The following is a 71,784-nucleotide window of genomic DNA, read 5'->3' as shown; positions in this document are numbered from 1 at the left end:
TTTAAATATATAAAATAGTAGTAAAAATACATTACAAATGAAATATCCATATTTTATATTAAGCACGATAATTGACTTCTATGAGTATTCATATTTTGATGCTAACATAAAGTTATTTCATTGGAAATAGTTATGAATATGTATCTTTTAGTCGTGTTCAACATTAGTACTAGAAAAACAGACGAAAGCGCAAAATCTTTATAAAAGAAATGTATCCATTAATCTTAATGAAAAGTAATTAAAATCAATGATTAAAAGCAATTATTATATTTATTAAAATTAGATAAAAAATTTATTAGTTACTACTAGTTTAAAATAAAAGTAAAAACTAATACATGATTAAAAGATAATCAATAAACTACTGGTTTATAATAATTCGAATTTTGATTTCAATATTCAAATTTAATACCCATTTTCAGTGGAATAACCATTTTCCACTGAAATGCCGCACCTTGATACAATATTCAAATTTATAATAATTCGAATTTTGATTTCATAGTTAACTCTTTAAAAAACGGGGTACTACTTTAAAAATGTGCATACATGTACATTTTTTTAATCACGTTCATCAAAGTATTTAAAAGTCAATTTTTGAAAGGGACAATGCTAATAATTAATTTTTCCTATTTAAAGTGGTTGTACTTAAATATAACTCTAAATTTTGTACTGAGGTATCACTTGCTTAGATGATAATAACCAATAACCAATAATAATATTAATAATAATAAACACATTTGAACTAATATATATTAGTTCAAAGACCTCACTTTACTAAAAGAAAACTGTATGATCTTACAAATTAGAATGCAATTACGTGGAATTAAATCATATACTCCTCATATAGAAGAAAAAGAACTCCATTGGAGTAATAAATGTATGTTGTCCTCTCAAAGTGACGCATATTTTCGCATCATAAATCAAAGCACGCAAGTATACCATTTATTCCCATTAAAATAAAAACACAAAATTAAACCAAATTACCATAACCTAAACAATAACCATATCAATTAATATTCTAAAAAAGACTAAACTAGCCTTCTTCTTCATCATCATCAGCACATCTTCATCAGAAATCCTTGAGCAACTTCCTCACCTGCTCAAGCGTCACAAACAGCACCACCGTAAACGGTCCCTGCCTCGATATCGTCGGAATAAACCCCTTGTAAAGGGCGAACTGCCCCTCGGCCTGATCGTCTTCATCGGAAAAGCTGAGCTGCTTGAGGTCTGAGAATGAATCATGGGGCGGAGTTCCGGATGCCGTGGGGTCGGGGGTTGTTGGGAGGAGTCTTCCGGCGGTTCTCCGGGGACGGCGGTGGGGTCGGCCGACCCCGCGCGACCCCACCTGCATCCGCCAATGGCTGGCCTGGAGCGGAGAGAAAGAAATCTCTCCGGAGTGGAGCGGCAGACATTTTAATTTGTCAACTATGTTTTTGTAAAATTGGGGTAAAGGAAAAAAAGAATTAAGAAAAAAGAGACAAAGGATAAAAAATTGCAAAAATCCCCTATTTTTTTAAAATTCGCATGCCTCGATCCCTATTTCAAAAGATCAGCAAATTTAATGTCAAATCTCGAAAGGTCAGCGAATTGAGACCCATATTTTGAAATCTCTCCTTTTGGAAACCAATCGGTTTTGATTGGTTCGAAACACTTAATCGGCTGGTTTTATTCTTAAGACCATTTCCAACCATTTACACCAAAGTCAAACTCATTTTTCAGTTCTATCACATCAAACGGTAATTCTACTCCAACCATTTACACTAAAACACCTAAAAGAATATTCCATATCCACATATTTATTTAAATTGCACATTAACCCCATAATTTATTAATATTTTATTATAAATTAAATATCATGTTGTTTAATTTATTTTCTCATAGTATTAAATTTAAATATAATATTTTATACAAGATCACAAATTATAGAAAATAATTAATTAATACTAATAATTTATATAAAATAAATGAATGTTAATTGAGTTTTTAACTAAATAATAGATGAAAGAATAATTAAACTTAAACTAAATACTACAAATGTGGTGCGATAAAATGACAACACTTCTTAAAGTAACACCATACCATCATTCATAGCCAATCATTTGTACACGTGGACAAATAATCAGCTGCCACGTGGTAATCAAAAAAAAAAACTCAAAGGTAAATTTTCTCGGCCAACAATATCCAATACACTATACATCAATTTTTCTCGGCCAGCAATATCCAATACGCTAGACAGCAATCTATAGATTGCTGTCTAGCGTTAATACTATTGTTGTGTAGCGTTTATAATATTGCTGGATACGTGGTGTCACAGTGTCACTTTAAAAGGTGTTGTCATTTTAACACAAACCTACTACAAATACTTAACCTTGAATAAATACTTAAGGGCCTGTTCAAGTTGTTTCAAATGAAATCTGCCCAATTAAATCTGATCCAGATTTAATACTGTTCCATAAAGATTTATTGTATGTGTTTATAGTGTTCAAGATCTCAGAAAGGGTTGCAGATATAGGCTTTTACATTTTTTTATTTTTTGTTTAAAATTTGCCCATTTTCTATACTACCTAATTTGCCCTCATCGTTTATGATGAGCTTGTCTGCAAATTGATAGCCAAATTGAGCTGCTATTGAACTTCATTCTCAGACACAAGCTGCACTCCATCTTTGTTCACCAACAAATCACCACCCTTCATCGCACCAGATCCCGTCCTATCATTCAAAAACCAACAATTATTCCCAAAATCAAACACGCAATTCACCAATCACCACCACATACAATTCTACGAGTCCATTCGGCTCGTCATCTGCCCACCTCGACTTCCGCTTCCTCCCACCGGTTCCAGAATTTCCATCGCCGTTGGCAGCGTTACCATCGTAGCTGGACTCGCTCGGGGGCGGGTCCCACCTAGCTCGCCTCCGCCTGCGGCTTGTCGTTTCCTCCTCGCCCCCGGAGAAATCTTTGTCAGTGCCGCTGTGCGTGTTCGCGTGACCATTCCCCGACAAAAGAGGCTTCGGGACGGGCATAGAAGCATCGGCGGCGGCAGCTCCCTTGTTGGAGGAGTCTAGGGTTTTTTCGAGGGTTTCAGATTGGGGTTCGGATTGGGGCTTAGAAGGGGAATCAGAGTAATTGGATTGAAGAGTATCCATTGAATTGGAGGGAGAGAGAGCAATTGATGAAATGCAGAAATTATGAGATGGAAAGGAAAGAGAGCCGTGAAAATTTCAAGGGCAAGTTGGTAAGTTCACCTGCTATTCTGGATCCGAAATTTGATCCAGAATTCTTAAAGTACCCCCTTTGCCTGAAATGAATTAAGTGTATACCACATATGAACAGTGCGGGCCGGGTAATTAACAACGGGCTTAAGGAGAGTCCACCATGGAACTTGAACAGGCCGTAAATATAAATCTAAAATTCAAATATTTAAACAAATCCTACTTACAGAAACTCAAAATTCCAAATTCGTGTAGTACTACTAAACATAACCAAATATCAATACATTAACAATTAAATATCTTAATCTTTTACTAATTATTTAGTTGATTATAATTAAATATATAATTGAGGCCCATGATCATAATAGAGGCCCACGACTATCGTCTTCTTTATTGAAGAGAACCCGTCGCCTATCTATCTATGGTTCTTGTTTCCGCCATTTCCTCTTCATCAGGCCACAGGTATGTTTCTTCCCCCAATAAATACATACATTTTGCAATTTTCGCAAATTATGCAGTAGCTACAGTGCTACCCCATATTTGGGTAGCTACTGTTCAAAAAACGAAAGAAATGGAGGATTTGAGATGCGTGTATGGTTGGGGCTGTTTTTAACTGGAAAAATGGGTTTTCCAGTATGGTTGGAGTTTCCCTAATAAGTTTTGTAGTTTTAAACTCAATCAGGTTTACCTAACAGCAGTGGAGATACTGATTGAATCTGAAGCTGGGGATGGATCTCACTCTGCTTCTTCACTCCTTCACTCCTTCATGGACTTCGGTTACTCCGCTTTCTCTCCATACTCCCTAATTTCTTTCTTACTCTCTCTGTCTGATTCCGACGGATGATTTTATCGCTATATTTTGCCACAGGTCGCTATGCTGCTCGGATATTTCACTTATCTCGCGATTTTTGGATCCATTTTACCCGGGAAAGTTGTACCTGGAGCCACTTTATCAGACGGAACTCGCCTGCATTACCGTTGTAACGGTCAGAAATACGACTTCTGCACTCCGATTAAGATCTCCTTTTCATTTAGCCTTTCCTTTTGTGTTGTTCCAGGTTTATTAATGCTTTTTCTATTGGTTACTCTGCTCGGAATTGGTGGCTGGATGGATCTCTTATCTCCTACTGTGAGGACTTATTTAATTCCTAATTTTTACTCAATGCTCATATTTAAATGCCTAATGTTATTTTTTCTGCTGAGATTATGCCGAATTTTGAACCTGATTAGTATTATGCTTCATAATTGTTCACTTCAAATATGTGATTGATTTTGGAATGATTTGTATTGAAGTGCATCTTTTTTCATGTAGGCTATTGCCGATAGAGGTCTTGAGCTTCTATCCGCAACACTAGTATTCAGTGTACTGGTAAGTTTCAGGATTGGCTGCTCGTTTTGTTTTCTTCATGTGAAAGGGTCTGAATTATTATATTTGCAAGGTTGTATCATTTTGTTAAATGTAAATAGCACTATATGTTTTAATTTGTTTGCGTTCAAATGCAAGTACTATTTCTGTAGAGAAATTTTCAACATCTTGCTCCATCTAACTGCATTCAATGATTGATTGCAACTATGCATCACATATTCCTTTGCATGCAACTATGCAGTAATGCCAACTTTTGTAGATTTGTCATTAAGGGTTACCTTGCATACTTTTACAACCATCAACAAAAACTCATTGTCATCACCTAGTTGTAGCTATTCAAATTTCTGAAATACTCTATATCATGTGTCTGTTCCAGGTAACAAATATTCTCTACATGGTTGGCTGCAAATCCCATGATCAAAGTTCTTCTTTAAGACCTCACACTACAGGAAACCTAATCGAGGATTGGTACAGTTGTCGCATTTTACTACAGATATCTTGAAAGATATTTTCTCCTATGATATATGTGCTTGTTGGATCCTTTTGTGAATGCAAAAGAGTGTATATGTATTTCCCTATTGACTATAAAAGTGAATATAGTTTAGAGGATGGTTGGCCAAATTACAAAACATCGTATATCTAAGCTTTTGGAAAGTGATCAATCTTCAATTTGCACTTAAAGTTCTAATCTGCAGAATGTCATCTGACAGGTGGTTTGGGATACAACTGAATCCTCAATTCATGGGACTAGACCTCAAGTACATTTCTAACCGAGAAACTTAGATGCCTTGAAATTACGAGTCCTAAAACTCGCTCAGAAAATAATGTTTGTATACTCTATCTTCTTGCAATCTTTAAAAGGCTTAGTTGTAAACTTATTCTGTAAACTGAAACTTATTTATTGACCTGGCTATGCTCACTTTATAAACAATAAAAAATTATTACCTGGATAAAATCCATGGACTGTTATAGTGTTATGAATAACAATTCATCCTAATCTCACAATCTCTTCCACAGATTCTACTTTGTCAGAGCTGGTATGCTAGGATGGCTTCTTATAAATCTCTCTGTTCTTGTGAAAAGCATTCAAGAAAGCAATTTAAGCCAATCAATGATTTTATACCAGCTATTTTGCATTGTAAGTTGATGCTATTAAGTTCATTTGCCTTGAAGATTTCTTCCTCTAGCTTTCTTCTTTTTTCAGAATTTTCTACTTAGCTTGCGTGGCTTTCATCCCTATCATTGTATCATTCTAATGCAGATATACATCATGGATTACTTCATTCATGAAGAGTACATGACCTCCACGTAAGTTGATGATTTTTGTTCTAGCTAGTGTTTGTGATTCCAACTGTTTGTTGCTAACTTATTTTATAGTTAATGTATTTAATATTTATAAGAGATATCATCACCGGCTGCGATTTCTTTATTACTGAGCTTGTATCCTCTAATAGTCTAATTACAATTTACAACTAAAGCTCTTCCATCTCTATATAATCTTTAATCCTCTGTCCTCTAGTCAGTTATTAGCAATTTTATTCACAATTTGTTGAGATCTAACCTCAATTGTTGGCATCTTCTCAGATGGGACATAATTGCTGAAAGATTGGGGTTCATGCTGGTGTTTGGCGATATAGTCTGGATACCATTCACATTCAGTATCCAGGTATATAAATAAAGCTTTTTTCTAAGAATATGTAATGGTTTTTCCAGTTGCTGCAAATCATATAAGCTACATTCATCTATCTAATTAGACCGTTTTTCTAAAAAAGTTATGTTTATGTAGTTCTTTATGCTGCTAGAGACTTTGTAGTGGAGACATGTTAGTCTGGGACTGATGTGTGTTGCTAATAAAAGGCAAATACCCCCTTTCTCAGACAACATACTTTTGGCTCACCACAGAAATTGGTTTTGGAATGATTTTGTTCCTTGCTAAGTGCTTGATGACTAACCTTCCAGTTTTTGCATTTTAGTTTATATAGTTATCGATTATTGTCTAAACACATTCAATTTTGTGGAAGTGCCAATATTTCTCTGATATCTGACCATGTTTCCTCACTTACGTGTTCCATGACTTCTATGAATGCACCAACACGATAGTCATTATACTTGTACAGTAAAAAAGTTAGATATATTCCAACGATATTCTGCATAATACTACTAGATCGCCGTCTCCTCGATTTAATCTGTCTCGAAATGTCTGATATATGTTCGCTCATGGAGAGGGCATATTACTGCAGTTAGTGTGTTCTACTCATTTTCTTTGCTTTTGTTCGAGTTTCTAGTAGCATGCTCTGAACTGACATTCACAGTGTGGTTCATTTACAACTAGAAAAGTTTGTAAATGTCTTGCAACTTCTTTATTTAAGTTTTTATGCTTTATATAACAAATATTGCCGTGTAACCATGTTTTTTTCATGTATGATTATTTATTTATTTATTTCTTTGTTTGAAAGGGTTGGTGGCTTCTAAGCAATAAAGTGGAGCTGACAATTGCTGCTATTATTGCAAATTGTCTTGTCTTTTTCATGGGGTAACGTTTTTCATTTCAGAGATTTATTTTTGTATTGCAGCTGTGTAGTAGCATTACCATCTTTTTCTGAAGGGCAACTTCACAATCATACTAATGCTTCACTCCAATCTATTTACCCGTTTCCTTGGTTTGTTAATTTGGGAAGGTATCTGGTCTTTAGAGGAGCTAACAAACAGAAACACGTGTTCAAAAAGAATCCCAAAGCACTAATTTGGGGTAGACCTCCAAAGGTCATTGGTGGAAAGCTGCTTGCTTCTGGTTATTGGTATGTCCTTAATCTTTGGTGTTCCTTGATCTTCAATCCTTGCGAACATCTAGTTCCCTTAACAGCACTTGTAAAATCCTTGCACATCTCAAGCCTATTAAGATATTTGAGACATTGCAGATGGTTTTATCTTATTAGTCAGTCTGAGATTTCAAACCTATTAAAAGGCTCTAGTCAGTATTCTTGGAGGGAAATCACAGAAAATGCTACACTAGTATCTGAAGCAAACAATTGAATCTGCTGCTCTTATATGGAATTCAATAGTTTAACCGACTGTATGGAAGAAGTCGGGTAGCAATTTCACCTGCACTGTATAAAATTCTGCCTTTTTCAGGGGCATCGCAAGGCACAGTAACTATCTCGGGGACTTGTTGGTAGCTCTGTCCTTCAGTTTACCTTGTGGGATAAGGTAAGCCTGTATCCTTCATAACAAAATTGACAATAGTGCTTACACATTTTTATGTGTGTGCAGTTCTCCAGTACCATATTTTTATCCCACATACCTTTTCATACTTTTAATATGGAGAGAGAGAAGAGACGAAACCCGGTGCGCGGAGAAGTACAAAGACATTTGGGCAGAATACAAGAAAACGGTTCCGTGGAGGATATTTCCATATGTATATTAACTGCAACGTATTGTCTGTATTCATTAGGCATTGGGGTGTCCTACTTGATTTTCTACTTTTCCCTTCTTTGCATTTTTGCATTTTTGTTAACTTGCCATTTTTGTATTAGCCACAAGTGTTTTAAATTTTATTTGGTTATTGAGTTTATACTTGTTGTTGTACCTCATAGGTGCCGCTCGGTTGTCATAAAATATTATCATATGATAATCTATCTAGGATTAAGTTGTGAGATTATTTTAGTCGGAGGAAGTGACTATGACTCATAAGACTATTCCTCTAATATTAAGTTGTGAGATTCAATGTTATGAATCAAACATAATACATATTCAATTATGAAATATAATTTTACAATATTGTATTGATGTATATCATGTATGCATAATAAATAGGAACCAAAATGGAATAGATCCAACTACCGGGCTGGGCATAGATGGGCCCAATATAATTGGGTTAGAATATGGCCCAACTTCATGTTGAAATCGACTCACGCATTATTGCAGAGATTTTTAATACGGAGGGTTGGTGGATTTTAGGTGGCATTTTCAGTTCCCTTTTATAGGAGAGAGAATATGATGACATTCGAAATAAAAGCTACCGCTCGTGTTTAAATTAAATATCAGTGAATCATTGATTAGGCCTTTCGAAAACGGATAAACATCTTCACATGGTCAACAAAATGTTAAACAAGATGCTTAATTTACAAGTCGGTAAATGTCTTCATTCTACAACAGCTTAAATTCAAAATAAAAAGGTTTGTGACAAATGGAAAATAGAGTCAGTAAATTAATCAGTCTTTTACAGCAAATAATAAATTTTGTTAGAGATGTGTGAAATGGGGAGAGAGAGATATTTGCAGTGTTATAACTTTATATTAGAGGTAGCAGCTACAAGAACATTTTCAGTGGTCCTCACCTGACTCACTTATAAAATCTCTTCAATCAATGCAATCGCGTTTATTTGTTTGTCTTTTATCAAAGCTATTGCACATGATGCCCTTTTTTTTTATAGAGTGATGCTTAGGGACAAGCATCACTTTATAGAGTGATGCTAAATGACCATAATGTGGCCGGCCATAAAGAGTTAATTTAGTCTATTTACATATATAAAAAAATTAGAATTATCGATATAAACTTATATGTGTGTGAATGGACTTGTGAGTTGATACTTATCTTTGAATTTCATTACGTAAAACACATTAATATCACGAATTACTGTATACGTTGAACAACAATCAGGAAATGACAGTAGTAATAAGTTGAGCAAAAACTACGAAAGAGCAACACTAACATGTTGAGCAACATATAATGAAGATGATATAAAAGTAAAATCAAGTAGTATTATGTTAAGAATGCAATTCTCAACGTCGATTACACACGATCAAGAAACACGACCGAGAATTATCTGGCGCCCAGGAGGTCTGGGTCGTCGGCGATTTCCGGTGAAGAGGCTGCACGCGAGCGAGAGGCTCGTCGTCAGCGGTAGGGTTTGCGTTACTTGTTGCTCAAGCTTTGGGCCGAAAATATTATGATATATTGATGATGATAATAATCGAAAGAATGGCCCTATTTATACTAAGACCCTAGGGTTGATTCGACCTAACCTAGACATTCGGGAAAGAATCAACGAAGAAAACCCGAACGGGGCTTATAGATTGCCCGACGCGATTACAATAATTTAAGCAATAATCCAAAACTAACTAAATATAAAATAAGGAAAGAAACGAAAATAATAGAGGAAAAAACAGAGCAACTTTTACGCAATTACGTCGCTACTTGGCGACGTAATTCGCCATCTTCTGCGGGGGTTTGATTCGATCCCTTGGCCTCAACGATCTCGCCTCCGCATCCCCTCGTTCTTCTTCTGCTGCGTTCGCTTCCCAGTCTTCTTGGCCGTCGCCGGCATTTCCTCATCCGCAGGTGGTTCCCCCTCTCTCGAGATGATCTTATCAACTCCCCCCGGGTTAGCAGCCTCCTTGACCTCAAGGGGGAGAGTCGGGAAGCACCTTTTGATCACCTCTATTGGCTCCCATGACGGCGAGTCCGTCCCGTCCGACCATCGCACCAGGACGTGCTCCGTCGGTTTGCCGTCGTGCCATAAACCCGCGACTCCACCAACTCCACAGGGGTCGCTACTGGTCTGCTCCCCACGAAAGTTGTAGGCAGCTCTCTGCGCGGCATCGATTCCTCATCACCCGCCACGAATTCACGAAGTAAACTAACGTGGAACACATCGTGAATTCTACTCCCTTCCGGAAGACGCAGACGGTAGGCTACCGGACCCACGCGCTGCAAGACTTCATAAGGTCCGTAGGAACGCCTGGATAGTTTAACCGAGAGCGGCTTGGCCACGGAATGCTGTCGGTAAGGTTGTAACTTCAGCCACACCAAGTCCCCCACCTCAAATTCGACGTGCCGTCTGTGCTTATTCGCCACCTCGCACATCCGTTGTTGAGCCCGGAGAAGACTTGCACGCAACTCCGAAAGCAACTGCCCCCTTTGCCGTATCAAATCTGCTACCTTAGGAGGTGTTGCAGCCGAAGGTGGGGACGCCACCAGCAGCGGGGGTTCTCGCCCGTAAAGTGCTCGGAAAGGCGACGTGCCCAATGCCGCATGGTGAAAACAGTTGAGTGCGAGTTCCACCCACGGAAGGAAATTTCCCCATTTGGACTGACAGTCTGCAGTAAAAGCTCGAAGGTATTGTTCGAGGCCGCGATTCCGAACCTCTGTTTGGCCATCCGATTGCGGGTGATAGGCTGTAGAGAAGTGCAACTTAGTCCCGCTCAAACGCAACATTTCCTCCCAAGTAGCATTCAAGAACACTGAGTCCCTGTCCGAAACTAAAGTCCTGGGAAATCCATGATGGCGTACCACTGTATTGATGAATAGATGAGCGACCCGTAGGGCGTCGAACTTAGCAGGTAATGGCGCAAAATGCGCATATTTGGATAGACGATCCACCACCACCATAATCGTGGTGTATCCTTTGGACGGGGGAAGACCCGTAATGAAGTCCATAGAAACGTCCTCCCATACTTGCGACGGGATGGGAAGGGGTTGTAACAAACCCGCGGGTTTCTGTGTCGAGTATTTCGTGGATTGGCATACCGCACAGGAATCGACGAACCTTTTGACATCCTTCCGCATTCGAGGCCAATAAAATCCCGCTGATAAAAGACGAAAGGTCCGATCAAGACCCGGGTGTCCCGCGATTGGCGTGCAGTGATGCTCAGTCAATAGCAAACGCTTTAGCTTTGAATCGGGGCTGAGAAGGATCCGACGATTGAAGTAGATTAGGCCGTCAACAAGGGACAGATGTGCAGGGGCTATTCCTTCCCCGATCTGGTCCACCAGCGCGCGCAAATCCGGGAGCTCAGCCGTCTCCTCGCGTAGCCGCTGTAACCGCTCTGGAATGGGCTGTGCTACTGCCGCCAAAAACGCTGCCTCAGTCTGTTCGACCCGGTCTGGCTCAGGGCAGGACTCGGTCGGTCCCGTATCAAGCTGATGGTCCTCGCCTTCCTCGCGCCGTGACAGGGCGTCAGCCGCCTTGTTGGTGCTCCCTTTCTTATACTCGATACAGAATTTATGCCCCATTAATTTTCGGATGTAAAGATATTGATCCGGGGTCTGCACGACCTGTTGGAGGAGATCCTTTAAGCTCTTCTGGTCACTGCGTATAATAAATTCTCGGCCGAGGAGATACTGCCGCCACTTCTGAACTGCCTCCACTATGGCGTAAAGCTCCTTATGATACGTCGAGGCCACACGGCGACGCGGGCCAAGCTTCTTGCTGAAATAAGTGATGGGATGTTTATCCTGGATCAACACTGCTCCAATTCCCGTATCCGAAGCGTCTGTCTCGATGCAAAATTGCTTATCAAAAACCGGTAGACTCAAAACCGGGGCCGAAGTCATAGCCTCTTTGAGGGCTGCGAACGCCGCGTCCCCTGCGTTAGTCCATAGAAAAGCCTCCTTCTTTAACAAATCGGTTAGGGGTGCCGCGATCATGGCGTAATTAGCAATGAAGCGCCGATAATATCCTGTTAAGCCCAAAAAATCGCGTAGTTGTTTAACAGTGGTAGGCGTAGGCCACGATGTCATCGCCTCTATCTTGGCAGGGTCAGCTTTGAGGCTACCATCCGAGACCAAATGCCCCAAATACTCCACCGTTGTGCTGCAGAATGAACATTTGGAAAGCTTTACGAAGAATTGATGGGATTGTAATAACTCGAGCACCTGTTCCAAGTGAGAGCAGTGGTCCTCCAGTGTGGGGCTGTAGACGAGGATATCGTCAAAAAACACGATCACATACTTCCTCAACAATGGCTGAAATATCCCGTTCATGGCCGCTTGAAACGTTGACGGGGCATTGGTGAGGCCGAACGGCATCACCAAAAACTCGAAATGCCCGTCGTGTGTCCGAAAAGCCGTCTTAAACACGTCTGCTCCGTGCATGCAAATCTGATGGTACCCGGACCGTAAATCTAGCTTTGTAAAAAATTTCGCGCGTCCCAGCTCGTCAAAGAGTTCATCTGCTGTCGGGATTGGAAAATGGTCCGGTACTGTAGCCATGTTCAAGGCCCTGTAGTCAATGCAAAACCGAAATGACCCATCCTTCTTTCGAATCAACAAGACCGGGGATGAGAACGGACTCTGACTTCGTTGGACAATCCCTTGTTCGAGCATTTCCCGCACCTGCCTTTCAATCTCATTCTTTTGAAAATAGGGATATCTATAAGGTCTCACATTAATAGGCTTCGAATGAGGCAATAGGTGTATCCGATGATCATACTCACGCTGCGGTGGCAGCCCCGTTGGTACCTCAAATACCGGCCTGAACCTGTCCAACACCGCCTGGATTGCCGGCGGTGTATCCTGAGGAAATTCTCCGATGTTGGCATTGCTTGACACTTGTTCACCAGGCTCGATCCTTACTATCTCATAGAACTCGTTGGCAGTAGAATGAGCCGTTAGCATAGCCAATGATTGGAAGGAAATAAGACGTGGAGATGGTTGCACCCCGTGTAACACCACAGCTACTCCATTCTTTGAAAATTGCAATGTTTTTCCTACAAAATCCGCTGAAATCTTTCCCAATGATTCTAACCAATCCATACCGAGCACAATATCCGGTCCATGAATTTCCATGATGTGCAAATCCAGAAGGAAGTCGATGCCCTGAATCGAAAGTTTTGTCTTGCGCGCTATATGTGAACAAATGAGGGACGCACCGTTGCCCACATATACTCGAAACGGCCGGATCGGAGTCAGGGATAACTGCAACTGCTCCGCCACTCTCGGATGCAGGAAATCGTGATTGCTCCCTGTATCGATGAGGATACTGACTGTAGTCGTCCCGATCGTGCCTATAACGTTGAAAGGACGGGACGTGCTGGTCCCTGACAAGGTATGGAGATGGGAGAGGTCCGCCGTGATCACCGTGTCCGGGTCTTCGCCTGTGTCGGACTCATCCAGCCCGTCGGTCTGCTCGTCCTCGCCTATGTAGCACAAGACCTTCAATTTACACACATGACCCGGTACCCATTTTTCCGGGCAATGATAGCATAATCCCTTCCGAGAACGCTCTGCTTTTTCTGCGTTCGAGACCCGAATCGGTTGAAACCCAGGTTTAACTGTCACTTTCGGTTGGGCAGGTGGCTGCTGAGTTGAGGTAGCGGCTGGCGCGACTGAGCTGCTGCTAGGGCCTATGAAGCGAGAATCTCGACCTCCCCATTTATTCCGGAATTGTTGGGGATGACACTCCTCGTGTGTCGATGCAAGCCTCAATGCCAAAGCCATTGCTTCTGCCAAGGAAGTTGGCTGCTGTAACTCAACCTTTTCTTGAATGGGTTCTTTGAGACCCGTGATGAAGATCGGAATTAGAGCCTCCTCAGAAATACCCTGCACCCGATTAAGGTATCTATCAAAAGCATCGTGATACTCCGCTACGCTGCCCGTCTGTACCAGTTTGGATAAGGGGCCTGCACAATTACGAAAGCTCTGTGGGTCGAACCTATGGCGGACATCTTCCAGAAACTCGAGCCACGTAATGACCGGGTTGTTAGCTCTATAAATAAAAATCCATTCCGCCGCCGGTGGCTGAAACAACATCACCACGTAGTGTAGGCGATCTTCATCTGCCATCTGTAAATGGTCGAAATAATATTCGACTCTAGAAATCCAATTCGAAGCGTCGGAGCCGTCGAAACGGGGAGCTTTCATGTCAAGATCCCGCGGCGTCTCCATTCTGCCCGTGTTGTTTGTATGACGGTGTGAGGGTGGGTCCCATGATGTAGAGTGGCGGTACCCGTTAAAACCTTGATCCAACTCCTGAGGGAAACGGGTTTGGGGTCTATCCCATGCTGACCCATGTCTGGAGTATGTGCGGCCTCGACGAACAGCAGGGCCGTGGTGTTGAGAAGTCATCCATCCCTCCCGTCGCGGGTGAGCGCAAAAATCCACTCGTCGTCGGCGGACGTCCCCACCACGAGCGCGACGGCTGTGGTTGAAATACCGGGGGGCATCCCCGTCGGAAGCCATAATCTCGCGATGAGTGCGATGCGGAATCACGTCCGTATCGTCTGAAAAGTATGGTAGATCCGGATCAGGGAGGATTGGAGCCTCCAAACCGTCAACCCTCCGATCAGTTGCTTCCAAGCGAAATTCCAGAGTATCAAAGCGCTGCATGATCTTCTCGAACCCTAGCGAAACTGGATCCGCGACACCTGGTTCGATAATCGGTTGTGTGCTGGTTTGCGGATCGCCTCGTATCCGGGGGCCGCCAATTCCGCGACGCGCGGCTGATGCCTCACGACTGGGCTGATTTGTTCCAATGTCCTGGGCGTTGCCGCCTGTCAACAGTCCCGCTGGTGGAAAAACACTATCCGAGCCGTCCATGGTGAGTACGTAATGAAAGCACCAGTTTGTTAAGAATGCAATTCTCAACGTCGATTACACACGATCAAGAAACACGGCCGGGAATTATCTGGCGCCCAGGAGGTCTGGGTCGTCGGCGATTTCCGGTGAAGAGGCTGCACGCGAGCGAGAGGCTCGTCGTCAGCGGTAGGGTTTGCGTTTCTTGTTGCTCAAGCTTTGGGCCGAAAATATTATGATATATTGATGATGATAATAATCGAAAGAATGGCCCTATTTATACTAAGACCCTAGGGTTGATTCGACCTAACCTAGACATTCGGGAAAGAATCAACGAAGAAAACCCGAACGGGGCTTATAGATTGCCCGACGCGATTACAATAATTTAAGCAATAATCCAAAACTAACTAAATATAAAATAAGGAAAGAGACGAAAATAATAGAGGAAAAAACAGAGCAACTTTTACGCAATTACGTCGCTACTTGGCGACGTAATTCGCCATCTTCTGCGGGGGTTTGATTCGATCCCTTGGCCTCAACGATCTCGCCTATATTTATAACTATGCACGCCATGCATATCGATCGTTTCGCCATCGAATAACTTTGCCGTCCCATCTCAACTATATTTATAACTATGCACGCCATGCATATCGATCGTTTCGCCATTATTCAAATGCAGCGTACCTTATTAACCCGATCTCAGAAGTCCAGGCTTCTCGGATCCGGCGAGACACACCACACCATAACACACACAAACTGCCAACTACAAAACAAAATAGATCTTCCCAATGCAAATAGAAAAAATCAAACCTTTGGAAATTGGAAACAACGTAGAAATAATAATTGAATTTGCAATAAAAAAGTGGGCATAGTAAATGGAGACAATGGTGTTGAAAGCATGCGGTGTGGATGCCATAAGTGTTATGTGGTGTTTGGTTGAGCATGCCACAAGTGGCTTTCATGCATGTTAATTTGCTTCTAACCCCATCTTTTTCACTAGTTCCATTATTTTCTTGCTTTCTTAACTGCACTGCTGTTTTTCAATTATTTTTCATTAATAGGTACAATAAGTGTACAAATGTGTTTTACTAATTTCGATAAAAAAAAAGAACTTAAAACAAAAAATGAAAGTACATATATAGCTCAAAGTTTTGGCCTGTTGATGTGTACAATTAAATGAAATTTAAGAAAGGTTGGTAAAACTTTGACACCAAAGACTTTCGTCCATATTGAATTCAATTTTGTCTAAATGTGGTTGTGTAAATATGCTTACTAATTTCGATAAAAGTTGAAGAAAAAAATGATACATAGCTCCAAGTTTTGGTATGTTGATGAGTACTTGAATGAAATTTAATCATGAAAAAGGTTGCTGAAACTTTGACACCAGTCGCTTCCGTTAGAGATTTACTATTAACCCTTGTTCATCCTAAGTGGCATAGTATTTACTTTCTAAAATAAAAACATCACTCTCTATTCTATTCTATTCTATTCTATTCTCTCGACTTCAAAGGATATGCAGTCTTTATTTATGGGACGGAGGGAGTATCTACCTATACTGATATGCAGCACAGAGACGGACTTACATGGAGTCATGTGGTGCCTTCCCTCCACCCATTTGAGCTCTTACTATATTACATAATGATACAATATTTTAAATGCCACTGATAACCACTGGGTTTGAATCCTATCCCTCATTTTCTGGATTTTCCATTTCTAATTCTTGTTCCTCTTTGTGGATTTCTACCTTTTTAATTAGTTTCAACTATAACTAGTTTTAGTCTATTTTCTTATAAATTAACCAGTTTAATTTATTAGTGTTGTTTTTTACCTTTGCTCATTCATTTTTTATTAATTAATTAATTTATATTTTTATAATTAATTCATTAACTAGTAAGATCGTAAAGTAATGATCTTTAATTTTAAAAATTATATTGTTTAATTATTTGAACTTCGACATTGTTATCGTATGTGTCTTTAATTTATCTTGCTCATTCTCAAATTATTTATCTCTCCTCATTCATCTTTCTTGCAACTCCGTAATATGTTGAGATGTTTCTGGCATTGTGGCCATAAAAATATGCAGTAATTGTTAATAGTAGTTTGGAAGTGTAAAAATTCTAGGCCCATCACTGATGCAGTATATATAATGCTATTCATTTTACTGGTATGATGTCTTAGTTTAATTTCTATAATGACATAGATGTATGTAATGCCAAAAAATAAATATGTAAGTGTATTTTCAAATTTCCATAATGACAATCGTCATATCCCAACAATTTGCATATAGTGAAGTTCGTTGCAATGAAATAATGACCCAAGTGCAATGTATATAAAAAACTAGGTGCAATGTAGATAATATCGAAAAAAATATACTTTCCTCCGTCCCAATAAAGATGACATATTTCTTAGTCAGCACGAAATTTTAGGAGTTGTTGGTTAATGTGGTTAATTGGAGAGAAAAAGAGCATATGTAAGTATAAAATAGAGAAAGAATGAGAGAGAAAAAAATGGTTAAGTATATTAATTGGAGAAGGAAAATTACTAAAAAATAGAAATGTGTCATCTTGATTGGAACGGAAGAGTACTACAAAATTAATAAAATCTACATCATCCATTTTTTTTATATGGCGAATCACATTTGACCTTAATTACGTATTTAGGATGTGGTTTCATTCTAATTCTACCATATATAGGGGATAGGGATGTCAATCGGGCCAGCCCACCGGGTTTCGGGCCAACCCTATTCGGGTTGCGGGTCAATCGGGTGCGGGCTAATCGGGTTGTTATTTTTTCGGGTTATAAAAGTTCAGCCCTAACCCTAAAAGCTCGGGTTTCGGGCTAGCCCATCGGGTTAATCGGGTTGCTACCGATAAAATTAACATGCGATCAATCCAATAAATAATGGTAAAAATTAGTTATATTTATAAAATGTAAAATATTTAATTATAATAAATTTGAGATATATTCGTAAACTCAAATATTAACATGATCAAATACTAATATTTGAGATTTATGCAACATAAAACATAAACATCAAGAAATTTTAAAGCATGTTTAGAAATTTAAATATATTTTTTTAGTGAATTTGAAGTTTCTAATTCATTTATCTATTATTATATTAATAAAAACTTAATATATAATTTATATATTTAATATATAAAATGGAAAGTTATTTTTTCAGTAATCTGTATTATAAAATAATCAATGAAGTGTCGAATTAGAGTCAAACAAATAGAACAATATAAATTTTATCGGGTTTCCGGGCCAGCCCATCGGGTTTTCGGGTCTGGCCCTAACGGGTTGCGGGTTAATCGGGTGCGGGCTAATCGGGCTGTAATTTTATCGGGCTGGAAATTTTCAGCCCTAACCCTATAAATTTGGCGGGCTATTCGGGTCAGCCCACGGGTTGCGGGCTAAATTGACATCCCTAATAGGGGATGCAATTAAATAATAACTACTATAAATAAAAGCTGCCAATTATTGACTATTAGATTTTAAGATCTAATGGCACCACATGAAAATTTTGAATATCGTTATTTTAATACTCATAAAGAGTATTAGTGTCATCTATAGAGAGGTGTATCCATATAGAGGTGTGATTTGTTGCTAACTTTTTAAAATTGTTAACTCATCAATGCACTGCATTAAAAATGTCAACACGATGACATTGAAATGTCAACATAAACTAAGTTGATATTTTAATATACTGTGTTGACACTGATATTTAAAATGTCAAATTGTCAACACAAATTTGTGTTGACATTTTTAATACACTGAGTTGGTAAGTTAGCAAGTTAGCAATTTAAGAAAAGTTAGCATTAAAACGCACCACGTCATCCATATATATGGACTAGAGTATAATTATTATGTCCTATATATCTCAATCTTTCTATATTACTTGAAAAGTATTAACATTTGGTTCGATACGAGTTTTAATGTATAATTGGTAAGTTAGAGAGATATAGAAATAAAAAGTAATTAAAGTATTGTTAGTGGAGAATAAGTCTCACCTCATTAGAAAGAAAAGAGTTTTCAAAATTAAAAAGTTCCTACTCTTTAGAGACAGACTAAAAAGAAAATAGTTCATACTCTTCAAAGACGAGAGTGTTATTTATTGTAATACATATTTATGCATTATGCAGATTTCTTAACATATAATCTGCAACATCGTGACTAACCCTTCCACACGACCTGCGTCACGAGAAAATATTCGGTAGTCATAACATACCAAGGTGACATTATGATTTTAGTATGTCCTACCAATATATTTTGGCAAAACATATCCTTAAGTCCTTGTACTTTGATTGTTTATTTCAATGGGTCCTTATATAATTTTTTTCGTCTTAGTAAGTCCTTATACTTTTATATTTGATATATTTCAATCCTTATTTGATGGAACCGTTAACTTTTTCGTTATAAAATAACACATCATATGTTAATTATTTAAATATATTCCACCTAATATCCTAGTTGAAAAATATGAACATAACATAAATATTTTAAAAAAATATATAAACAAAAACAAAAAAACTAAAGAATTCCAAATCGTTAACATAAATTTGTTGTTTGATTATTTGAAGTTCGAATATTATTTTTTTAAACGAACTTCAAATAATCAAACAACAGATTTCTTTTAACGATTTGGAATTCTTTAGTTTTTTTATTTTTTATTTTTATCTTTTTTTAAATATTTACGTTATGTTCGTATTTTCCAACTAGGATATTAGGTGGAATATATTCAAATAATTAATATATGATGTGTTATTTTATTACGGAAACATTAACGGTTCCGTCAAATAAAGATTGGAATATATCGAATATAAAAGTACAAGGACTTACTAAAATGAAAAAATTATATAAGAACCTATTGAAATAAACAATCAAAGTACAAAGACTAAAGGATGTGTTTTGCCATATATTTTTAGTAAAAACAAATAGAATTTCACTTCCAACTCGATTTATAAATTATGAAAACATAATTAATTTTTCTAAATAAACATTATAGTTAACTATGGAAACTATACCAAAATATTGGCTCACATATAAGCATACACAACCGTGAATGATAAAAAAATTGATCATGCTACCCATTTAATATTTAATGGAATTACTTTTTTCTTAATACTTGCATAAACAAAAAATATGATAATAGTTTAATTTTTGTTACATTTAAATTAAAGTTAGTATGCGAAGATTATGTAGTGTAATTCTTTTTTTATTATGTAATTTCACCATAATTAGTTTTTAAAATAATATATAATCATTCATACAATTAAAGAGAAATTCTATATGAATAAAAAAATACATTATATATTTTTTCGCATACAAATTTAATTTAAATTTAACAAAATTTAAGTTAGATCATATTTTTTTTCATGAATATTATATTAAGAAAAAAAGCAATTCCATCAAATTTTAAATGGGTAGCATGGTCATTTTTTTATTCACGATTATGTGATTGCATATATTATTATGTACTTCCTTCGTTCTGCAATAGTTGAGACATTTTTAAAAAAATTGTGTTAAGTGAGTTGAGTAATTGGAGAATAAAGCAGGAAATGAAAAGGTAGAGAGGTGAAAAGAGAGTAAAGTAAGTGAAAAGAAATGTGTTGCCTTTTACTAAAAAGAAAAATTATTCCAGAACTATGGAACATACCAAAATGACAAAATAACTCCACTACTATGGAACGGATGAAGTATATATATGAGCCAATATTTTGGTATAGTTTCCATAATTGACTATAATGCCTTTTTAGAAAATTAATTATGTTTTTATAATTTATATATTCCAATCGGAAGTGAAATTATATTTATTTTTATTTGTAAAAATGTATTGGTAGGATATACCAAATCACATTATCAACTTAGCATGTCATATGATCACTGAATATTTTTTGTCATTAACTATGTTTCTACCGCTGCAAATATTTGTAATTGTTCTGCTCCTCTTCTTATCCAACTTCTGATGATTTACTCTTTAATAATCATAATTTATTGAGAGCTAATGACCGTTTTCAAAATATTTGAAAATTTTAGAAGTAAGAAGTCCGCCCATGGTCTACATAGAAGCCTCTTGCATGTCTCTTTGTGTTTCTCATTGGGCAAACGGACTCCATAGTTTCTAGCAGCAGCGGATGCAGGTGGGGTCGCGCGGGGTCGGCCGACCCCACCGCCATCCCCGGAGAACCGCCGGAAGACTCCTCCCAACAGCCCCCGACCCCACGGCATCCGGAACTCCGCCCCACGATTCATCCTCAGACCTCAAGCAGCGCAGCTTTTCCGATGACTTCAAGCAGCGCAACTTTTCCTCGCATTTTAAGTGGCTGAAGATAAAGAAATTAGTGTATTGCCAGCATTCGAATCAGTGCTTGAGAAGAAGAGGATAATCAGAAGAGCCATTGAAGAAGCAAAAATTCCTTATACTTATGTGTGTGTGAATTGCTGTGGAGCTTACTTCATCAACTATTTGCTCCACCCTTACCATCCCAACAACTAGGAGATCTCGGTCTATGGCGACGGCGAAGCTACATGTAAGAACTCGTGCTGGTTAATCCCGTTTTGTGTCCCCAATTTTGAGTGTTTTGCAAAAAAATTTATTTATATATGCTTTAACATGTTTGGCTTAGGTTTGGGCTTTTTCTTAATTAAAAAAATACAATCAAATACTTTTCTTTTTAACAATTTTATCTTTATATAAGTGTTTAAACTTTATTTATAAATAAGAATTCTCGGTTTCTAGTTTATTGATCATCTTTTAATCATGATTTATTACTTTTTAGTTTTATTTTTTAATAGTTTATTGATTATCTTTTAATCTTGTTTTATTATATTTTACTTTTATTTTAAACTAGTAGGAGTAGTAACTAATAAAATTTTTATCTAGTTTTAATAAATATAATAATTACTTTTGATCATTGATTTTAATTACTTTTCATTTAGATTAATGGATACATTTCTTTTATAAAGATTTGGCGCTTTCATCTGTTCTTCTAGTACTAATGTTGAACACGAACAACGACTAAAAGATATATTCATAGCTATTTCAATGAAATAACTTTAAGTTAGCTTCAAAACATGAATACTTGTATAAGTCAATTATCGCGTTTAATATAAAATAGAGATATTTCGTTTGCAATGTATTTTTATTACTATTTTATATATTTAAATATTACTCCTTAGTTATATTAATTTTCTCGTCCGACCCCACCATTTTTAATTCCTGGATCCGCCACTGGTTTCTAGGATTCTCAGTTTTCCTTTGAGAATTTACGTTCCTACAATGATTGAACGTGAGTATAGAGTGAAAACGAGTAGGAACGAACTATAGAGACATTCTTCTCCCAAACAAACTATAGCAATGTAATAAGAGGCCGGCGCAGAAATTGTTGGAGTGTTTAATAATTGAAGAGAGGTAGCGGTTGTTGAAGTGTTTAATAATTAAAGTGATGTAGTGGAAAGTGGAGACCCTTTTGATTTTTTGTATGTAAAAAGTGTTTCTTTTGTTTTATTTTTATGAAAATAATGATATTTGAGTGTAAATTTCATCAACAATAAGGTTAAATTTTATGTCCAAATATGGTAAATTTTAAATGGGACTCTTAAATTGGAACAGATGGAAATAGTAAAACAGGACTCTTAAATTGGAACAGAGGGAGTATACGTTAAGACAAGAACAAAAAAATGTAAAAAAACTTGAGAATTGGATGAAGATCAACTTGTACAACTTATAAGAAATAAAAAAAAATCTCTTTTTCCTCTCAGAATAGAGGGCGGCGATTTTAAGGTAAGGAGGCTAGGGTTAGGGTATTTTCTTCACTTCATCTCATTTATAGAGTCATGTATGTATGAGCTATGTCAATGATCTATGGATGAATTGGATTACGTCAATCCGTTAGATAATTACTAATTAAATTAATCAATCCATATTAATATAAATCTAACTGAATTTTATTTTGTATTGTCGGTGAAAAACTGTGTAGAGAAACACTAGCCGAACATAATACAACCCAATGAAGAATAGCGAAATTATATGGAAATACGCTAAATTGAAAAATACAATAATTGAAACTTTAAGTTGTAATATAAAAGTAAACCAAGTTGACGAGTCATCTTTCTACAAGATGAGATACGTCCTAGTAGTGCTCTCGGATTAGCGTGTCATCCTCAGAGATAAAATGGCTCTGTCTTTGAAGTAGCAGCACCGCTAGCAACAAAGCTCCGACAAACTGGATAATGACGAGGAACAAAGCTTTGACGGAAAACAAAGCTTGAAAGTGTTAGAATTGGTATACTGAAAAGCATATTTCGAGCATGTTGCACGGATAGAATTGCTTGTATACAATAAACTCTACAATCCACTTTTAACCCAAGGCGAGAAGAAGTAATTTTATCGCATTGGTGTTTGCTTATACATTTATAAGATGTTTTTGAAACATTTAAATGTATAAGAAGCAAACAAGTCAAATTCTTCTGCATAGTAGATGAAGAGCTTGGTCGGATCGTGTGTGTTTCGTGTGCTTACAGAGAACACTAATACAAGTGCTCAGTCAAGACACCGCGCTTCTTAAATCCACTGGATCACTAGGTCCAGGAACCCAAGGAACACAGAGTGTTGTTGTCGTTGGACACGCTCGACTCTCCTTCAAAAATTAATCCCTCAACCCAAATTACTATTAAATTAGTATAGGGAAGTGGGGTCGATCCCACGAAGATGGATTCGTGAGTAGTGTTTAGAGACTCTGGAAACAAGCGGCTGCTGCCACGCAAAGGGTTGAGGTTTATAACAACTACCACTAGACCTAGGCACGGAATTTAAATGCTAGACCTAAGAAACAGAATACTTGTAAAATCAGACATTAACACCGAAAGAAACAATAGCTCGCTAGACCGTGTAAATGATTAACTAAATATGACTAGGCAGGAAGAATTAAAAAGTGGGGACCAGGACATTTAAATAAGGTAAGTACGGTAAAAGCTACAACTAACAAACTCATGCAATTCCCTATCCAACTCAGAAACGTAAATGAAGAAAACAGAGCATACTCCTAGATTCGAACAGAATATAGAAATCGGGACGCCGGAAACTTGCTACGAATCAGAAGTACATCAGATCTACATAAACTGAACGAAATGAAATGAAAACACGTAAGCTAGGCATAAAATTAAACCAACACGACTCAGATTCACGTCGAATGCTTAATCCACTCCGGATCCAAGACATCCGAACTCAACACCCAGCACAATCAACTCCATAGCTCCGATTCTCACAGATCTACTCAAATCAACTACAGATCCCAACAATCACAGACAACCCTACGACATCAACAAGTTAAGAACCCGATTCATCTACAAACAAACTCCATTCTCCCAGATCCAACCACAAACCTGCGATAATCTAGAAAACAACCAACTCCAACAATCCAACTCAGAATTCAAGTAAACATAATCGACACACAAAGATCAACACAGTCGACATAAACTAAAACGAAACTTGCATAAACACAGAGAATAACCAGAAAACAAAGAGGTCCGAGCCTCGAACAGCGAAGCTCGGCGAATTCAACAGAAACGTAAACAGAAAATAATTTGTTTCTTCGCCCTCAAGTAGGACGGTGTTACCACCAGATCGAAAAGTGTGTAAGCTAGAAGTGAACCTCAAGTATGCCCTGAATTTCCCACGAAAGAACCCAAGTGTGTGAAGAAAAGTGAACTAAGCTACAAGTTGTTGGCGAGGTCTCCAACCGAGAAGATCCCTCCAGCGTGCATGCTTCTCTCTTTTATAGACGCGGACATAACCTTCTAGAGTATTCGTAGAAATCTCTATTCTACCCTTCAACTCCGAGGCTTCCTCCGTCGAGCAATTTTCCGCATAATGTCCACTCTTTCGACTTCTTCCTAGGTCCACGCAACTGTCTCCCTTCTTTGCTGGACCTGGCGAAAATCTTCATACACCTGGCTTAAAACGCGTGTTAGACCCAGAAATTTCACGAATTAAAGCCCTAGACCTATGCATGAAATTAGCCTTATCAGTAGACTAGTCGTGAACGATGTTCACAGAAGGTGACGCAGTCGATCGTTTGTAGAAGATAAACAAAATTTCACAACCTAGATAGGATTTGGCTGCCTATCGTGAAAGGTTGCAGTGTCAGTCCACATATTTCCTTACCTTGTGAAATAAACGACACTGGTGTGGTATAGCACTGAAGGATATAACAGTTGAGATAAGTCTTTCTTGCTATTTACTGAAAGACGATGTCTCGGTGATTGTTATTTCTAAATCATTGTTGACATAACATTGAACATATGATATTGAATATGCACTACTTTGATTTATCAAATGGTGCGAATTTTTTCACAATCCAAGAATCCTGATATCTTGGGTAGTGGTGATCAATCTTTAGAGGTGCTACTATTGTTATTGCAATGAATCTTGTGCTGGGTGAGTCCACTTTGATAATATCCTCAAGAGGTGTTCGAATAAGGTTTTATTATTCAGAAACCCGGCCGGTTGGAATTTATTCCAGAATAATAAATGAAGATTTGAACTAGTCAACTCTTGGAAAAATATATCGATTAATTAAAGTCAAATAGCAAACTTAAATTAATTAATGGATATTTATATCTTAAATACGGGAAATAATAAATTAAAGAGGTAAAACCCGAATTACTCGTGATTTGGGATTGGACGGGCAGTCAATATTATTTTACTGTAGTGGCTAATAATAATATTCTGTCGGACTTGTATTAAATTGGGGCTCAATTTAATTAGTAAAAGTCCAACAGGTTTGACCCAAGTCCAACCTCCATGGATCCCTTATCTGGCTCAAATTAATTTAGCGTTAATTTACATCATGATTTCGTGCTCCCCTCTGGGAGTGGAAGAAAAAAATCAGTTCTTCACATAACTGGAGTTCTGTATTCTTTTTAATCAAGACCTATTCGATTCTGACATGCTTTGCCCACCTAAGGTCATTATCTGAGTTCGGGATACAGATTAGAAGGTTCGAGGTTGAGTACGAAGAACATCACATGAAGAAGGCGCAAGCAATTGACGATTCTTTGGAGAATCAGATCGGTAATTATAAACCGTAGGAATTCATGAATTAGGGTTTTATTTCCTTTTACATGAATTATTTGCATTATTGTATGCAATTTTGTGTTTAACATGTAAATCAATTAATCCCATAATTGGTCAAATAGATTTGTATGCATAATTTATTTGTTTATGCATGTCTTCCGCTGTGCAAGGGGCATCAAACCCCAGCAGAAAGAAGAGAGCTTATGCATAGAGAATGATTGTGATAAGGCTCATATCATGCATCGGTTTAGGGGTAAAATGTACGCTACTTGATCGGTTTATCGCGCAAAGCAAGTGTTAAATGTGCAGGAATGCCACTTGACCAAGGCAACAAGGCTAAACTGATCAAGCAAGTACAATAGGCGAAAAGAGGCCAGAAATCGGGGGAGTTGATCAAGGGGAGTAACCAGGCAGGCAAGGAGGGGAACACAGGCTTCCAGAAGAAGGACATGCGAGGTTATGAGCTGGATGGTGCGCAACATTGTGTTATCAAGGACAACGTTCTAGAAGGGGACACGTGCTGATATATGAGACGCAAGGACGAAGCTGAGTCACGAATCTGTTACAGAAAAGCGTCGTCGTTCTAGAAGGAAAGCACGTAGCAATCAATGAGTCACTCACTCTCAGAATGAGCGAATATTCCCTGCCAAGATTGTTATCCAGCTGGAGGTCGTGCCGAGCCTATAAATAGAGGATGCGCCACCACACAAAGGGAACCCGATCCTTTACTTTTCGTCTTAATTTAGTTTAGTTTTCTAGCTTAGTTCAGTTCTCTAGATAGCTTAGCTTAGATAAAGTAGTGCTTAGTTAGAAAGGGCGGTTAAAGGAGCGATGCATAATACTTGATATCTGTCGGCGTATTCTTAAGTTTCCCGCCGAGGATCTCCTCGGTTTTACTTGCTTTCGTATTTTCCGAAGTAATAGCTTAGTTTAAATTTCACGCTGTACTGTTCTGAGTTTAGTTTTAATCGAAGCTGTTTCATTTTCATCATGGTGTTTACTGTTTACGTAGTTAAATTTTCATTCCTGTCTGAAATGCACTTGACCCAGTAGTTAAAATTACCTTGAGCAAGTAGTTAGTTACTTTTCTGTCTAAGTTAAAATCAGTAGTTAAAAACTCCCAAAGTTAAAGCGTGGCAGCAGCCAACCCCCTGTTCACTACTCACTCACTTGATACACCAACTTCTCTGTGGGATCGACCCCGAACTTGTCGCTTTACTGTTAAAGTAGGGCAAAATTGGGAGTTGTAAATTACTTTGGTAGGAATTGAGTGAGAGCGAGATTGCATTGATCAAGTGGCAACGACATTTGCTAACTGATCCAACCGGTTCGGTTATCTTCCATATAACTTGATCCATTCGCGCCTCTCGTTTCGCAGCCCACCAAAATGGCACCGTTGCCGGGGAAGCATGGTGTTATTTTATGTTTGTGTGTAGCGTATAGTTGTATATAATTTCGTTTCTTTCTTTTCTCATTTGTTTTTTTTCTTCTGTTGATGAGAAGGTACCAACGCGGTGGACACTGGAATCATCTCTTTTTATACAGAGGAACTAACGCACATTGGAGAGTCCAGGAAACCGACGTCGTTACCACTCGTTATAGGGCAGCACTAGCAGGAGCAGCCGCCGCTGATCAACTGACCAGCGAAGAAGAAGGAGAGCAGAACGCGCAACCTAAACCACCACCACTTGAACAAGCAGAAGCAGAGATGGCCCTCGTCGCCGACGACTTAGGAATTGGCTCTCTGCACGCTCATTACGAGAAGGAGCCCACACATGCCATTGTCACACGATCAAGTCGGGAGTACTGGCCGTTTTATCTCATTTTTAAGGCCTCTCAAAGGAATGTCCGTACGCCTTCCTGGAGGAATTTTGTCGATACTGTGATATCCAACCTGTACCGGCTGGATCTACATCTGAAGATTACAAGCTGAAGGCCATTCCCTTCGTTTTGAAGGGCGAAACTGGAGTATGGCTGTCGAGACTACCAGAAGGGTCCATCAAAACATGGGCCGAGTTCCGAATGATGTTCCTAGATCGCTTATTTCCAACGTAAAAAACTAGTGCCCTTAAGCGAGAGATTACAGAAGCCAGACAGGAGTACGATGAGCCCCTCGGTCAATACTGGGATAGATTCCAAGGGCTGCTTCAAGCATGCCCCAACCACAAGCTGGGGGAGCGGGAAATCTACTCGATCTTCTATGGTGGACTGACAGTCGAGAGCAAGAACGACCTCAACCTCGCAGCTCAGGGGGATTTCTCAAAAACCCCATTCAGTCAAGCCAAGAACATCTTAGAGAGGCTCATTGAGGCCAAACGCTCGTACGAGACATCCCGTGGCCAGTACAGAAGGGGTGCAGTACACGCAGCCGAGGCGCGTAGTGACGAAAAGTTGGAGGCTCAATTTGAGCAGATGGAGAAGAAGCTGCTTGAGGTAGTAGAAAAATCCAGAGCACCTCCACCGTCTGCACCGAAGGAACAGCAGTATGTGCCGTCGCCGCCACCACCAGAAGAGCATCACTATTACTATTCCGAGTTTTCCCCTGAGGTGGAGCCGTAAGCCCAAGTGAATGCCATCGGCCACTGGAATGCGAATGGCAACTGGATCTAGGGTAAACAGAGAGACGCTCCATGGAGAGACCACCCGAACTTCAGGTGGAGTGATTCGAGTCAAAGCCAACTACGTCAACCCTCAACACAACAAATGCAACCTTTTGAAGGGCAGCCCAACTGGCCTACTCGGATCCACGATAGACCAAACACTGGAGGGAACAGAATGCAGGGAAGTCAGACAGGTTGGTCAAATTGACGTCAAGGAAACTGGTCCAGTGGAGGACAGCCCAACTGGTCAAGCCAACAACAGGAAGGAAATTAGGGGTACCAACACCAAGGCCCTCAGTCAAGCAGCCAGGGAAGACAACCAAATAATCAAATGGTGAATTATGTCCCACAGTCCCAAAGAGGAAACCAGTACTTCCAAGGGAACCTACAAAATCATTTCCCCCCAGAACCAGCAAGAACAGTATGGACCATCCGGCTACCATCAACAAGGCCATGGAGGAGGTCGTTTTAATCAGAGGTATAACAAACAGCAAAATGAAGGGTCAGGAGATATGATGATCCCACATCAGTCCCATGATGTGATGCGAGAAATACAAGAAGCCCAGAGAGAACAGAGGGCTGCACTAGATATACTTACAAAACAGTTATCTCAGGTCGCCATGTCACTAGGTGAACTAAGGGGAAATGAAGGAAAAATTTCGGCTACAGTGCAGCCACCTATTGGGCGGGAGAATGTCAATGTAGTCTCTTTGAAATCAGAAAGAGTTTATCAAAGCCCATTTGCGAGTTCTCCAGCACCCACAGACGGACCCAATCATGAAGGAGGCCCTGAGTCCAACGCCCTTGAACAAGTCACTAAGAAAGGAAGGATGGCCGAAGCAGAAAATGAAGCCGTGGTGATCCAACCAAATGATCTTCCACCAAAGAAGACTGACCCAGGGGTGTTCACACTCTCAATTTCCATCAGAGACGTTCAAATGGAGCACGCAATGTGCGATCTAGGGGCTTCCATCAATATTATGCCATATTCTATATACGAGAAGCTGGAAGAAGCAAAGCTTGGAAAAACTGATATAGTGATACAGTTAGCAGACGGGTCTTGCATTTACCTTGAGGGAGTTATGAGAGGTGAAATCGTCAAGGTAAATAAATTCATGTATCCCGCCGATTTCTTTGTCATAAAGATGACAGAGCCAGGAGCGGAGGAGTCTACCGGAGTCCTTTTGAGAAGGCCATTCCTATCTACAGCCAGCGCAGTCATTGACGCCCGCCATGGGACGATGAATCTGGGTTTTAAAGGGGAGCAGCTTACATTCGACATTGATAAAGCTGTGAGGAAGCCACAGGACAGCAAGAGCATGCAATCGGTGGATACTATCAGACCTTGGGAGCAAAATTATCTAGAAAATGAACTCTTCAAAAAAACGTCCTCTGATTCCACTGAAGATGAACAACTTAAGAGGGAAGCAGCTGAATGGTTCGATGTAACGATGACTGGGGAAATGGATGATCATGCCATTGAAAGGGCAATTATGGATTTCTGTAAGCCGCCACGACCTCCTAAGCCAAAAGAGACCACTCAACCGGCAAAGGTCGAAAAACCACCTGACCAAGCCACCCCATTGAGAAAAATGCTGAAAAAGAGTCCCTCGCCTACAAGGTAACTATTGCCTTTACCTGCATCGCCAGTTACCCTCAAGAATTTGTCCAACCGGAAGTATCAAAACTAGTCAAACCAAATCTGCAAGGAAAGGGAGGGCAATTGAAGGAAGAACTGAGGCTGGGTCAAGAGGTGGTCAAGTGGAAAATAACAGACGTGATGAAGATTAACCCAGATTTGTGCATGCATCCCGTCAGGTTAAAAGAAGGAGTGGCACCCCACCTTGATCGACAACGCAGACTCGCCCCCACTTTGAGAAAGGAAGAGCTCAAAGTAGGGCAGAAAGAGCTACTCTTCCAGTGTCAACTCAAACTAATATCCAGGAGGCGAAATTTGAAACGGGCGGACCCTCGTACCATGATGGCAGTGCACACAAGAGGCAAACATATTCCCAGGAGACCCCTCCCCCCCCCCCCAATTTGTTCTCCTTCATGGAAAAAAGCCATCGGGTTGAGCCCTACAGAGACAAGACGGAAGCAGGCATAGTGGAAGAAATTCCACTGATCCTGTCTAATCCTATCCAGTGAGCAGGTAAAAGGAGTGATCGGGTACTCGTGGGTAGTCTGCTTGATCAAAGCAATAAATTCTTAATCTATTAAACTGATCAAGTGACATCCTATGGGAACTCGGTCAAATCCTTTGTAGCTAGTATAAATAATTTTCGTGTGTTAGTTTTTAATTCTTAGAAATTAAAAGTCGGAAGTGGAAGAAATGAACTGATCAAGTGGAATTATATGAGTTAACCAGTGGCCACAGTGATTTAAGTGATCAGGGCAGGTGATGATAGGATGCATGCAGTCAATGGAGAGGTGTCAGACGGCGCCAACTGTCACAATGAAAGGACGCCCTGGAGAAAAGGAGAAAGCGTATCATAGAAGCTAAGCCAACTAGCACTCTGAAAAGACGCGCCTGTAAGTAAATAGTCGCAGAAATCTGAACAGTCGCAGGGATCTCAACCGTCAGAGATCACAACAGTCGTAATATCAGTATAATAGGCAGAATTCAGGACCGTATTTCACTTTCACCCAAAGCGACCACAGTGCATTCCATTTACTCTCCCATCTTGCTCCAAAGTGTCGCACCCTTGCCTACAACCTCCTCGGCCAAGCCAACACACTGGCGATCATTACTCTGGCTGAACTCTACTTCATGTGGAGCATAAATGAGCAGAGGAGGGTGCACCTTAGCTATTGGCTGGCCTACTCGATGAATCAGATTGCCACTCGCCCTGCCCGCCACCTCAACTTCCGCCACCTGCTTGGAGCCTACTTGAGGCAGAATTGGACCCTGGTTCTCCACAGGGACGTAGGGCGTCCCAGCCGTTGCCCTAAGTCCGAATTATTTAACCTGGAATTCTTTGTAAGAATACAGGTACTTGAACGGGTACCCGGCGGGAAGCTTCGCTTCTACATAAAAGCTAGGCAGGAGAGGCAAGCGGAGCAGCAGGAGACCAGGCACGAGGAAGAGAGAAGGACGGCCGATCGTCCGGCAAGCCCTGAGAGGCAGCAGAGAAGGGTGAAGGTAGTCCCCACGACAGAGCCAGAGGAGGCTGCACGGACCACCAATGAATGGAGGCTCCGCATGGAGCAAATGATTACGCAGCTGGTGAAGAACTCACATGCCCAGCCGATTGCTCAAGCTAGGATTCTGGAGGCGATCCGCCAACAGACCCTTGCCAGCCAACCGCCACCTCCCTCTACAAGCTCTCCTCCGTATCGGCGCCCATCATCCTCCCAGCCACCCTCAGCATCTCCCGGTCAACCCCCCAGAAGGCATTGAGTATACCTCTCCCAATCTCAGTCATTTCAAGTTTAAACAATTTTCTTTTTATTTGTTTTTTATTTGTATAACTGATATTTTGCTCCACCTCGCACTTAGCCCTGTGTTGGGTCTAAGTGTGAGAAGTTATGCATGTTCGTTTTGTTATGTTTTGCCTAGGTGCTTCGTTTGTTGTTTTTCTGTTTTGATAGGCATGTTTGATTGTTGGCACTGTCTCACACTTAGCCCAGTATCCGGTCTAAGTGTGAGAAGTTTTCCTTGTTTTTTCTGTTGTGTCGTTGCCTGTACCTAACCCTTTTTCCACTGCATCCAGTCCCTCGAGGACGAGTTCATATGCAGTGGGAGGGGGAGGGTTAGCTCCAGAAAATAAAAGTCATACATGTCAAAATTTTGAAAATACAAAAATATCAGTTAGTAATAAATAGGCAATATGCATGAAATCGGATAAGTTGAAGATTTGATTACTTTGGGAAGAGTTAGAGAAAGGAATCAGTATGTTTACATGTAGAAACTTGATTGCAAAAACTTGATCAGTTTGAACGACGTAAGTATGATGGAAATGCTCAATTTTAAACTTACTGTGAAGCCTCTCTATATGTGAGTTATAAGCCAAAGTAGAACACTTTCTACTATTTTTACAAAAGAAAAATATTTTTACGAGAGGCTGAATTTAAATATGTAGATGAAAATTGCACAAGTAGTAAGGACTAAAGGCATTAGGACTTAACCAATTTGAACATTTTCTTCTTTCGCTCCACGAACCCGCCTCGTCAAGCAAGGCACCCCTTAGTTAGCCAAGTTGAGCCCATACACTTTTACCCTTTCTTTGATAACCAAGACCTACATCCATATACTTTTTATAAACACGTGAGGAAAAGGGGTCAGAGAGATGAGTCAATTTCAAAGGAAAAGGGGAATACCAATAAAAAGTCAAAATAAAAGGGTATCCGGGTTGAGCGAGTTAGTCAATCAGGTTGATCAATGCAGAAATCAAGTAAAAAAAAGAGGGTTCGAGAAAAAGAGGGCAGGAAAAGTTGTAACCTGACCCGTTACGTCGAAAGTTAGAAAAATAATCCAAAAATTCAAGGCTAGAAGTCGCCACTTGACCGCGTAAGATATCTAGTGGCGAAAGAAATAGTTCAAATCTTTGGTTCCTTGACTCACGTATTTTTCTTTTTACAGTTTATATTTTTAAAACTTAGAACCCCTAGGACCCTACCTTGATACACCACTACCCTTAAGCCCCATTACACCCGAAACAAAGACATAACTATCTTGTGTAATCCGATTCGAGGTATTAAATTTGTGGCAATACCGAGTGAACAGTCCTAACATCTCTGGTGAGAAATGAGTGACTGAGTGAATCCAACAATGGTTTTTAAATTGAGCAATCTTGACGAACTGACACCTTGATAAAGTAAAAGCGAAAAGGAAGAAACATAAGCTGCTGGCAAATGGATTGACCTCGACCTCGGGTATGATGGTTGGAAATTTATTCGATTTAATGCATCTATGTGAATATGTGTTTTTGTTTCTTGTCTTGTTTTCCTTTTCGTTTTCTTTTACTTTCTTGAAAATGAGTAAACCATGCCTGAAATTTGCCTTATCTTTTTCTTCTCTTTTTCTTTATACTTGGGGACAAGTATGTTTTAAGTGTGAGCAGTTTGAAAAGGCTCATTTCATGCATCGGTTTAGGGGTAAAATGTACGCTACATGATCGGTTTATCGTTCAAAGCAAGTGTTAAATGTGCAGGAATGCCGCTTGACCAAGGCAACAAGGCCAAACTGATAGAGCAAGTGCAATAGGCGAAAAGAGGCAAGAAATCGGGGGAGTTGATCAAGGGGAGTAACCAGGCAGGCAAGGAGGGGACCACAGGCTTATAGAAGAAGGACATGCGAGGCTATGAGCTGGATGGTGCACAACATTCTGTTATCAAGGACAACGTTCTAGAAGAGGACACGTGCTGATATATGAGACGCAAGGACGGAGCTGAGTCACGAATCTGTTACAGAAAAGCATTGCCGTTCTAGAAGGAAAGCACGTAGCAATCAATGAGTCGCTCTCTCTCAGAATGAGTGAATATTCTCTGCCAAAATCGTTATCCAGTTGGAGGTCGTGCCGAGCCTATAAATAGAGGATACGCCACCACACAAAGGGAATCCGATCCTTTACTTTCTGTCTTAGTTTAGTTTAGTTTTCTAGCTTAGTTAAGTTCTCTAGATAGCTTAGCTTAGATAAAGTAGTGCTTAGTTAGAAAGGGCGATCAAAGGAGCGCTGGAGAATACTTGATATCTGTCGGTGTATTCTTAAGTTTCCCGTCGAGGATCTCCTCGGTTTTACTTGCTTTCGTATTTTCCGAAGTGATAGCTTAGTTTAAATTTCACGTTGTACTGTTCTGAGTTTAGTTTTAATTGAAGTTGTTTCGTTTTCATCATGGTGTTTACTGTTTACGTAGTTAAATTTTCATTCCTGTCTGAAATGCACTTGACCCAGTAGTTAAAATTACCTTGAGCAAGTAGTTAGTTACTTTTCTGTCTAAGTTAAAATCAGTAGTTAAAAACTCCCAAAGTTAAAGCGTGGCAGCAGCCAACCCCCTGTTCACTACTCACACACTTGATACACCAACTTCTCTGTGGGATCGACCCCGAACTTGCCACTTTACTGTTAAAGTAGTGCAAAATTGAGAGTTATAAATTACTTTGGTAGGAATCGAGTGAGAGCGAGATTGCATTGATCAAGTGGCAACAACATTTGCTAACTGATCCAACTGGTTCGATTATCTTCCATATAACTTGATCCATTCGCGTCTCTCGTTTCGCAGCCCACCAGATTGTTAGTTGCGTGTTAGAATGCATGGATGACTACCTATTTATAGGTGTAGTCCAAAACACTAGGGGGATGGAGTGGAGTCAATGCACATATTAAGTCTACCATTATGGCTTGATTGTAACCGTCAGAGGACACAAGCCGTTACAGGCGCCAGAGCTGGAGCTAGTGGCTGATCTAGACGGACGTATTAGGACAAGACGTGCGTCAAGGTTCGATCATGACGTGGACATCGTTACGTGCCAGCTACGTCTGCTTCTCCGCGACATGTTAGCGGGCACACGGCCACTTCCCCGTCTCCGCCCACGCGCACGTCCGCAACACATAGGGCGCGGGCACAGTGCACGAAGCATGGGACGTGGGGCATGGTGCACGGAGCACGGGGCACAGGGTACGGTGCATGGAGCACGGGGACGAGACCCGCAGCTCGCGACACAACGCACGTGTAGGCTCTGGGCGACATCTTTGTCCACTTAATTATTACAAGTAATAACATTGCATATTAAATACATGTTTAATAAATATTTAACAACTAATGTGGGATAAATAACACTCCTAGTTAATCCATTGGTTTAATCACATAACTCATTTATTGCTCGCAATTGTGAAAAACTTTAATCCATTATTTTTTACTCATCGGGAATCGGTTTAAAGAAAATCAATATACTAGGTCATCTACTCCGCACGTATATCAACAATATATCATTTAATTTCACAAAATTAAATGTTCTCATAATTCTGACTTGGTCAAGACCTTTGACCAATCACGATTCCAACAACAATCTTTCAGGGAATGCTTTCTCTAGCGAGATTCTAGTCAATTCTAGATTTCTAGGGTCTAATCATGCTACTCTCTCCATCCCATAGAAATAGGCTAAGTGGGGCTGACACAGATTTGAATACGTAACTGATAAGAAAGAAAGAAAGAGAAAGATTAGTTGAAATAATATAGTGGATAATGGGGGTACATAAATGATGAAGTAAAAGAGAATGGGAAAATGTATCCATAAATAAATATGGACTATTTCTATGACACAGATGAAAATGGAAATTCAGCATATTTCTATGGAGCGGAGGAAGAATTATATTTCCTAAGAGTCTATGTATGTAACACGCAAACCCCAGGGACTAAACAAACCCCAGGGACTAAACAAATGGTAATTGAATTTAAACTAAAGAGAAATGTTAGTAATCATACAAAGAGACAAGAAAAACTTTTTATATGAAAGAATGATTGATCATCATATGTTAGAAAAATGCAAACTAGTACTATAGCTGATAAAATAAAGTCTGAGACCTCCAGATTTAATTACACCGAAACAAGCCCGGTCCGAAAAATCATTGGGTCGAGAAAAAGTGAAAGCCCAATCCGGCCTGGGCCCACTAGGCTTAGTATTGTGTTCTTGCCAGGATAGGCAGGGTTGAGCCTACTAGACTTTTCTGAAGTGAGACAAAAATTTTGGATACAAATATTAGAGCATCCACAGTGGGACGGATGTCTCGCTAGACATCCGGACGGACTTCCCAAAAACACTTCATGCCACGTCATACGGACATCCCACTGCACTGTCACGTCATAAGGACATCCACTGCACAATGGCGGACATCCCCAAGGAAATCCCGACGGACTTCCCACAATAATAAAAATTTACAAATTCACCAAACTAAATAATTTACGGAATTTAAATTTCGACACAAATACGGAGAAAATGCAACCACTTTATTTAAAATAAAAAAACATACATAATTATAAAAAAAATACATAGTTAAAAAAAACCTACAGCGGCCCCCGTCTCACTCCTCGTCGTCCCCGCCACCAGTCCTGTCGTAATTCTCGGGCAGGGGTGGCATCCCCAAATCGCGTCGCATACTGTCGATGACATCTTTCAGCATAATCTTGTATAAGGGGTTAGTCGCTGAAAGCCACTTCTCTATGGTGATTAAAAGTAAATCATGTTGTTGTATGCGGGCGAGTGTGGGGAGCTCGGGATCGATCTGGGAAGGAGCTGCTGATTGGACCTCGGATCTTGACCCGTTGGCGCTTCCCCTAGCCATCCTCATCGCAGACTTTTGCCCAACCGGGCGACGGCGGCGGGATTGAGGGGTCGGGAACTCTGCCTCTGCTTCAGGGAGTTCGTGGAAACCGGCACTACTGCTGTACTCCCCGGAGGGGTTGATCTTCGTCCGCTTCGGCCAGCAAGCTTCAACACCCGAACTAAACTTGGCGGAAGTCTGCACCACAAGATAGGTCTCCCAATATTTGAAATCCCCGAAACCCAATTCACTGTCGGGGTACTGCTGGTGAGACAGAAGCTTCACATCATCGGCGGACATGCCGCTGGTTGCCGTGCAAAGGTTGTTTTAGTAGATGCTGACAAATCGGCTGAGCTGCCTCCTCAGCCACTCCCACTGTTTCCGGCATTGCTCTCCATCATGAGGCTTTCCACCGGGCAGTTTGAATTGGAGGTAGCTTCGGCTAATGCGCCACCACATTCTGTCGATATGTTGGTTAGCCCCGACGTAGGGATCCTCGACTACACTGATCCAGGCCTTCGCCAGCGCGACGCACTCATCTATGCTCCAGATGGTCCTCTTTCTCCTGCCGGCTTCCTCCCCCTCGGCCCCCGCCCCACCCTCGTTCCCCGCACGCGCAGACGAAGTAGTGGCCTTGCCCTTGCCCTTGCCCTTCCCTCTCCCTTGCCTCCGCGTCCTCCCTCCCGCCAATGGCATCTCAGTGGGAGAATCCCTGGCCGGAGATAGCCCCAACTCCTCAAAAGAGAAAGTCTCGATGCCGGTGAACTGAGTCTCCAGATGAGTACCCTGGGGGGAATCACCCGATAATAGATCCATGTAGGTAGGGCTGGCAAATCGTGCGGATTGGGTCGTTATCGGGTCAACCTGATAATGACCCAACCCAATAAGGCCTAACCTGAACCCGACCTGTTAAGGAAACTGTAAATCCGAACACGAACCCGACCTGCTACCTTCAAATCCGAACACGACCCGCACCTGACACGAACCCGTTATCGACACGATAAAATATGGGTTGACACGACACGATAACAACCCGAACCCGATATTACACGATTAAAACCTAATATTACACGATTAAGCCTTAATTTTAACCTAATTTGCACAATTAAAATTCATTTTATACTATTTAAACCTAATTTATAAGAAATTAAAAAATTAAATTAATATATATATTTTTAAATAATAATAAAAATAATATTATTATTTCTTAATGGGTTACCCGTATCCGACCCGCATCCGACCCGAACCCAACCCGAAATTATCGGGTTCTTAATGGGTCAACCCGATAAGGACACGGATCCAATAAGACTTGACCCCAACCCAATAATTTCGTACTGATTCGTGTCAGATTATCGTGTCGTGTCGAAAATTGCCAGCCCTACATGTAGGGGCGATAGACATTGTCCCCTGGTGATTGGGGGACCCCCTTCCTGCTCCCCCGCAGCGGCAGGCATGCCCTGCATCATCCCGGGCATCTGGGGCATCATCGCGGGCATCGCGACACTCATCCCGGGCATTTGGGGCATCATCCCACACCAAGGGGGTACATATTGTAGTACCTGGGCATCATCCCCGCCATTTGGGGTTGGGGTATCATCGGCGCCATTCCGGGCATCACCTGGACATCGGTGCACTTCCGCCGACATTTCCCCCAACTCTATCGAAGTCGGCATTTGTGACTCGCTCGTGGCGGAGGAATCACTATCGAAGTGCTCCATTTATCTTCTGAAGAAATGAAAGTAGAGAGAGAGAAACTCGTTAAAACAAGTTGTGTGAATGAAATGAAGTTCAACGAGCCGTATATATAGAGTTTTTTTTTTAAAAAAATCGGGAAGTCCGTCGTGTCAGCGCAATGGCGGATGTCACGACGGACGTCCTGGAATGCCGCGGAACTCTGGTGTCCGCATCGCACGTCCGCGTCCACCTCCATGCTGCGTAATGGCGGACGTCCCGCGCGGACTTCCGGCACGCCGGTCGGACGTCCGCCGGGACGGCCGCCGATGTGGATGCTCATAAGATATTGTATTGAAAAGTAAGAGAGGCGAATAAGTACGAAAGATAAAGAGAGAATAAAGTAGGCGATGGAATAAAGTAAGAGTAAATTGATGTTTTATTTTTTTGTAAAAAATGACACAACTTAATTAAAACATCTCTAAAAGAAATATGACTTAATTTAGTTGGGACGGATGAAGGAATAAAAATTAGAGATAGCTTGTAAATTGGTCCGATAGCACTATATTTAAAGATTAGAGTTAGAAATTTCTAACTTTAAAATTAGTACGATCTGATTAGCCCATAATTCAATGGGTTGGCTAGAGAGTTGAATCTAGTTACGCTATTGTTTGTTCTTTCTATCTTATTAATATTGACAACTGATTGAACACTTCAACTTTATAATACAAATATATACCAAAAAGATCAATCTTTTATTTTATATTTAAAATATACATTAGATTTTTATTAGTATAGTATAGTACTCCCTCTGTCCCAACTTAATTTTCGACATGAAGATTAAGAAACGAGTGTTTATAAGTTAAATGGAGAAAGAATAAAGTAAAAGAAAAAGTAAGAATAAAATAGAGGAAATAATAAAAAATTTGCCAAGAAAACTCAAACGACTCAACTACAATGGACAATCCAAAAAGAAGTATTATAACTTAACTATTGTGAGACGTATGGAGTAATATATAAATGAATTGGAAAATTCAAATTCTTGATTAAAAAATTATTTTGAATTCGATAATATAGTTTGAAATTTCTCGATATGTGTATGTTTTATTTTAATTATACTAATCATAAATTAGATGTTCAATGTACTGATCATCATAACTTATGTTAAAACATTCAATAACTTAAAATTTGTCAAACATCATTTTTTACACTTTTAGTATTTAATTAGGGTTGAGTTCAGCGGCGGATCTAGGTGGGGTCAGGGGGTCGGCCGACCCCACCGCTGTCCCCGGAGAATCGCCGGATAATGCCCTCCCTCAGCCGCCGACCCCACGCCGCCAATCTCCTGCCCCGCGTCGCCGATTTTGCAGAGAAGAAGGAAGAGAGATAGAGAATCTAATTTGGGCCTGCCTCCTTTTACAATTGGGCTTTACAATTTGGGCTTCCTTTTACTCATTAATTCTAGAATTGAACCCACTTTTAATTGACCCAACTTCTAATAGGAGTAGTCCACACAACAAAGCTATTAAAATAGGAGTAGTTCACGTTTTAACCCACTTTTAATTGACCCAGTCGCCGATTCTGCAGCCTGAAGAGAAGAAATTTCACAGGTTCTGTGCAAGGAGTTTGAAAGAATATTTTAGCAATTGGCAATTTGGCAATCAATTATTCATTGTATCAAGGATTCGAGGTAGGTAAAATCAATAAATCATAATTCAAGTTTAAGTTAGTAATACTATTATTTGTTTTTTTTTTCAGTTTTCACATTTAAGTAGCAGTTAGCACTATTAAATTGATCATCATTTAAGTAGATATTGCAAATTCTTTGCTTAATTGCTTTGGAGTTGTGGATTATTTATTTATTTTGTATATGAAAATGATTAAATCTAAATTCTAAATTTATGTTACTTTTTTTTAGGTTAATGGATAAATATCTTAATAAAAGACCTCGAGTTTCTATCGGTTCTTCTAGTGCTAATGTTGAGCAAGAACCACAACAATTGGGAAATAATGTGGTAGTTGAAAATAATCCGGACGAGATTGAAATTGATAAAGAGAAAATTAAAGCCGACCCTGGATTACGAGACTCTATGGATAGTTTTGATGTGAATATTCGGGATCGTATTCGTAGAGAATATGTTGCCAAAGGTCCTTGCCAACCAAAAAACCATGATTTTCCAAAAAAACAATATGGGAAAGATAAGAGAGGGTTTAGGGATGTTTGGTATAAAGATTATGTTTGGCTTGAATATAGTACGACAGCAGATGCTGCGTATTGTTTTTGGTATTTTCTTTTCAAGAGTGGTTATTTAGCACCGGGAGATGAAGCATTTGTTAGTGGTGGTTTCTCTAATTGGAAGAAGGCTAATGAAAGATTTAGAGCTCATGTTGGGTCAATGGGTAGTTCACACAACAAAGCTAGAATTGAATATGAAAATTTTGTAAATCAAAAGCAGAGTGTGACTTATATTGTTAGTAGAGTTAGCTCAAAACAAGAGAAGGAATATAGGATTCGTTTGACTGCAACTCTTGATGTTATTCGATTCCTTTTGAATCAAGGTTTGGCTTTTAGACGACATGATGAGACATCAACTTCTTCAAATAGGGGCAACTTTCTAGAGCTATTATATTGGTATAGTTTATGGAATGATGAAGTTGGTCAAGTTGTATTGAACAATGCTCCTGGAAATAATCAAATGATTGCTCCATCAATTCAAAAAGAAATAGTTAATGCATGTGCAGTTGAAACTACGCTAGAAATAATGAAGGAACTTGGTGATGAATTATTTTCCATAATGGTTGATGAGTCTCGAGATTGCTCGGTGAAGGAGCAAATGGCTATTGTTATTAGATATGTGAACAAAAATGGAGAGATAATAGAAAGATTTTTAGCCTTAGTTCATGTTAAAGAGACTTCATCAAAATGCTTGAAAATGGCAATTGACTTCGTATTTCTAAGTTGGGATTATCTTTGTCAAGATTGAGAGGTCAGGGATATGACGGGGCTTCAAATATGAGGGGTGAATTTAATGGACTTAAAGCACTTATTTTAAAAGAAAATCCATCAGCATATTATGTCCATTGTTTTGCCCATCAGCTTCAATTGGTATGTGTGGCAGTATGTAAGGCAAATCGACATGTTTCTGATTTTTTCAACTATCTCAGTCCGATTGTTACAGTCTGTGGATCTTCTTGCAAAAGGGCAGATATACTCCGACAAAATGAATATGATAGAATGGTTGAAATGATTGAGAAAGGGGAAATCAGTTCAGGTAAAGGTCTAAATCAAGAAACTTCTTTGCATAGACCAGGTGACACTCGATGGGGATCTCATTATATTACTATAGTTCGTCTTACATCTATGTGGCCCTCGATAGTCAAAGTACTTGAAACAGTATTTGAAGATGGGGTCGATCCAGAAATAGGTGGCAAATCTAAAGGGTTGCTTCAAAAGATGGAAAATTTTGATTTTGTGTTTCTCATGATGTTGATGAAACGCTTGTTGGGTATGACTGATGCACTATCTTGTGCGCTGCAATATAAAGATCAAAATATTTTGAATGCTATAAATTTGATAGTGATTGTGAAAGAGGACTTGCAAGCATTTCGAGAATCTGGATGGGATGATTTCTTGCAAGAAGTGGAAGCATTTTGTCGGGCAAATGAAATTGATGTTCCTATCATGGACGACATTGTTCCAAGACGTATTCGCATGAAGAATGATGGAAAAACTATTACAAACTATCATTATTATCGTGTTGAAATTTTTTGTCATGTATTTTTTATAACTAATATTCTTATTTATTTAAACTTTGACATTAACTCCTTAACTTAATTTTTTTTCACAATCAGGTTGTTGACTTAGTTAGTCAAGAAATGAGGAATCGTTTTTCTGAATCCAGCACCGACTTACTCGAATGTATGGTATGCCTTGATCCAAGAAATCATTTCTCCAATTTCAATGTCGATAAACTTGTTCATCTTGCCACTCTTTATCCGGAAGACTTTTCATCCATGGAGCTTAGCTTGTTAACTCAAGAACTTCGAAGTTTCGTGAGTGATGCAAGAACAGATACACGTTTCTCAGATGTTGAAGATTTAGGAACTCTTTCACAGAAGATGGTTGAAATGATGAAAGATAAGATTTTCAAATTGGTTTATCGGTTGATAAAATTAGTCTTACTTTTACCAGTAGCGACAGCATCTGTTGAAAGAGTGTTTTCTGCAATGAAATTTGTGAAGTCAGAGCTGCGAAATAAGATGGGAGATGACTGGTTAAACGACGGTTTGATGGTATATAGCGAGAAGGAGGTGTTTGCAACTATTCCCAATGAAAAGATTTTTGAGTCGTTTTCAGAAAATGGCTACTCGAAGAAGCCAACTATCTCGCATAACATAAGATTGTGGTATATATATTTTTATGTATTTTTGTTTAGAAATATTTATTTAAATATTATATATATAATCTTGTTCGGTTCGACCCCACGAGTTTTGATTCCTGGATCCGCCATTGGTTGAGTTTAACCATATATTCTCATAAATAAATATTTTACACTCTAAAAATAGAACTATTTCTTTATTAGTGTACATTGAATTGTTAACATGTTAATTTTATTCCTAGCAGTCCGAAATTCAGGTGTTTGGTGTTAAAATTAAAAATATCTAACCTAGATTGGGTCAAAACTTATTGAGTTAATCCGATTGATATCCCTCATGAAAGTGAGTATTTCTTGGGTATATTTTCACATGTTCTTATTGAAAGTGAGTATTTTTTAAAAAAATAATCAATGTTTTTTTAAATGCTGTAAAATATATAGATATACTGATATAAAATTTGACATGAAGATTTATTGTTAATATAATTGTAACTACTAACTCTGCATCCTTACTAAAACTAGTATTCCCTCCTTCCCAACTAAGTTGATAGTACAAAATTTTTGAGCACGAAGATTAAGAAATTGTGTTGAAAAATATGAGAGATGAATAAAGTAAGAAGATAAAGAAGAGTAAAGTAGGTGAGAGAAAAAAGTAAGAGGGGTTAGATGTTTTGTTTTTAGTTAAAAAAATGACTCAACTTAGTTGAGACATCCCAAAAATAAATACGACTCAACTTAGTTGGGACGGAGGGAGTACTACTTTTCTCATACATTACATAAATTTATTTTATAAATTGTGATTTATTTTCTAAATTTTTAGAATGTACACACACTGAATAGACGGCAGAAAAAGAACAATTTCAATCTCAAAGAAAACAAATGAGAAATTTGATATATAGTGAAAATTTGAAAAAGCACATCATATAGGAGCATAGCAAGGCTGAGGACGGTACTCTAAAAGGTTAGTACTTTTAACATGAAAATTAAGAAATGAATATTTAAATAATTAAGAAATGAATATTTAATAAATTAAATAGAAGTAAAAATAAAATTGTATTCTCTTCAATCCAACTAAGTTGAGTTGTATGTATTTTTGAAATATCCCAACAAATTGAGTTATATTTTTAAAAAAAATATCTAATCGCTTTTATTTTGCTTCCTCTCTTATTTTATTTTTCATATTTCTCATATTTTTCTCTCTCTTATTTTAACCTTATCTTCATTTATTTTGTTTGATATTTTTTAAAAAATTTTATAGCTAAAAGAAATGTCACAATTTAATTGAAAAAATATAGTAAAAAGTAAATAATTGAATAAAATAAGTAAAATTAGAGTGTGAATATTTTACTAAAAAAGGTAAGCTAGTAGTGTGATACAGTACCATGTAACTGTAAAAGTCACTTCAGACTTCGTTGAACCCTCTAATCTTATTTCAATAATTAAATCTCTCAAATTCTGTTAAACACCTGGTCCCACTCCTGGTTTACATTTCCCGAGTATAGGCCACTGCATTTTAGTTACCATCCACAATGCCGCCCAGCCGACCGCTCAGCCGAGCGCCGGCGCTGGGCGGTTCGCTGGGCGGTCTATTGTAGTCGCCCAGCGGGCGAATGGAGAGAGAAACCGCGCAACGCTGGGCGGTCGCGTGGCGCTGGGCGGTCCGCTCGGCGCTATTGCAGCGCCCGGATCGCCCAGCGCACCGCCTAGCGCGAAATTTAAAATTTTTTTTTTCCGAAACACTATATATACGCGCTTTGCTCGTCATTTTCATTCGCACCACTTGTTTTAACGAGTACTCTCTCTATCTTAATTTCTGTACAAGATCAACAAGAGAAATGGATCTCAACAACGAGCCTAGTTCCGGGAGTAGCGGGTCACAAACTCCGTCGATCCCCGTGGGAAGTGGATGGGGTCAGAAGCCCGGGTACTACAACATGTACCCGTGGCAGCAGATGTATTCCGGGCCGCCAACGGGGGGGAGTCCGCCGGGGGGGTATCCGGCGATACCGGGGTGGGCACCAACGGGATGGGCACCCGGGATGCAGATGATGCCCGGGGGGTACCGCCGACACAGGGGACTCCGGGGGTCGTACCGGCTACACAGTGGACTTCTGGGGGGTCCCCGGCGACGGCGGGGGATGTCTATCGCCCCAGTTTAGATTTTTCGACTGGTTCATCGCACACATCGACCCAAACGCCCTTGGGGTTTGATAGTTTCTCCTTAGATGACTTGGTGTTTGATACTCCCGGAGCTCCGGAAACTCTCGTTGAAGGGGGGCAGAGCGGGGGCGTGGCGCCCCCGCGAAGAAGGGCAAGAAGAAGGTCGGCGAGTCGTCGCATCCGGGTGAGGAGGAGGTGGACGGACGAGGAGAACGTCGCGCTCTGCAAGGCGTGGGTGAGTGTTTGCGACGATCCTCTCGTTTCGAACGAGCAGAGGATCGTCAACATGTGGGGCAAGATAGCAGCAGCCTACAAGAGATTTTGCCCGGAGGGGAGGCCACGCAACGGGGAGGATTGCCGGAAGGCCTGGAACCGAATCAGGGGTGCGGTCTCCCGATTTTCGGGTTTGTACACCAACGCACTCCGCATGATGAGCAGTGGCCAAACGGAGGAGGACTGCAGGAGAATAGCTGAGAAAGCCTTCCCACTGAAGGGGGTATACAAGGACTTCACCTACTGGAACTGCTATCTTGTGCTGAACGAGTCCGAGAAGTTCCGAGTAGGTGTCGACTCAGGCTGGCCGAAGAAGCAACGACTGAACTACACCGGCGATTTCAGCGGCAGCAGCGGTGGTTCCCACGACCTCCCCGAGACGACGCAGGAGTTCCTCGCCCGATGGGGCGCAAGCGCGCTCAGCGGGAGGCGAGGGGGAACGCCGGGGCTTCCCATGAGGTCCAGTCGGCATCCCCCCTTGGCCAATCCACCGAGGATCTCAAATTCTTCGCTCGCGCCCAAACGCGCGCTCAGTTGATCAAGACGATGGCCGAATGGCGGGTGGCGACGGATCCCGTGGAGAAGAGCGTGCTTCAAACCTTGCTCATGAGCCTGCAGGATGAGTTGGAGGCGGCACGGAGGGAGACCGGCGGCGGCGGCGGCGGTGGTGGCGGCGGCGATGGTGGCGACAGCGACGGAGGCGGTTACGACGGAGACGAGGAGTGAATTGACACTCCTTTTTATTATTGTATTTTTTTTTAAATTAATGTATTTTTTAAATTATTGTACTTTTTAAAATTTTAATATTATTATTAAACTTTTCCCGTATATGTCTCGTAAATTAAATTTCGTATATTGTGTGATTGTTAATTATTTTATTTTGTATATATTTGTTAATAGTGATGTGGATATTATGTGGCTAGGCTATGGCTGGGCTATTGCTGGGCTATTTGCTTGTTTTGATGATGTGGCAGGAGGATTTTGAGTGCTGATAATGTGGCAGTGGCTAGGCTATTGCTGGGCTATTCCTATTGTGGATGGTACAATACTGTAAAATGATTATATTGTTCAAAAGATTATGTACTTTCTTGATCAATTTTAAACGAGTCATTTTTCGTTTTTTAAAATATCTCACTCTAAATAACATATTTCTAAAAATAGAAACATTACTCTTTCTACATTTTTCTTATCTCTTACTTTATTCTTTCTACTTAACTAACAAAATAATACTACATAAAATCCCTTGCTATAATAGAAATGCTCAACTTAAAATGGGATAGAAAAAATATAATATTTAAATTTATTATTTATTTAATTTTAAATTATGATTATATTTATTGGTGATATTATAATCAGATAGCTTTTTTCTATTAAATTATGAAATTAAATAGGAGTATCAAATACTTCCTCTCTTCTGTTAAAAATTGAAATGTTTTACTTTTTTTATTGTCTCGTTAGAAATAAACGTTTCCTAAAATAGAAACAATATTAACTCTACTTTTTCATCTATGTTACTTTACTCCCTTAAATAATTCACAAAACAACACAATATAAAATTCCGTATCAGAACAAAATATTTAATATTTAATGGGATGGAGAGTGTACTAATAAAAGTAGGAGACTTATCTCATCTCTATACATACTAAAGTTAATTGCATACTTAAAATAAGTAAGTGGCATCTAACTTTCGGGTGGTAGTTACTTTGTTTTGTTCTTTATTTATTCGTTATGTTATGTTCGGCAATTAACACTTTGGGACTTAGCTCTTTTATAAAAAAACTTATAAATTTTACTACATAATATGATGTATTGATGTAGTATATCTTTTTTGCATATATTTATGATTAACTCACTTCAAAAACTAAAAAAAAAAGTCATTTACTGTGGTAATTTTATATGGAGTACTACTAAATTACTAGTATCATAAGTACTGTACTTTATTGGATCATCTATCTTTCATGTCTACTATTCCAACCCAAGATGTCTCCGTAAGGAAAGTTTTAATCTTAAGCTATGCTTCATTGACGATAACAAATTATTAAAATGATAAGATACGATTATCCTAGAATATAACAAGATAATCTTAACCGCCCACAATATACTCCAATATCCTTTATGTAAACAATTCAGCTAGCTTGATTTATATAGCATCTCAAATACAGTATGTTAAATTCTTATTTATATTTTTACAATATATTAATATATCAAAATCTTATTTTTATTTTTACAATATACTTAGGCGTCGACTCGACATACCAAAATATCATAATCTTATTTCATGTTGTTATATATGCTAAGCATGTTGTGAAAATTTATTCTATATCCCATTATTGGTGTATACTCATATCATGATATACCAAAAACTTAATAAATACCATAAATTTACAGTATAAATTAAAAATGTATATACTAAAATTTTCAGTACATGATTGTCGTACTGAAAATTAGTATATTCTCAATATTTTTTGTACAATAAATGCAGTGTACAAATATTTCAATTTTATTATTACCAATACCAAAGCTATTATGATCAAAAAAAATTCAAAATATTATTATTTTATTATAACCTCAGTCCGATAACGCTGAATCTCGCGCGTCGCATGACATGAAGAAAACGGAACCGATATCATAATGAAACAAAACACCTATCAAAGTGGTTACCAAGATTAAAAAAAAAGATTTATCAGTTTCAAGGTTCTCTCTCTCTCTCTCTCTCTCTCTCTAATAGAAAGCCCTGGTCTTTCTACTTGTCTGTTTCTCCTTCTCTCTACCCATCTGCGAATTTGCTGTGCTCTCAATTCCTCTTTCGATCGACAATCGGTTGGAGATCTTCATTTGAGATCGAATTTTAGGTGAGTTCTACGCCAAGACTTTCCAATTCAACAGCATATACGGCCTCTTGTAGCTTTCTAATGCTTTTTCTCTTCTTATCTTTTTTTTTATCAGGAACAGAATTGGTAAGAATGGCATTTACAAATTAACAGCAGATTATCCCCATTTCCCAAATTTATTCCTACTGCATATCTTTCATCTTACAAAGAACTTGCTTTCGGTGTGATTTTATGTACAATTAACTGAGCTTCCTATGTCCTCTACTCCCCGTTTATGTACATTTCTAAAATAAAAACAAGCTTCACATTCCTGAATTTTTATTTTACGAGATCTGTCATCTTGGATTTGGTATTGTGACGGCAAGTATTCTTGCATAATTTGCTGCATGGAACCAATTTTTTGGCTATTCCTGATTCTTTTTTACTGGAAATTTGCAGTGAATTTAATGACATGAAATGCAGTTGAGGGATTGCAATTTTTTAAGAGAGCAAAAGAAATCCTAAAATTGCAGCTTGAAGAAGCCAATATAGGATTTTTACCAGTCCTGCTATAGCAGGATGTCAGTTAGGCGAGAAGATACAGCTTCAAAACCAGATGAGCTTCAGATCGGCTCTTCATGGATTCCGGCAACCCCAGCTAAAGCCACTTTGACACCGATCTGCACAAATTGGGGAGAAAATCAGACTGAGCAGGCAAATTGCCTAGAGAGGGAAAGATCAGCTTCCACTACTCAGGCGGCTCAAGCAAGTGTCCTTGGGTCGGAAGAATTTGTGCAACACACACAAAGCCAGATAGACCCTGCATATTATGCTTCAATGAGTGTTAACAATGCAAGTCCAGTTCCCAACTGGCACACGAGCATGACCACCTGTTCCCAAGTTTTTAAGGATAATTTGATTGCTTTCGAGAGTTGGGCAGCCGGAGAGCCTGCCAATTCCCACCTGTTTGGAAAAGGTTCCAGCACGTATGATAACCTCTCTACAACTATGAATGACCCAGAGCAATGGTCAAATGTCTCATTTGGGAGTCTGATGAAAGTGATTGGCGAGAACACTGAAAAGGGGAATGCCTTCAAGCAGAGTAATTTTGTCACAAGCAGCAGTGCCTTTTTTAACCCTCAGTTTGACCATAGTTTGCTAGAAGAACCACTTGACAGGAGTGGGGTTTCAACTTCCAGTTTTCATCCGGGAGTTGAGGGAAGGCAGTTCACCATGAGCTCTGGAAGTACTTCCATGCAAGATCAACACACCATGCTTGGAGCAAATTTTGATGCTGAATGGAGAATAGTAAACACTGTCACTGGTAAGTTCACAATTTGATCAAATGTTATTATCACAAAAATACTACATTGATTTGTATCTATTCTACTATTCACTAGTAAAGAAACTTTAGCCATGAATCATTCCCTCAACCCATTAAATAAAACTTGAAACTCCCTGATTTGCTAAGTTGTTTTTACGAAGTTGTAAAAGCTTGAAGCCCTGCTAAAATGTGAGAAGAAAATGCCACTCCACATTATCCTAACACGCAAAAGAATTAGTGCGAGGATTAATTATGAAAACCCAGCTAAAATGTTTGCATTAATGTATCATGCAACATTGTGTATCAAAATGGCAGAAAGCATTCCTTGGTGTAGAAAACCAAAGTAACAGCCAAAGAGAAGTTAGCTGAAGGCATGCCTCTTAAGGATGCTCTCTATGCATGCTATATTTTATTTCCTCTACTAAAATTGAATCTCATCTTGTGTCTAACAGATAGCCATTCAATCCCCTCTCGGAACTTACTCGATCTTAATTCACCACCCAGAATGATTACTGATGCAGCTATGAGAAAGAGTACTCTGTGCCAGTTTGCACCTATAACACCAGAGAAGGCAAACAGAGACGGCCAGCAGGAGTCTGCAATTAAACATCCAACCATAGATGAAGCACCTATGGGAGAAAATGACATCATCAGGGAAGGAGTGATGCGACTACATGAGAAGGGAATGTCCCCTCTGGTGAACGATCAATTGAGTGAAGTCACGTCAACAGAGTTGCAGGAGAATCACAAGCCTGACAAGGGAGGCATGGATGAAGCTTATTTGCTCAAAACCCCTCAGCAGAAGACTAGGAGGAAAAAGCACAGACCAAAGGTCATAATTGAAGGTCAAAAAAAGAGAACTCCTAAATCAAGTGTGCAGAAGACTAGTGCTCCTCAGGACACCACGAGAGTCAAGAGGAAGTATGTTCGGAAAAATTTTGTTAGCAGTCCCTTAGGAGGGGAAACCAATGGAACAGAGCCTATTAATAAAACACCTAGTTCTAACGAAACTCCAGTAAGAAAGAGAAAGTACAGAAAAAGAAAAGGAAACAGCAACTCTGAAGATGATACTGATATGGAAACAACTGAAACTACAGAAATACAGGGGGCGCAGCGTACTCGAAGATCCTGCCGGAGATCTCTGAATTTCAACTCGGACAACCCAGTAAGAGATGCTATCTCCCCAGATTGCCCCACTTCAAATTGTGAAAGGGAAATGCGAGCTAGGAACTTTGGCCCAAAAGACCGACCAGAAACAGAGAAGCGTCCCCAGAACCCCTTGCCGGACACATTAAATGGAAACCACATGCCCACAGATCAAAGTTTGTCTACCATAGGGAAATGCCAAATAGTATTCTCAAACGTTACACATGATAAAGAGGCTAATACTGTTAGAGTGAGCATGAATCCTCATGGCCAACTGACACCAAAAAGCCCCAGTGACTCCATCAACAGCAGCACATGTTTAAAAAGACAAAACATTGATAAACCTGAGGAAGCAGCACTTGGCAATAGAAATGAATCAGGAATATTGTATAATTCTCTGCAGGCATACCTTTCTTCTTATACACAGAATGCAGATGGTGGCATACCTGGATTGTGTTTTCCAGCTATCTATAAAAAAAAGAGGACAGAGAAGGTATACAGTACAGTAACATCCAGCATGCAGACTACATCGTACTCGGACAATGGTGGGAAACTTGAAAGACAAACTCTCACAGATTCTTGCAAAAATCTGTTTATGTCACAGACTAATCAGGGATCTTATGGTGCTCAAAGTCAGGGTATTAGTCTGCAAACAACCAAATATGCAACTGATGGCATTCAGAATGGAAAGCAGGTTTTTGAAGATCTGTTAGCTTTAGGGTGCATGCAAAACTTTAAGAGGAGAAGATCAAAAGCCCCTACTCGCCAGAGGAATGTAGCTTCACTGATGGAAAAGTGTAAACAATGGCCAAATTTTCCGAGCAGAGCTGCAAAAGTTTCCAGAAATCAAAAAAATATTGAAACTCTCAACGAACCACTTACATGCATTGAAGCTCTTGTGGCTGGAACCCGATCAACAATGGCAACCAAGAAGCGCTCAAAGAGAAGCATGCTTATCCATTCAACAGTGCAAAATTTGTATAATCACCAAAACTTTGGTGGCACTTCAATGGGTACTGATAAAGCTTGTGATACTAATATCAATAAAACAACCTTACAATTTAGATATACTTGACTGACTTTCAACTAATGATGCAGGACCACCACTGGCTCTAACATGGAAAAGCATATCTCTAGTTGATTCAATCACTGATAAACTCAGACGACTAGATCTAAATGCCGAAAGCAGAGTAACACAAGAAAAGTATAATGCATTTCTCGGAAAATATTCTAAAGGGAATTATGCTCTTGTTCCATATCAGAATTCTGGAGCTGTTGTCCCTTTTGATGCTTCATTTGATCAAGTGAGAAGAAGAAAACCAAGGCCTAAGGTTGAACTTGATGATGAGACAACAAGAGTGTGGAAACTTTTGTTAGAAAATATAAACAGTGAAGGCATTGATGGGACCACTGAGGAAAATACAAAATGGTGGGAAGAAGAACGACGAGTGTTCATTGGAAGAGCAGACTCGTTCATTGCACGCATGCATCTTGTACAAGGTGATCACACAATCATATACTTACCTGTTCAATGCCCTTCTTTGACTTACTACACAATAACTAAGACAGAATCAGAGAATTAAGTATTACTGATTATCCTATATATTTATATGTTTAACTATGCTTAGAGCCAAGATGTGACAATAACAATAAGTTGTGCACTCAAAAGAAATGGAATCTGTCTTGCTCCATATTATCCATATTACAACCCTCAGTATCTCAACAAGGACAAAGACTTATGTGCATGCGCGTACTGTGCACACCGCAGCATGAGCCATCAATTAGCGTCCCCTCCACCGCCTCATCCCTCCACTTCCCCCCTCTTCTGCAAACTGTATGGGCTCACCGCACATAGACCTCTTCAACAAGATGCCAAAACCTAAAGTAAATAATGGCAAAATCACCTATTTTCTATACCATCACTCTCAGATTTCATATATTTAACTATATTCTAGTTAAGAAATCTCTATCGACAGAATATAAACATGATTGCTTCCTAGAAGCACAGCAGAACCTAGAGGTAAGTATTAGGTTGAATAATACAAAGGTACGTACTATACGTGTAACGTGCACCTTATAAAATAGTAACTGTCAATATTGGTTTGGTTTTTCACTGCAGTGGATGATGAATAAATTAACATAAACTTTAGTTGTCACCATAAGGTTGTATTTTGCTGCATTTGGAACTTTTTGTCCTATTATATACTTTCGTATCATTGAAATCTTTAGCCCTAAACACGGTGATTTCCTCCACAGGAGACAGACGTTTTTCTCCATGGAAGGGATCAGTTCTTGACTCAGTAGTTGGTGTTTTCCTAACTCAGAATGTTTCAGATCATCTTTCCAGGTTAGTTTACTGTCGACTAGCTATGTGTTTATGCCCAGGTTCTGAATTGAAGATACAAATTCACTATCTGCATTATGCTTGCAGCTCTGCCTTTATGTCACTTGCTGCTAGATTCCCTGCCAGGCCAAGCATCCACTCTGAAGAACTACACAGTGAAAGATCAGATGCTGCAACCAATGACCCTGAAGTCTGTGCGCTTGATTCTGATGGGACCTTTATTCTGACCAAAGAGATCTTAAATGAGACAGATTGCAACGGCAATACTAAAACACTTCAAGATTTTAAAGACAGCAGTATTAGAGAATCAAACAGTATGAAGCCCTCTGAGAATGCTTCTGGCAGTGACAGTTTTCTACAAGGCAACTTCAGAGGTCAATCGACAGATACTTCTCTTGCTCCCATTATTTCCTGTGAAATTGTAGCAAACAGATCCATGAGTTCGAACGAGGATGGCAGAGACACAGAAGACACCCTTTCTTCTCAGACTCCAGAGATTTCTTCTCAGAACTCTGCAGTTTCGCCAATCGCACAAACCAATGGAAAAAGTGATTCATGCTTATTGAGCACCACAGAAGAAGAGCCAAAAGCTGGGGTTAAACCAAATTGGTTGACTAGCCAGACATCATTCGTAAAGCTTCTACAGATTGCAGACAATGTATTACATGGGAATCATGGAGAAGGCAGTGACAAAAGAAAGCCTGAAGAAATATGCTGTATACCATCAGAAAGCTTGCCTTGCAGCTTGCAGAATGAAGATCATTGCGAAAATCTTACAGTGCCTGCTAGAACTGTTGCTGTGCCAGATTTGGGAGCAAAATCACCAGGCTTTGACATGCATCAGAAAGACAGCAAGTTCACAGATAGTTCCAGCGAGAAAGAACTTTGTGGGGCTGAAATTAGTGACCTGTCTTCAGAATCTGCATCAGGAACAACATCACAGAAGTCCACTATAAGTTTTGGGGTTCCAGATCTTCCCAATACAATTTCTCACTCAAGCAGCAATGAGAAAATTGGGATAAATCGAATGAAAGTTGACAATCAAAGAGCACAAGCACCAGCAAAGAGTAAGATGCAGGGGGGTTCAGAAAAAAACGCCTATCAAAATCTGATGGATGCTACAGATAGTAGTAGCAACATTGACAATTTAAAAAAATCAGAGCATAAGGAAGTAAACTCAAATAAGAATTACCTCAATAGCCATACTGAGCAGACGATTAATGGACCCAAATCAAGAGGAAGAATCAGTAAAGAGAAGGAGACCAAAGTTGATTGGGATCAATTGAGAAAGCAGGCAATCTTTGGTGGACGAAAAAGAGAAAGAACAGACTGTACCTTAGACTCGGTGGATTGGGATGCCATTCGATGTGCAGATGTTAACGAGATCGCTCAAACTATTAAAGAAAGGGGAATGAACAATATGCTGGCAGAAAGAATCAAGGTATCCAACAGATAGTTGTGGAAAATAATATAGAGCTCTTGCATTTAATGCAACTTATTACCATTTATTGCAAAGGTAGCTAGAAAGCTCCCATTTATAGCTAACCCTCTGTTGAACAACTGTGCAGGATTTCCTCAACCGCCTAGTTAGAGACCATGGAAGTATTGATCTGGAATGGCTTAGGGATGTTCCACCAGATAAAGCAAAGTAAGTTTGCATTATCATTTTCTCAGAACTAAAAAAAGAAGAAAAATAGGAGTTTGTTTTATGTGAGCTATGTCCATAGATCTATAACAGCATAAGCAAAGCACCTAATTGTTGCTTTCAATTTCCAGAGAGTACCTATTGAGTGTAAGAGGTTTGGGTTTGAAGAGTGTGGAGTGTGTACGGCTTTTGACTCTTCATCACCTTGCCTTTCCAGTAAGTCTAACCTCACTTACAATGTCTTACTTAAAGATATAGAAATTTATTAACTGTATCTGCAACAACTGAAAAGGTCGACACCAATGTTGGCCGTATAGCAGTACGATTAGGGTGGGTACCTCTTCAGCCATTGCCCGAGTCACTTCAGCTACATCTACTAGAACTGTGAGTATTTGCGCACTCGACATATTGTCCCATGACAATGTACAACTGGACAGCTGATTTTTTTGTTTAGGTACCCTATATTGGAGTCAATTCAGAAATATCTGTGGCCCAGGCTCTGCAAGCTTGATCAAAAAACACTGTAATTAATATTTCCTTCTTCAGTTTGATGCTTAATGATGACATTACAATACAAATTACCCTTCACTGACTTTCCATGCTCTATCTCATTACAGATATGAACTACATTATCAAATGATCACTTTTGGAAAGGTGTGGCATGATTATCTGAGGATCTCATAAATATCCCAAGACACCCTGTAAAATTTAAAACATAATACAAATTATTATTTTGTCAGGTATTTTGCACAAAGAGCAGGCCAAATTGCAATGCATGTCCAATGAGGGGAGAATGCAGGCACTTCGCAAGTGCATATGCAAGGTTTGTATCATGCACTACTGAACTCCCTTTTAAAATTCTGGATTAGTATTTCTGTTAGATGATTACGATATTAAGAATCCGGGATTAAATCTATCTATTAAGAAAGAGACTAGAAATGCATTCGTGAAGCTACATCAACAATAAATATAAAGTTTTAGATCAATAATGAATTGATTCCCTTGAGCTATTGATTTATGGAATCTTATGAATGTGCTTGTAGTGCAAGACTTGCTCTCCCAGCACCACCGGACAAAAGTATTGTGTGCGCAACTGAAAATAAGAAAGTTGATCAAAATCCAATTCGAAGTATGGATACCTTGCAATTGCCATCTCCTCAAACTGAAGAAGTGGATCCTAAATCTAGAGTAGGCAACTTGCAGTTGACATCTCAAACTGAAGAAATGGATCCTAGATCTAGAGTAAGCAACTATATGCCCATCATCGAAGAGCCGCAAACACCAGAGCCTATAATCGAAGTTCCCACCACACCGGAACCAGATTATACGCAAGATCCAGAATGTGATATTGAGAGTGCTTTTGGTGAAGATCCTGATGAGATCCCCACCATCCAACTGAACATGGAAGAGTTCACTCACAATTTGCAGACAATCATGCAGCAAAATTCAGAACTGCAGGAAGGAGAGATGTCGAAGGCCTTAGTAGCTTTAACTTCAGAAGCTGCTTCAATACCAGTACCAAAGCTTAAAAATGTTAGCCGACTCAGAACAGAGCATCATGTGTAAGTAGACATCTTAACCTTGGGAAGTCACACAACTAATGTTAGTCTAGACATTACATGTTTGATAATCTGGAGCATCTTATGATCATTTTCTCTTTGTACAGCTATGAGCTTCCAGATTCGCATCCACTACTAGAAGGGGTTAGTGATTCTATCTTATAACAAACATGAATAATGGCATAAGGTGTTTTTCAGACTCAAATAAATTTAAATATGCAGATGGATAAACGGGAACCTGACGATCCTTGTCCCTACCTACTTGCTATATGGACCCCAGGTATGAAAACACATGTCCAAAAAATACCTAAAACAATGAAGAAAACTACCCATTGCTCGAAATAGTGAAAACTGTATCAAAAGATCTTAAAGGGAGAAAATGGAATCGCCATTTGACTCAGTTATTTTAAGAATATCCAGCTCTGATGAATGCTCTGTGCCAGGTGAAACAATGGATTCTATTGAACCACCCGAAAGAAGATGCAGCTCCCAAGAACTTGAGAAGCTCTGCACAGATGAAACTTGTGCATCATGCAATTGCACACGAGAAGCAAAATCTCAAACTGTTAGGGGAACTCTTCTGGTATAGATACTATCTTAGTAGCAAAGAAATTGTGTTTTAAGGAGCAATACTAATACACATCTTCCTGATCCTCTTTGCGTTCTGTTTAAATTAGACTTTATGGTTACGCTGCTGATCCCAGTACCAGTAGACTTAATTTCCTCAGGTAATTTACAAATCTAACATTCAACAACATCACAGATACCATGCAGAACAGCCATGCGAGGAAGCTTTCCACTAAATGGAACATATTTTCAAGTAAATGAGGTCAGTAGGACAAATTCTTTCTTTCGAATTATTAATATGTGCACTAAAGAGACTATTGCATTGGTTTTATATGCATGATTCAACACTTGTAGGTATTTTCTGACCATGAAAGCAGCCTATCTCCAATGGACATACCAAGAAAGTGGTTATGGAACTTACCAAGGCGAACAGTGTACTTTGGAACATCAATACCAACTATTTTTAAAGGTAACAGAGGAAGATACAGTTTAATAACTAGACATGGAGGTTTGGTTTCAGAAAGTTTAACAATACCTAGCATTGTTTTTGCTCATCAGGTCTGTCCACAGAGGGAATCCAGTACTGCTTCTGGAGAGGTATGCCTGGATATTGAATGATTTTCTCATTTAAGCTCCATGCACTAGTACCTTGTACATTAAGAAAAAACATAAGAAAACTTAGAGCATAAGAGTAATCATTTTACAACATGTATGTCATAATTAGCTGATGCTTCTTATTTCAGGGTTTGTCTGTGTTAGGGGCTTTGACAGGAAAACAAGAGCTCCTCGTCCCCTGATTGCCAGATTGCACTTCCCTGCCAGCAAGCTAGTCAAAGGGAAAGGGAAGACAGATGAGAGCTAGGCATAGACTGCAGTTAGTTAGGCCATGGTTGAACAGTGAGCAGCTAAGAGCAAATAGCATGGTGGATTTTCCTGTATCATATAAACGAATGTCTAGGTTGTACCCATTGCGAATTATCACATTTTATTACCAACTACTGAATCTTGGCATCTTGTAGGGATCTAGGAACTGCCGTTTCATTTCATTTGTTGCTTGCAATAAGATTAATTGGAATTTGAACAATAGTTGTAGAACTTTGATAGGATGCACTGTATTGTCATTATAAATGCCATGGTTAAGGTAGATCTTGCTAGAGACAAAATGATATTTATGAGATGAGATCCTTCTGGATGGGCTGAGAGAATCACTAGGGACATTTTTAAATGCAGAGGGAATTGATTATATAGCACTTCAACACTCGGTAAAAAGAATAGAAAATTGATTATATATCACTTCAAACCTTGGTAAATGGAAGAAAGTATTGTTTTCCATCAAATGAAGTCAGCATATATAAAGTATAAACAGTATAATCTCTATGACGTAGTTACATTAGAATGGCACAGTTTTACCATATACAATTGAAGGGCACAGTTAAAATAGAAAAACATATGTGCAAAATACAAATATCATAAACTGTCCATGATCTACACTCTGTCCAATTTATCAAGAAGACCATGATTTTACCTAAGCGTGGAATTAAAGACACATTTTCCAGGCATAAACATAATGCTTCATTGAAACGATCCGGAATTAGTTACACTTTTAATATATCATAGTAACTTAACGACAGTTTTGCTCAAATAATCATCTAGAGAATAAAAGGAGACTTAAAAGAAATTAGGGCATTATTAGACATTTAGACAGCAAGTGCCTTGACAAACCCAAGGACGTTAGAGAAAGTACCATCTTTCACGGAGAAGCAGTGTGTAGCATTACTTCTCTTACACCATATCCCAGAGATTAGTTATGCACAACCTCATAATTCAATGTTCACAAGTAAAACGATGTGCATAAATGCTTGAGTATCGTATGCATTTCTTATTGTACCAGATGTTTATTTCCAAACAAGTCTTTCAGCATTTTCAAAAAGGATGGGGAAAATAAGATGTGTTCAAAAGTGCTTCATTCCTATCATGATCTTCAGGCTAGAGGACAACTCAATTCCCTAATCCCAATTGCAACACCAGGCTAGCCAGTGGAAAAGTGATTCAACTAGTAATGCGAAAATTCGAATGAATCCGGCTGAATGCATAGATATCAGAGCAATCTTTTCCAATCTTCTTATTTTAGTGCAAAAAACCTCTTATCAAATTATTTTGTTGATTACTACTTGGAATCTCGTTGTGCTATAAGAGGCTATATTGCAAACACACTAAAGCAGAGCTCAACATGAAGATGCGGAAACACACATTTTAACACCGTAGCGATACCTGTGACAACGGAACTGCGGTTGGATAGGGAACTACTACTTCGCATGCGCAAACTAATCTCAACAAAAAAAAAACTATAAAGTAGAAAAAGCAAGGGTAGAGATCTTTAAATTTACAGGCAGAAAACGTTATCGTCAAATGAGGTTTGTGAGAAAAACTCATCGCTCTGCTTTTCGAGATTAAGATCGAATCAACCAACTACGACCATATCACACCAATAGAGTTCGTAAATGCGTATGTAACCGACGGAGAAAGTTAATATTTGTGCGTACCGTTTGATAGCACGGAATCCAGCCGGAGGTCTCCCGGCGATGAATTGGAAGCAGACGGTAGATTCGAAGCGACTGCCGCATGAGACTCTTCCGATTATATTTCCGCGCGACGTCTGTAGTCCTTAACTCTTGGTGAGAGAGAGAGGTTTCTGGTTAAGTTTTGCCGCCTTGCAGATTAAGGAGTTCCCTCCCTTTTTTGGTTTCGGCGTTTGAGATTTGAATCGCATTGTTGAAGAGTTGATGGTTAGGGATACTGGGTTCGCCGTTTTAGATCTAAAGCCCAACTATTGTTAGCAACTAATGTATGACCCAATAAAGCATTTTCTATATAAGCAATGAAAAAATATACAACATACTCCGTAAAGTTATTTTTAAGGGAATAATTAAAAGTTTGATTAAACAACTTTATCAATAAATAACTACGAAACCATTACTTTTAAGAGAAACAGTTACGAAAACGCTTCTATATTAATTGATTGATAAATTAAATATTTACCCACAGATATGAGTACAACCATTGAACCAATAAAAAGTTTCCACAATAATATTTTTATCTTCGATTGATCTGATATTCTGATTATCATGTCGAACCGTCATTAAGTGACTTTTTGCTCACAAAAGTTAAATTCACCGCGGGCTAAAAGATAAAGTTCTTTGATAGGAATTTTGTTTGTTGAGCTTGTTCATAATCACGATTGACGACGTGGTGTGTTTGGTTCCTAGATAAAATTATACTCAATATATGATTAAGTTTAAGTTGTGAAATTATTTTATATGATTAAGTTGTGAAATTATTTTAGTTATAGTGGTGGCTATAACTAATTATCATATTATTATCCATCTATAATTGATTGTGAGATTTAATCTTATAAACTAAACACACTACATATTAAATTATGAGATACAATCTTGAAAACCGAACAACCTTACATAGACAAAGTCTAAACAAAATGAGGTGAGTCTCTAAATCTGGGCTATGATATGTTACAATATTGTAAACTCCAATATCATGTTTAGGGTTGGAGTTAGTAATCACATACATTTGTTTGTTTGTATCCCACGTTTATCCCACGTTTATAAACACTCTGTTTGGTATGAGGTAGCCAAACTGTAGATACACACATGAATTCACGAAATTATCCTTATTAATATTTCATAATTCCCAGATTGTCCTCATTCCCCCATTTTTAGCGCTGAACTAAAATTTTCGCACTAACCCTAACTCCCGCCTACCATTTTATCATCTCCTCAAATATGGATTGCCCTCCTTATCATTAATCATAGTTGGACGAGTCACTGTCCACGAGGTAATCTCAGGTCCTATGTATTTCGTAGATGAGGGTATCCATTTTCGTATGTATTCGACGATTTAGTCGGAGATTATTTCTGATGAGGGTATCTATTTTCATATGTATTCCTGTTTTCTGAACTTTATACAAATGGTCTTCAATTGAATTGCATAAGAATATGTATTAATTTTTATAGTTTGTCTGTGATGAACTTGTCGAAGCTCATTCATGGTTTCAATTTGGGCAATTGGTCTATTTCACTCAATTCATCTTTGATTTGTGGCCAACCTTATGTTTAGTCTTTTGTTTTAGCATATTTTAGTCGCATTGAATTCATAACATATGATTGATTAGAGCGTATGTTATTTAATTTCTTTGCTGACAGTGGTACTAGGCTCTTCTCATCACTTCAACTTTGCTCTAATGGCCTCTCAACACCAGAGCGGTTATGACACCGACGGCAGTCTATTACCAGAGGGTAATGCCTTCATCTAAGCGCCTTTACTCTTCGTAGTACCTTCCCCGTGATAGATAACTACATACTCTTTGCAGGTAGCTCGGATATGCATACCACCAGAGTGGTAATAGCAGCTGGCTCTAGACGTTGTTGGATAGAACGCAAGGAGTCGATCCTTATGTCAACTTGAAGGAGCTGGCTGCAACCGGATGGAAGTCGGATAATGGTTTTCGTGCAGGTTATCGCACCCGTGCACTGGAGGCACTGATACGTGAATTTCCAAAAACTGATATTGTTGTTCACCCTCACATCAAGTAAAAAATCACTGCTTGGAAAAGGAATTACTATTCGCTAATGCAAATACTTGACCGTAGTGGAGTCGGTTTCAATGCTGATGGTGATTACAAGATAGATATCGATGACGAACAATGGACACAAGTTGTGCAGGTAATATTGATCACAATGTGCAAGTTTAAAGTTGCAACAATATATGTGTTGATATATTTTCCCCTGTTTCTGGTGCAATAACATAGTTTAATATGCTTTTTGGATAATTGCCTAGATTTTGTTTTGATTCCCAATATTGCTTTGTTGATGTTATGATGTTGGTTGAGGAATATTGCTGGATATAAATGGAATGATTTGGTTATTATTTTGTTTGATTATCTATGGTTATCTTAGTTTGTTTGATTACATTAGTTTGGTGATTAAATTAGTTTGGTGCTTCCAGTTCAAGGATACTCATGCAAATTCTATTTGTTTAGTCTATATGGTGTTTCCAGTTCAAGCACTATTACCATATGCATGCTTCATTTGTTATTACATTTGTAATTTGTGTTTTTGGTTTAATGTATTTGGCAGAAAGATAGCAATGCCAAGTATATGAGGAACAAGTCGTGGCATATGTTGAGTGACTGGAAGGAGATTTTCGGCCAGGACCGTGCGGAGGGGGTTAAGGTTATGGACCCGGGGGATGCAGTGCGCAAGATTTATGGTTCTAAGGTTGATGTGGATGAAAGTTCAGCTAGTCATCTCCAATGACTTTAGAGGAACTCTTCCCTAATGAAGTATTTCCTAGCGGAGTTCTACCAGAGATGGTAGATGAGAGCACTTCCGCACCTGTGAGATTAACTCCGAGGGTGCCAAACAAAGTAACGAAGAAGAGGAAGGTTGAGGACAAGATGGACAATGTCCTTGCTTTGATGAATCACATCCATGAAGACACTAATGAGCGGCTGAAGGACATCTCTACCCGAATTGGTTATGAGTTTGATCTTAGTACGAAGAGAACCAAGGTCTTCAATCAACTGAAAGGTATGCCCGGGCTGACCATCAAGCAACAATTTTATGCAGCAAAAAAGTTAGTGAAGGAGCCTGAGCTTATGGATCTATTTAGGGGATTGGATGAATGGGCGCAACCGGCATTTGCGCTCGATCTCCTGGAGACCGATGGAATGATTTGAAAGTTGTGGTCTGTATGTCTTGGTATTTTGTTATCTACCATGGTTTAATCATTAAGCCATGGATCTAATTAGTGCCAGTGCATCATTAAGTAGTATGCGAACTGTTTTTTTTTTTTTGCCTGTAACATGTGAAGCACTAATGCATATAAACACCAATTTGTTTGATGTTTGTTGTGGATACTATTGTTAAATAAACTTTCGAGATTATAATAGAGCCTAACTCAAGGGGGAGGATCCCTTGTGTGCTTCAAAACCCAGCACAAAATGCTCTCGTACAATACGCACAGATTTAAAAACAAAACGCATATATTTGATCAATCTCTTTCTTTTTCTTTTTTTCAATATATCACTCTTGGGATTGTGATCAAGATAGAACCATTCTTAAACGTAGAACAAATGCCAAACAGAGGTCGTTAGATCTTTTAATCCAATGGTGTTGATTTGCACAACAACTTCCCATTACAACCAAAACTATTATTAATGGGTGAATGCAGATAAGTGAAAAAATAAAGCATGCATGGACTCTTATTCGTTTCATTCATTCTTCCATCAACATGTGAGTTTTTTCACATGTTGAGTCTGGAATGTCGTGAAAACATAGTCTAATATGTATGATTTTTAATCTTGACCGTCATTTTTTCCTCATCCAATGAATAAAATATGTAGAGTTCTAGGTTCTACACTTAAGAATGGTTCTATCTTTAACGCAACCCTATCACTCCTGTTTTTATATTTTTAAGTAACTACTGCATTATTAATTTTCAACAATATATCATTTACTGTATACCTTTGTAGTTGATTACTATTTTATACAATTGATGATTTCATTAGCATTAAGTTGGGGATCATTGAGTTTGAAATAATACTCTAATTATAATTATCAATCTTGGAATAAAGAATGAACTCAAAAATAAGTCATCCTTAACTTTTTTTCTTTCGTAGTTAATTATTTATATGATTGATGATTTCACTAACATTTAATTAGAGTATATATTTATCACTCGTATTAAATATTACGGAGTATTAGTTATATAGTCATTATTCTTGATATATAATAATTAGCTCAAATATATGATATCTTTTCATTTTTTTCTTTTGTAGTTAATTATTTTATATAATTGATGACATCACTAACATTTAATTAGGTATATACATCATTGAGTTTCAAATATTATTAATTCTAGTTATCATTCTTGAAACAAAATAATTAGCTCAAAAATATATTTATTTTTACATTTTTTCTTTCTTAAGTAAGTATATCTTATATAATGCTGATTTCATCCATATTTTATTATTTTGAGATGATGCTTTTGTTTCAGAACTGATAATATAAAAATATGAAATCAAGAATGGAAAAATATTGAGAAAAACAGAAAGAGAGAGATTGATTAAATATGTGCGTTTTGTTCCTAAATATGTGCGTTTTGTATCACAGCATTTTGTGCCGGGAAAGTTCAGCAAAAAATCGGATATATTCACAAATAGGGTCTATTTACTTAATCAATTTGTAATTTGGAATTTTGCATTCCAAAATAATGTAAAACTCAAAGCATCATCATATCATATTTGAATTTATATCACAAGGCGGATTACGATTAATAATAAAGTGCACAATTGCAATGGCTACTATACCATTTTTCTTACAAACAAACGTTGGTTTCTAGGGATTACAAGAGATACAACCGGTCGTAATACAACCCAAAAGGAAGAAAAGGAGAAACTGAACTGAATGAAATTACAATTGGATATCGAAACAACTGAACCAGTATGATAGCCGAGTCGAGGAGGCCTCTTCCCGCAAGACGAGATACGCCCCGGTAGTGCTCTCGGTTTGGCGTGTCGTCCTCAAAGGTAAAACGGCTATGTCTCTTTTGATGCAGCACCGCAATCAGCAGTGCTCCGGCGAACTGGATGAAGGAGAGGGCAGAGCTTCGACAGAAACACAATGCAGAGAGAGGGAGAGAGCTTATGTTGTTATGCTTGTGAATAGTGTAGTGTAGATGCATGGAGTGGCTAGCCTATTTATAGGCTTAGTCCACTGCTGTGAGTCAACAGCCATGAAGGCTCATCATGGCAGATTCGTAATCGCCGACGATTACGAGTGTGTGGCAGGAGTATGCCTTTCGCGTGCGGAGCGTATGCTTTTCTCACGTGGCAGCTCTGACTGTGCCACGCTTGACGACGTGTCAAGCCACTTGGATTGCTGACTCTGCGGTGGTATAAAAAGATTAAGTTTGGGCTAGGGACAAGCCCAAGCACCAAGCCCAAAGACCACCCAAAGACCAATTGCCAAGATCCAAGTCCAAGATCAAGATCGGGATCGGGCCCGCGGCCCGCGACCGCGAGCACGAGCACGTGCAAGGGCTCGGGCGGGCGGCGGCGGCGCGCGCGTGTGGGCTCTTTCACCCATCTTGGTCCACTATAATTATTAAGTAACATAAAGTCACTTAATTTAAACACATTAAAAGATGTGTTAATCCTCCAATGTGTGATAATTAACACTAGTTAATTATTCCCTAAGCTCCAACTCCAAGCTTTAATTAAAAGCTAATTATGCCCAACTTTAATCCACTATTTCTCACTCACCGGAAATCGGATTTGAGAAAGTGAATATACTACATTTATCTACGTAAAATGTAGATCGACGCTATGTCATTTAATTTCACAAAATTAAATGTCTCGTCACATTTATTATTTGGTCAAAATCCATTGACCGGACATATTTAATCCATGATTTTTACAATCCCCCACATGAGTGGAAATAGCCGAATGCATATGTATGCAGACACAAGCTCAACCCTCGAGAGGTATATAAGCATAAGGATAGGTAGTTGTTGGCTTTGAACCTTCCATAGTCGACACCATCGGATACACAGGCGGCTTAGTAGCGCGATGCTTTGAACTAATCCCCCACGGCGTGCACCGAGACAATGGTGTTAACGCTTAAACACCTCAACCTCATCCGTTCTCACGTTTTGTGTCCATTGCGGTCTTGGACACCACTTTGGATTCATAAGTGTGTTTTATGAAGCGACCACACTTCGCACTTACATAGGTGATTCTTAGTCAAATACCTTGCCATACTTGGTCTCTTTGAGATCCTTAAGAACCATTAAAAGTCATAGACTTAGCCTTTACCACTAGGCAAGTTCTCTAACACTCTATTGCTCTCTAGGGAATAGATATAGTTGAGTGTTTCTCATGAACTCTCATAGCTTAGTTGTCCCTTTGAACCAAGTTCTTGGGATCTCCAGTCATCATGGTTGGGTTACCACTATGATAATTCTTTAGTTTGTGGATTTCAAACTCATTCCCTCTAGCAACTTATTCATTTGATCACCCCTTTGATTAGCGAATCCGCTAGATTATCTATTGACTTCACATAGTCAATTGTAATCACCCATGTTGTGATCAAATGTCTCACGGTGTTATGTCGTCGACGTATATGTCGAGACTTATCGTTATAGAAGTCATTGTTTGCCCTTCCAATAGCCGTTTGGCTATCGCAGTGGATCAGCACTGGCGGCACTGGCTTAGACCAACATGGAATATCTTCAAGGAAGTTCTTAAGCCACTCGACTTCCTTACCAGCCTTATCTAAGCCAATGAACTCTGATTCCATTGTTGATCGGGCTATACATGTCTGTTTTGTGGATTTCCATGATACAGCACAACCCCCAATAGTAAAGACGTATCCACTTGTTGAAAGTGAGTCTCTATTGTCGGATATCCAATTTGCATCACAGTACCCTTCAAGTACCGGGGGGTATCTCGAGAAGTGTAGCCCATGATTTTGAGTATGTTTTAAATATCTCAAAACCCTCACAAGAGCTCTCCAATGCTCTTTGCTTGGATTGCTCGTGTAACGACTCAACTTGTTCACGGCACAAGCAATGTCAGGTCGAGTGCAATTAGTCAAGTACATAATGCACCCGATGACCCGTGCATACTCTTCTTGTGCAACGGGCTCGCCTTTGTTTTTGCTCAAGTGAACGTCGAGTTCAATTGGAGTCTTAACCGGCGCGCCATCATAGGCTTTGAATTTATTCAATATCTTCTCAACATAATGTGATTGTGTTAAGATGATTCCATCAGACGTTCTTAGAATCTTCATTCCAAGAATTACATCGGCTAGACCCATGTCTTTCATGTCAAAGTTTCTCTTTAACATGACATTTGTATCGTTAATTACTTGAGTGTTACTACCCAAGATTAACATATCATCAACGTATAGACATACTATAACATGGTCGTTATTAGTGCTCTTGATGTAGACACATTTGTCACACTCGTTGATTTTAAACCCATTTGATAACATCACATTATCAAACTTCAAGTGCCACTGCAGTGGCGCTTGTTTCAATCCATATAGAGACTTTACGAGCTTGCATACCTTTTTCTCTTGTCCAGGTACTACAAACCCTTCGGGTTGCTCCATATATATTTCATCTTCTAATTCACCATTTAGAAACGCAGTCTTTACATCCATTTGATGAATCTCAAGATTGTGCAATGCAGCAATAGCGAGAAGCACTCGGATAGATGTAATCCTTGTTACAGGTGAATATGTATCGAAGAAGTCATGTCCTTCCTTTTGTTTAAAACCCTTTACTACTAATCGGGCTTTATACTTATCAACTGTTCCATCGGCCTTAAATTTCCTTTTAAGTACCCATTTGCAACCTAGAGGTTTCGCACCTTCAGGTAGATCTACCAACACCCAAGTGTGGTTTAGCAAAATTGAATCAATTTCGCTTTAAACAGCGTCTCTCCAATGCAGCCCGTCTGGGCCAGCAAAGGCTACTTTTATCGATGTTGGTTCTTCATCCAACATGAAAGCAATGTAGTCAGGACCAAATGTTTTTGGTGTTCTGACTCTATTACCACGTCTTAGTACTGTATCTTTTGGATCGGGCCTTGCACGCTTGCGTGATTCAGGTTCCGCATCCGCTGATTTAGAACTAGTGGCTTCTTCTTCCACTGGTTTAGAACTAGTGGCTTCTTCAATTCTTGTTTTAGAATTGGTTGAGACTTTTTCCTTGTCTTTGCAAGGAAATGTATTTTCGAGAAATACAGCATTCCTCGACTCAATTGTTGTTCCTACTGTGATAGTCGATATTTCAGACTTGTGAACAACAAATCGATATGCACTACTGTTAAGTGCATATTCAATGAAGATGCAATCAACCGTTTTAGGTCCGATTGTAACTTCTTTGGGTAGATGAACCATCACCTTTGCCAAACACCCCCACACTTTGAGGTATTTGTAGGATGACTTCCTTCCCTTCCACAACTCATAAGGAGTAACATCTTTTCCTTTGAGAGGGATTTTATTCAAGATATAGTTGGCTGCCAAAACAGCTTCCCCCACATGTTATGTGGTAATCCTGAAGTCAGAAGCAGTGCATTCATCATCTCTTTTAGAGTTTGATTTTTGCGTTCTGCAACACCATTAGATTGTGGTGAATATGGTGCAGTCGTTTGATGGATTATACCACTTGCGTTGCATAATTCCTCAAACGGGGGCTACATATTCGCCTCCTCTCGCTTCGAATCGATTTGATTTTACAACCAAGTTGATTCTCAACTTCGTTCTTATAATTTTTGAACGCTTCTATTGCTTCATCTTTACTTCTTAAAAGATAAATGTAGCAATACCTTGTGCAATCATCTATGAAAGTGATAAAGTACTTTTTACCACCTCTAGTTTGCACCATCTTTAAATCACATACGTCCGTGTGAATTAATTCAAGGGGTTTTGTGCTTCGTTCAACCGAGTGAAACGACAACTTAGTCATTTTTGCTTCAAGACAAATTTCACATTTATCTTGGATATCCAATTCATTAGTCTTTAGTAAATCTAAATTTACTAATATTTTAATGGCTTTTGAATTTACATGTCCCAATCTACAATGCCACAAATTTGAACACTCAGTCAAGTAAGAGGAAGTAGATGCTTTATTCTTATTAGCCAAAGGCTTAGCAACACTGCGAGTCGTCATACTAAGTTTGAAAAGCTCATCGGTTACATAACCTTTTCCGAGGGATTTTCCAAACTTATACAAAGCAAACCTATCAGACTCAAATACAAGTTTAAACCCCTTATTAACTAGTATTGATCCTGACACTAGGTTCTTGCGGATGTCCGAGACATGCAGCACATCCTTCAATGTTATTGTGACGCCAGACGTCATCATGAGGATCACATTTCCGGTGCCAAGGACTTCGGAGGATGCTTGATTCCCCATGTTGATCTTCCTTCCTTCAACAGCAGTGTAAGAGGCAAACTTGCTCCTATCTGAGCAGACATGAGCAGTAGAGCCGGTGTCGATGTACCAGTCACCCTTGTTATCAACAAGGTTAACCTCTTCAGTGACCACAACAATGAGGTCGTTCTCGTCTCAGTCCTTGAACTCCTTCTCAACGACGTGGGCAGCCGACTTCTTCTTCTTGCTGCGACAGTCTTTAGCAAAGTGGCCTTGTTTGCCACATTTGTAGCAGTCGCCTTCGAACTTCTTTGAAGGTTGCTTTCCCTTCCCTTTGTCATTTGGACGGTTTGGGCGAGGGCGTTTGTTGGAGGGACCGCCCCGCTCCAACAGATTAGCTTTGGCTTCAAGTGGGGTGAACCCCTTAGCCTTTTGGTCGCTTTTGCGCACATCAGCCTCAATGCGCAACTTCATGATCAAGTCTTCAAGGGTCATCTGCTTTCGCTTGTGCTAGAGATAGCTCATGAAGTCCTTCCAACTGGGAGGAAGTTTGTCAATGATCGTGCACCTTAGGAATTTGTCGGGCAAGGTCATCCCTTCAGCCACTAATGCGTGGATGATCATTTGGAGCTCTTGGACTTGCTCCATGATGGGTCGAGAGTCGACCATCTTGTAGTCCATAAATTTGGATGCTACAACTTGTTCAGTCCCTGCAGCATTATCTATGCAATATTTCTTTTCTAGGCTTTCCCACATTTGTTTAGATGTGGTTACATTGGAGTATGCATTGTACAAACTATCATCTAAAGCACTTAGAATGAAATTTTTACAAAGATAATCTCCTTTCCTCCAAGCCTCATAGTCCGCCATGACTTCGAGCCTAGTCTCTTGGTCGCTTGGCACGGGCGGCTCATTCTCCGTTAGGAAGTTGGCGACGCCCAATGTTGTCAAGTAGAACAACATCTTTTGGTACCACCTCTTGAAGTCAGATCCTCCAAACTTGGGTGGTTTCTCGGCAGGTGGCATCATTCTTGGTGCCAAAGGTGCCGAGATTGGTCCATGGAATGAACCAATTCCGTTGCCCCCGAGGGAGCCAACAATGTGGTTGGGCATAGAGCCCCCACCATTCATGTTGGGCATAAAGCCCGCCATGGTCATGTTGGGCATAGAGCCCGCCATGGTCGTACCAGCCCCGAAGGGACTAGCACCCGTATGAGACCCGAAGGCCCCAGCATTCGTGTGAGACCCGAAGGCCCCAGCACTCGATCCATTAAAGGATCCGAAGGAACCACTAAAAGTGGAACCAACCGAACCACCAAAGGTGGAACCAGTGGATGCCCCGAAAGGGTTGTCCCAAACCCATGGGACAGTTGAAGAAACGGCTGGGAAGCCGGGGGTTGGCATCATCGAGGGGATCGATGAAGTGTTGACGGGTCCAGTGGTCGCCATGGTAGAGGGAATGGCAGCGGCGGAGGTGGCGGCAGCGGTGTTCGATTCAGTCGACATCTCTAGCAAAGGTGTTAAATGTTTCGAAAGTTTTTAGTTCAGTTTAAAGGTCCAAATTCCTTCAAAGGCAAGTTATATCTCGTCTTGCGATTGTTGGTTTCTGGGGATTACAAGAGATACAACCGGGCGTAATACAACCCAAAAGGAAGAAAATGAGAAACTGAACTGAATGAAATTACAATTGGAAATCGAAACAACTGAACCAGTATGATAGCCGAGTCAAGGAGGCCTCTTCCCGCAAGACGAGATACGCCCCGGTAGTGCTCTCGGTTTGGCGTGTCGTCCCCAAAGGTAAAACGGCTACGTCTCTTTTGATGCAGCACCGCAATCAGCAGAGCTCCGGCGAACTGGATGAAGGAGATGGCAGAGCTTCGACAGAAACACAATGCAGAGAGAGGGAGAGAGCTTATGTTGTTATGCTTGTGAATAGTGTAGTGTAGATGCATGGAGTGGCTAGCCTATTTATAGGATCAGCCCACTGCTGTGGGTCAACAGCCATGAAGGCACATCATGGCAGATTCGTAACCGTCGATGGTTACGAGCGTATGGCAGGAGTATGCCTTTCACGTGCGGAGCGTATGCTTTTCTCACGTGGCAGCTCTGACTGTGCCACGCTTGACGACGTGTCAAGCCACTTGGATTGCTGACTCTGCGGTGGTATAAAAAGATTAAGTTTGGGCTAGGGACAAGCCCAAGCACCAAGCCCAAAGACCACCCAAAGACCAATTGCCAAGATCCAAGTCCAAGATCAAAATCGGGATCGGGCCCGCGGCCCGCGACCGCGAGCACGAGCACGTGCAAGGGCTCGGGCGGGCGGCGGCGGCGCGCGCGTGTGGGCTCTTTCACCCATCTTGGTCCACTATAATTATTAAGTAACATAAAGTCACTTAATTTAAACACATTAAAAGATGTGTTAATCCTCCAATGTGTGATAATTAACACTAGTTAATTATTCCCTAAGCTCCAACTCCAAACATTAAAACCTTCATAATCCTAAGGAGCACCAATGGGATCGACGACAAACCCCTTTATGGGGCTGTTTTACGGGATGTTGGGAGCGGGCTCCATGAAGCACATTAAGCCTAGTAATTTGATATAAAGCAAGATTGGTTGCTCAAGGTTTCTCTCAACAATCTGAACTTGATTTTAATGAAACATTCAGCCTAGTAGTCAAGCCTACTACTATCAGAACCATCCTCAGTCTAGCAGTTTCCCTGGGATGGTCAGTCACTCATCTTGATGTGAACAATGCCTTTTTGAATGGTGATCTTAAAGAGGACATTTACATGAAGCAGCCTATGGGGTTTGAGCAAGGTGGCCCTCATTTGGTGTGTAAGTTCAACAAGGCTATATATGGACTGAAGCAAGCTTCTAGAGCTTGTTTCTTCACTGTCCATTCTGTTCTACTTGGTCTTGGATTTTCTCAATCAAAGGCTGATGCTTCAATGTTTATCAGACAGCAGGGTAATGAAATCATCTATCTCCTCATCTATGTGGATGACATGCTTATTACAGGAAATTCTCAAGATTCTATCCACAAGGTCATTTCTCAACTCAACTCTTCTTTCTCTTTAAAAGATCTTGGGGATGTGAGCTTATTTCTAGGAGTTGAGGTAGTCAAGACTACCAATGGAGGCC

At 39.5% G+C, this 71,784-nt stretch overlaps 5 protein-coding genes and 1 long non-coding RNA gene across 7 annotated transcripts; 4 read left to right on the top strand and 2 right to left on the bottom strand.

Moving 5' to 3' along the window:
- Window positions 1–3,550: 3,550 nt before the first annotated feature.
- Window positions 3,551–8,161, top strand: LOC121764569 (delta(14)-sterol reductase-like). The gene is made up of 14 exons (XM_042160582.1): window positions 3,551–3,672; window positions 3,893–3,986; window positions 4,079–4,196; window positions 4,269–4,339; window positions 4,523–4,579; window positions 4,953–5,044; window positions 5,287–5,334; window positions 5,594–5,714; window positions 5,838–5,884; window positions 6,161–6,242; window positions 7,033–7,109; window positions 7,255–7,374; window positions 7,709–7,783; window positions 7,847–8,161. The coding sequence occupies exons 2-14, from the start codon at window positions 3,939–3,941 to the stop codon at window positions 7,998–8,000; spliced, it is 1,110 nt and encodes a 369-aa protein (XP_042016516.1). The 5' UTR covers window positions 3,551–3,672; window positions 3,893–3,938; the 3' UTR covers window positions 8,001–8,161.
- A 1,663-nt stretch (window positions 8,162–9,824) lies between these two features.
- Window positions 9,825–14,893, bottom strand: LOC121778308. Its single transcript, XM_042175638.1, has 2 exons — window positions 10,274–14,893; window positions 9,825–10,166 (listed from the first exon to the last, which is right to left on the bottom strand). The coding sequence occupies exons 1-2, from the start codon at window positions 14,891–14,893 to the stop codon at window positions 9,825–9,827; spliced, it is 4,962 nt and encodes a 1,653-aa protein (XP_042031572.1).
- Window positions 14,894–40,400: 25,507 nt separating this feature from the next.
- LOC121778300 (zinc finger MYM-type protein 1-like) lies at window positions 40,401–41,462 on the top strand. The gene has a single exon (XM_042175632.1). The coding sequence runs from the start codon at window positions 40,401–40,403 to the stop codon at window positions 41,460–41,462; it is 1,062 nt and encodes a 353-aa protein (XP_042031566.1).
- A 251-nt stretch (window positions 41,463–41,713) lies between these two features.
- On the top strand, window positions 41,714–48,584 carry LOC121778295. Its single transcript, XM_042175620.1, has 3 exons — window positions 41,714–42,235; window positions 42,331–42,884; window positions 48,557–48,584. The coding sequence occupies exons 1-3, from the start codon at window positions 41,714–41,716 to the stop codon at window positions 48,582–48,584; spliced, it is 1,104 nt and encodes a 367-aa protein (XP_042031554.1).
- LOC121792184 (DNA glycosylase/AP lyase ROS1-like) lies at window positions 47,952–57,766 on the top strand. Of its 2 annotated transcripts, XM_042190034.1 has the most exons (21): window positions 47,952–48,139; window positions 48,234–48,244; window positions 48,557–49,421; window positions 49,874–51,580; window positions 51,666–52,067; window positions 52,824–52,914; window positions 52,999–54,352; window positions 54,480–54,559; window positions 54,688–54,772; window positions 54,849–54,940; window positions 55,011–55,079; window positions 55,174–55,210; window positions 55,297–55,379; window positions 55,600–56,118; window positions 56,223–56,259; window positions 56,338–56,395; window positions 56,559–56,698; window positions 56,879–56,944; window positions 57,037–57,151; window positions 57,241–57,279; window positions 57,426–57,766. In XM_042190034.1, exons 3-21 carry the CDS (start codon window positions 48,677–48,679, stop codon window positions 57,542–57,544), a joined length of 5,838 nt encoding a protein of 1,945 aa, XP_042045968.1. In that variant the 5' UTR covers window positions 47,952–48,139; window positions 48,234–48,244; window positions 48,557–48,676; the 3' UTR covers window positions 57,545–57,766. The 2 variants fall into 2 exon arrangements, with proteins under 2 accessions (XP_042045968.1, XP_042045969.1); XM_042190035.1 differs by lacking the exon at window positions 48,234–48,244.
- On the bottom strand, window positions 55,139–59,501 carry LOC121792185. The gene is made up of 3 exons (XR_006048851.1): window positions 59,226–59,501; window positions 57,218–57,330; window positions 55,139–55,255 (listed from the first exon to the last, which is right to left on the bottom strand). It is a non-coding gene; the product is annotated as an uncharacterized LOC121792185 (long non-coding RNA).
- Between the last annotated feature and the right edge of the window lie 12,283 nt (window positions 59,502–71,784).

The sequence above is a fragment of the Salvia splendens genome, chromosome 2 (assembly GCF_004379255.2).
Source record: "Salvia splendens isolate huo1 chromosome 2, SspV2, whole genome shotgun sequence".
Taxonomy (NCBI): Eukaryota; Viridiplantae; Streptophyta; class Magnoliopsida; order Lamiales; family Lamiaceae; genus Salvia; species Salvia splendens.
The sequence above is the reverse complement of the archived record's forward strand: the minus strand, read 5'-3'. Positions and strand labels throughout refer to the sequence as shown.

Excerpts from the sequence above, each read along its gene's own strand:
- LOC121764569 (XM_042160582.1), top strand. The coding sequence starts at position 3,939 with ATGGATCTCACTCTGCTTCTTCACTCCTTCACTCCTTCATGGACTTCG. Across the intron at positions 5,335-5,593 it reads TTCATGGGACTAGACCTCAA|ATTCTACTTTGTCAGAGCTG; the intron begins GTACATTTCTAA and ends TCTCTTCCACAG. Across the intron at positions 7,784-7,846 it reads AGTTTACCTTGTGGGATAAG|TTCTCCAGTACCATATTTTT; the intron begins GTAAGCCTGTAT and ends ATGTGTGTGCAG.
- LOC121778300 (XM_042175632.1), top strand. The coding sequence starts at position 40,401 with ATGGATAAATATCTTAATAAAAGACCTCGAGTTTCTATCGGTTCTTCT.
- LOC121778308 (XM_042175638.1), bottom strand. The coding sequence starts at position 14,893 with ATGGACGGCTCGGATAGTGTTTTTCCACCAGCGGGACTGTTGACAGGC. Across the intron at positions 10,167-10,273 it reads TCTTGCAGCGCGTGGGTCCG|AGAGCTGCCTACAACTTTCG; the intron begins GTAGCCTACCGT and ends GATGCCGCGCAG.
- LOC121778295 (XM_042175620.1), top strand. The coding sequence starts at position 41,714 with ATGGTTGAAATGATTGAGAAAGGGGAAATCAGTTCAGGTAAAGGTCTA. Across the intron at positions 42,236-42,330 it reads CAAACTATCATTATTATCGT|GTTGTTGACTTAGTTAGTCA; the intron begins GTTGAAATTTTT and ends TTTCACAATCAG. Across the intron at positions 42,885-48,556 it reads TCGCATAACATAAGATTGTG|TGAATTTAATGACATGAAAT; the intron begins GTATATATATTT and ends GGAAATTTGCAG.
- LOC121792184 (XM_042190035.1), top strand. The coding sequence starts at position 48,677 with ATGTCAGTTAGGCGAGAAGATACAGCTTCAAAACCAGATGAGCTTCAG. Across the intron at positions 52,915-52,998 it reads GTTTCAGATCATCTTTCCAG|CTCTGCCTTTATGTCACTTG; the intron begins GTTAGTTTACTG and ends TTATGCTTGCAG. Across the intron at positions 57,280-57,425 it reads CCAGTACTGCTTCTGGAGAG|GGTTTGTCTGTGTTAGGGGC; the intron begins GTATGCCTGGAT and ends TTCTTATTTCAG.